The sequence below is a fragment of the Apium graveolens genome, chromosome 5 (genome assembly GCF_009905375.1).
Source record: "Apium graveolens cultivar Ventura chromosome 5, ASM990537v1, whole genome shotgun sequence".
In the NCBI taxonomy this organism is placed as follows: Eukaryota; Viridiplantae; Streptophyta; class Magnoliopsida; order Apiales; family Apiaceae; genus Apium; species Apium graveolens.
The window spans coordinates 5,602,721-5,674,809 of record NC_133651.1 but is presented as its reverse complement, the minus strand read 5'-3'; the positions used below and the strand labels follow the sequence as shown (position 1 = coordinate 5,674,809).

The following is a 72,089-nucleotide window of genomic DNA, read 5'->3' as shown; positions in this document are numbered from 1 at the left end:
CTTGTCAATTTCTAGGAAACAAGCTTGTGTCCTGGTTCAGTAAAAAGCAAAATTCAGTTTCTACTTCAACAACTGAAGCTGAATATATTGTTGCTAGCATTTGCCGTGCACATATTTTATGGATGAAAAATCAATTGCTAGACTATGGTTTGCAAGTTGAGAGGATTCCTATTTTCTGTGATAACACAAGTGCAATTGCCATCACTGAAAATCCAGTGCAACATTCAAGGACAAAGCACATAGACATCAAGTACCATTTCATAAGGGAACATGTAATGAATGGTACTGTAGAGTTACATTTTATTCCAAGTGAGAAGCAACTTGCAGATATATTTACCAAGCACTGGATGAATCCACCTTTTCTAGGTTGGTAAGCGAGCTAGGTATGCTTAATTACTCTTGAATCTATCTGAGTTATTTTGCAAGTTGACATGTAGTCAGAAATTTAACTGATTTTTAGTCATGAGTGAAATTTTGGCTAAGTCAAAATTTGCATCTCGACGGATGACCATTATCCATCGAGTTGAGTCATCCGTCGATATACTATGTGCAAATAAAAATCAATTACTTTTCTGGAATCTTTTAAAACTCGACGGATAACAGTTTATCCTCATCCGTCGAAGTGTCTAAATCTTAACCGTTAATTCCCTGAATATTATCCATCGAGTATACTTACAGTTTGTAAGCATTACACGACGGATAATGGGTGGAATTTTTACAGTTTATTTTTAAACGGCTAATTTAGGCAATTTCTATTGGGTAATTTACTTTTCTTTATTATTTTCATCCGTTGTTTTTGAGATAGTATAAAATCTTGTTTCATTCCAATTATTTTCTTTTATCATTCTCAAATTCAACTGCTTTTATTTTATTCTCTCTCAAGCAAATATCATCTTTCTCTTCAAGCTTTCATTCTCTAATAATGACACATGTAGTAAAGATCATGTCTCAGAATGGGTTCATTTATGAGAAGAACAACTTCACTGCTTTGGTCAATAAGGGTATTCAACAATCAGAAGACTATCACAAGATGATGGACTTCGTGAAGAACTGCAAGTTAAGTTATGCCATGCTTGAATCACCCACAATTTACTGTGAAGTTGTTGAAGAGATGTGGACCACTGCAATTTACAACTCTACTGACAAAACCATCACTCTAACTATCAATGGTAATGAGTTCTGTATCAATAGTGATGTGATAAAAGCATGTTTCAAAATTCCTGATGATAATGTAACTTCACCACACACTGACACTGATATTATCAATATGCTTAATTCCATGCATTATGCACTTCCTACTACTAAGCTAAGTGAGATTAGAAGATTAGGTCTTAGGAAGGAATGGAGTTTCATGTGTGATGATGTGACTAAAGTTTTCTCTGGAAAAGTCAGTAATTTTGATTCTGTGAACATTTCCATGCTTAACATGCTATACATGCTAGTTACAGATAAATTTTACAATTTCAGTGACCTTGTCTTGTATAAGTTATGTTTTAAACTAGGTGAGTTAGCCAAAAGGGGAAAGAATGTATATTATGCTAGATTTTTCATGATATTGGCTAACCATCTTTGTCAAGAGATTGTACTTGAGAACTCAAACAACAAATTAGCTTGTTGGGTTCAAGAGAGAAGAATCATTGCAGATTTGAACAGAGCCAACCATCATAGGGATGTGCCAATGTTCTACTTTCCTGTAATGCAGACACCTCAGGTAAGTGAGGTAAGTTCATCCATACCCTCAACTATTCCAATCTCCTCAATTTCTTTAAGTTCAGGAGTAGCTATGACAACTGTGACAATGACCAAACAGTTGCCTACCAAAGCTGCCAAATCAACTACAATTTCTAAATCCAAGTCAAAGAAAACCCCCTCTGGTATCTCTCAAAAGGTACCAGTTGAAAAATCTACCAAAGCCAAAGAGGGGAGTGTGAAGGAGGGTCGGTTAGGTGAGGGAAGGGGTGAACATCAAAGAAACCCCAAGGATTAGGTTGGAGAGTTGAGTGAATCCCAGCCTAGCCACACTGCAGTTTCCCAACAAACTACAGTGCTTAAAAAGGATAAAAGCTCACTTCTAGCTGCATCCTCCCAAAAGGATGTGGCTATTGAACAAAGCTCTCAGCCAAGAGCACAGGCCAAAAGGGTTAGGAACACAAGCTCACCCCAAACTTACACAAGAAAGAAGAAATCCAAAACAACTGGGGATGCACAGGGCACACACACAGTGCAAACTGGTGCTAAAGACACAGTCCCTGCACTTTCTCAAATTCAGATTGATGTGGCTCCAATAAATGTGGAGTCACAGCCAAAATCTCTTATAATAGAAGCCTCTGAAACACCATACTCACCAACAAACTCTCTGGAAGTGGATATGATAAACACTTCAATTCCTGATTCCCCTTCTTTAACTCTGTTGGGGAAGCCAAAATCTAGTGCAAGTGAGCATCATCTTTTAGATGATTTGTTGGATCACTAGCCAATTCTTTCAGATACTATTGTGACATCTGTGCCTCAAATAACTTCAATCAGCACAGAGTCAACAATAGTTTCTCTTCCCACCTTATTCATTTCTACTCTCTCGATGGATATTGCTCATCCATCGAGTAGTGATTGTATCCCGACGGATAAGCTTAACAGCAGTTATCCGTCGGATAGCTTTACCACTCACCCGATGGATATCACTTATCCGTCGAGTATCTCTGCACAACTTCGAACTTCAATTATTTATAGTGCAGAAGATTTAGTGGTAATACAGTCACTCTTAGGACTGAGAGAGGAGAGTGCTTTGAGTGAGAGGCTGGGTTGCTCCCAGGCAAAAGGAGAGGAAAAGAGTGAATCTCAGCAATCCATTTATTCAGGATTGGCAAAAGTGAGCGAGAGGAGTCCCACCTTAGTAGGTGAAGGTGAGGGTGTAAGGGTGGGAAGCCAGGGTGAGACCCTGATGCAACAAAAGAGAGATTATGAGAGAAAGGTAGGTACATGAGAAATAAGGGTGGATCCAGCCATTGCTAGTGAGTCAATGATTGTGGATGATGCTGAAAAGGGAAGACAATTTTAGCAACATTACAAAGCTGAAATTGATAACATTTCCTTGGATGCTGACACTTTTACTCATCCTGTGTCAGCCTATCAATTGTTGGCTGCTCAGGGCAATGTGGAGGCAGAACAGACCTTGAATTTAGTACACACCTCAGAATCTCTTCAAAGAGATAAAGCTATTATCAATAGGATGCCTTCTCAAGCTGGTGAGCCATCTGAAGAATTTGGAGTAAATTCTAATGATGATGACTCTGTTTATTTGGATGGAAGCATGAACTTAGGGGGAGATGAAGGCCCAAGTTCTGTTTTAAATTTACCTGGATGGGCATGGACAAAGGAATTTACACCAGGACAATTTGATGTGTCTTTGGTCAAGCAAGTGGTGGCTATTCAAAAGGCCCTTCAGGAGACTTCAGATGCTGGTACCAAGGCTATTCTTCAAGCTCACCTACACTCTCTACATCTCATGAAGATCCAGCACTTAAGACAGAATATGAGTGTGGATGAACTAAAATGAGATATAGCTGACTTGAAGACATACAATTCTGAGAAGCTGGATTCAGTAATACCATATGGTACCATGCAAGATCTACTACTAAGATTGAGGAGAGAATCAGACTCTGAAAAGAAGCTAGCCAAGCTGGAAAACAGAGTTCAAGTTATTGAAAATTCAGTGGCTATCCTTCTTCAAAATCAACAGACTCAGACAATCTTCTAATGCAACTGGCTAAAGCACAAGGCCTAACTCCAAAATCATCTTGGAAGAACCCTATGGACACTGTGTATGAGACACTCAAGCCTGATGAAAAGAAGCTTCTGTCAAGATCTATTGTCTTCTATAAAGATCCAGTTGATTCAGCTTCAAAAAGGAGAATTGCTAATATATTCAGAAATGGAAAGGAAAATTGTGTGGTAGCTGGACATCCACAATTTGCTCAAGAAAAGAAAGAAGAAAAAGCCAGATTAAAGCAGGAAAAGAGGCAAGCTGCTCTAGATGCAAAGAAGTCTAAACAAAAGAAAGAATAGATTGCTATCTTGGCCAAGCTACAGGCTGTGAATTCTTCTCAACAAATTTCTTCTCAACCATCTGAAGCTGCTGAATCAAAGAAGAAGATTGAATAACAGAAGAAATCCCCAAGAAATAAAGAATTGGCTAGAAGAACAAAAAGGAAACTGGATGTTGTTGACAAGGAATTGGAAGATCAATTTCCTAAGGAATCCACACCAGCTACAACTCAAGCATCAAAGCCCTCTATGGTATTTGAAGACATAAGGGTGGTGGATCCCTACAGGAACATACATGATGAACCTATTGTGCCAAAGAATGAGCCAATAGAGTGGGATAACATACCAATTCCTGACTTCAACTTACCAATCCTTAGCAAGCCAAAAAGGACAAAGTCAAGGGAAGTCAAGAATGTGAAGTTGTCACCTCTCAAATCCAAGTCAGTAGCGAAAGCTCAACCCAAGGTCAACAGGGGAGACTACTTGTACTTGTGTGAAATCAAAGAATTTTCAGATCTAAACCTTTACCTGGATGAACTGGATGAAGTAAGGGCAATTGATGCATACAGAAACCTACCTGAAAGGTTGGTGTTCAAGTACAAAGGAGGAAGGGAGATTCAGTGGCCACTTCACAGCATTCTTCAAGAAATCCAAGCTGTGCTGATTAAAGTCTATTCATCCTTCAAGAAAAACTTTGGGCTCAATGTAACTGCAAGAAGACTAGTATTGAGGAATATTGAAGAGCTGAGGAGTGTTAGAGCTAAAGATGCACTCCCAAAGACTCTAATCATCCCATACACAGGGAGAAGAGTGCATCTAAGGCCCTACTGGATGATGGAATTCATGGATGACAAGGGTGTGAGAAGATTCTTCAGATTAGAAGACCAACTGAGTATCTCTAGCAATGAGACTCTCTTGGAAATGCAAGAAAAGCTAGATCTCTCAGAATCTGATGAACTAGAATTCCACAGGCAGCTCCAGAATCAAATTGAAGAAAATAACAGAAAGCTTGGAAGAAGATCCAGACCTTCAAGAAACTAGAAAAATCTGCTCAGGCTAGAGGAGCATCTTGAATTGACTATGAGCCAAACCTTGCACATTTTAATTAATTGAAACACTTTCAGTTTATCTACTTATCTTTAAAGATATATGTTCATGATGTTTTGTTATCATCAAGTATCTCTTAATTTATGGCTACAATTCCAGTAGACATAAATTGGGGGAGATTGTTGTGCATATGTTGTGTACTTGAATGATTTCATAAACAAAATATCTAAGTAGAGTTTACTTAGTGAAATAATGTAGCACTCGACGGATAAGAATTATAGTCCCGACGGATAACTCATTATAGTCCTGACGGATGATTAACTTATTATCCATCGAGTGAGTAGCTTATGTAATAATAAATTTGTAGCACAGTTATGTATGCACCTTTGTATAGAATCTATAGTAGCATATAAGTCATGTTGACTTTAACTAGATATGCATAATAGGATGATTAATTGTACATAATTGATGTCTTGTAATTCTGCATAAGTGAAATAGAGTCAAGTGCCAAAATAGCTACCGACGGATGATTAACAAAGCCATCGACGGATGATCAAATGACTATCAACGGATGTTTAATATAGCAGTCGACGGATGATCAATTAAATCATCAACGGATATTCTGAAAGTCGACGGATGATCATATGAAGAATTCAAACAGCAGTTGAACAGTGAAAGCTGGCACACAGCCGTCGAGATGTATACAAACACACTGTGGAAGCCCATTAACTGGGTAATAGAGGACGAAAAGTAGCAAAGCTTAAGACTGTTAGATTTTATATTTGTTCAGTCTTTTTGACTTTGTAATATTGGTATTATATAAACCAAGAGAGTAGCAAATAGAAAAATAACTGTGATAACTGAAAAACACAAAAACAAAGAAATCTTTGTAAGCAGAATCTTTAGCATTTCCTGTATTCTCAGTAGTTTCATTTGTAAGCAGTTGTGAGCATTTCTGCACATAGAGTCCTCTCGATATATTATATATATCTCTGGTGGAATTGTTTAAATCCACCAGAAAGTTTTTAAAGACTCTTGTTTTTAATTACTTATGTTTTGATTCAATTAAGTTTACATTCCGCATTGTGCTAATCAAAACAAATATATCTATAATCGAGTTGAACATTTTTATTTCAAGAAAAAGGTTCAATAATTCCATTCAACCCCCCTTCTGTAATTCTTGCTACATTGTTAAGGGACTAACACACTTTGACAAACAATCGAAATGATATGAAGGCAGATTTGATGAGATTATTCGGATGATGCGTGAAATGAAAGAATTGACTGCAAGCTGTTCGACAGAAGTTCCGAGAGATCAAACTAATGGCACTGAGACTAATGGAGGAGGTAATCATGTTCTTAAACCCTTCAATTTCACTCCTAAACTTGAGTTTTCTAAGTTTGATGAACCTGATGCTAGAACTTGGGTTAAGAAATGTGTTAAGTATTTTACCTTGTGTAAAATTCCTGATAATCATAAAGTAGATCTTGTTTGCCTGTATATGTCTGAAAAAGTTGAAGTTTGGGTATCAAACTAGGAATGTTGATTGAAGTGAATTTGTGATTGACTTGAGTGATAGGTTTAAGGATGACACCTACTAGTAATGTAGTCGAACAATTTAATAGATTGTATCAATCAGGAACTATTGAAGACTCTATTGATGATTTTGACAATCTGAGATCACTAATAGAACAACATAGTCATATATTACCAGATGCATATTTTCTTGAAAGCTTTATTGGAGGATTAAAACCTGTTGTGAAACCTTTTGTTAAAATCTTTAAGCCTGTATCTGTTACCGAGTCTACAAGGTTTGCAAGATTACAGGAAGAATCCATTCAAGCCCCAGTTCCCAAGAATAACAAATTTGGTAGTGTTCCTTATAAAGTTTTCACCATCAGTTTTTAATCCAAATACCAATAAACCTCTTTTGTTGCCTACACCTTCAACAAAACCTAGTCAAACTACTCAATCAGAGGAGTGAGACCTGTGAACAAACCATTTCAGTTGATTCCAGCTGAGGTTAGGGCTGAGAAATTGGCAAAAGTTCTGTGTTATTACCGTGACCATAAATATGAAAGAGGTCATAAGTGTCAGTTTAAGGAATCACAATTATTCACAGTTGAGATTCCTAGTTGTGATGGAAGGGAACACTTGGATGATGATAGTGGGGATGATGGAGAAGAAAATGTGACTAGTTTGCAAGATCCATGTATATCAGTTAATGCATTAAGTGGTAATCAATCTTTTACTACTATGAAGGTGAAAGAATGGATACAGAAAGGGCCTCTACATATTCTGATTGATTCTGGGTGTACACATCACTTCTTAGATATTAGTGTAGCTAAAGCTTTAAATTATCAAATGGTAGATATTTCAGGTCAAGAAATTACTGTGGCTGATGGAATTCATCTAGTGTGTAAGAATATAGGTCAAGGATTTAGTATGGAAAGTGGGAGAAAATACTTTTACCACTAATGTCATGTTCATTGATTTGGGTAGCTGTGACATGGTATTGAGAGTTCAATGGTTGACTACACAGGGGACAGTGAAATGGGACTTTATGGAATTTGAAGTAAAAAATCAGAAGGTAAAACTCAAGGTATAGCACCTCAGAAGATAAAAGTGCTGAAAGGTGAACCATCTATGAAATTGATGAAAATGTAGCACAATTGTGCTATATACACATTCATCAGGCTGCAGAAAATTCATTACTATCAATAGATATAACTGCAATTTCTGATGACGCAGGGTAAATTGGATTAAGAGTTAAGCATTTTAAGATCTCAATATGTAGATATTTTTAGAGAACCAACAGATTTACCACCCACTAGGGGTGTGTTTGATCATATAATACCTTTGGCTGAATGATCAAACCCTGTAAGTATCAGGCCTTACAGGTAACCCTTGAAACAAAGGGATGTCATAGAACAGATCGTAGATGAGTTATTATCCAGGGGCATTATGCAACACAGTGTCAGTCCTTTTGCATCACTTGTTGTGTTAGTAGGTAAAAAAGATGGATTTTAGAGGTTGTGTGTAGACTACCGGGAATCGAATAAGAAGACAATGAAAAATAAGTTTCCTATTCATGTAGTGAATGAATTGATTGATGAATTAGCTGGTTCCACTGTGTTTACCAAATTAGATCCATCTGGTTTGACAATTTTTTTTTGTTGTTTCACATGACTTCCGGTTATATATTGTTGTTGCTTATTTACGAGGTTATATAGCTGCTGAGCATTTCATTGGCTCATACCTGTTTTATTATTCGAATTCTCCAGCTATACCAGACCAGTATTATTATCCGCCAACCCAAGGAAGGTTTTGAACCAAGACCGTCAGAAGATCTTTAGTTTTGGTGTGCTTGTATAGTTAGAAGTTTTGAGACATTTGAACTAGTATAGTAGCGTGTTGTAATAGAATTTGAAATAGTTTGTAAAACTAAATAGACTTTGGGATTGTAATAACTCATCAGTTTGTAGTAGTGCTTGTTTCATACTATAACCTGTGATCGGTTCAATTGCATACATAGGTCATATTTATTATTTTATCCCGTTGTGCATAGCAGAGTATGGTTTATCAGTTAGTGACTACCAAATCTAGACCCCGAATTTAAAGGGTGCCGGCCGTATATTTTATTTTACCATTTATTCATCCTGTATTTAACATAAATATTGAACCCAAGAATAAGTAATAAAACTAGCAATTAAACTTGTATCGGAATTGTATAAAAAAGAAGGAAAATGCTATTTGCAAAGTATATTTATTATTTTCAAGAGTAAATAAAGTACGTAAAGGTGAAAACATATACAATAAAAGAAAAATAGTATAAGAATAACCTTCATTTTTACATATTTTTTCAGCTCCAAAACTAAAAAATTAATCTGAAAATAACTTAAAAGGCGGGGAAAAAGTCTGATGAGGATTGTTTGTCCATTTAATATATACAACAAGTGATTGAGGTGTACAATTAAATGAAGTGCGCTCTAGCTAATCCTCAAAAACTTTTCTTTTGTCAAACCACGGGAGTACTTGATAGGCTCTTTCTCAAGTTTATACTGCATACTAATCTGTCTTTTGTACACCAGAATGGTAATCAAGAAAAGCTTGTCTATTAGTTCCTTTTTTAACAATACTTCATCAACAAACAACAGCCACTGAGGCCAGTGTCACAATGTCAAGTGATAGGCTTCATTCAACTTGCCCTTCCTTTTTTCTTTGAATAATATAATGCCATGTGCTTATTTATGCAAATCATGCTCGTAAATTTGATGGGTAGACACCGACTCCAGGACTGACCTACCTTGGGAGAAACGTTTTGTTTAAAGAATAGCATGATAGCAAACCAATCAATCATCTGATAGAATTCGCTATATGAACTGTGACAAGACCAGAACTCTAGAAATTCCACTTGTAATTAAAAAATTATTATTTCATCATCCTATTCATTTTTATACATTTTTTATTCCGCTCAATTTTATACATTTCAATATATTTCAAATATTAATTAGCCCCGTCATATTATCAACTTTTCTTAAATTTTCAAATTATACATAATCTATTATTATATATATAATAGAGCAAATAAGAAGTTGGGTGAGACAATTTATTCCAAATTACTAATTTACCCCTCAATGTATAAATGTAATTTTACACACCTCAAATATAATTATTTTACTTATATATTTTAAAAATAATATAAAAATATGTTCGAGATTATTTCGATTTAGCATTTCGATAAATTCTCGATTTTTGATAAACCGTAAATCAGTAGTTCAACCAATTTAGTCCATTTTTCAATTTTCATTACCATTGATTACTGACCTATCTATTAATATATTTATCATAAAAAATGATGTATATTGAAAAATAGTATTTATATTGTCAATTGTACAGTATTATATTTAATATGTCGGCTTTCATATCCAATCATTACATTTTCTAATATGGAAAGTAATATTACCGCATATTCATTGTATTTTGTATCACTAATTGTACCATGTAAACAACTATAATAACTCTTTAAATAACTCCGCAATATTTCATTCTTATGAGTTGTAATTATTTTCATGATATATGTGTGCTTTCATTTGTATTATATTTTGATCGTATATTACGATTTCATTTCCGCATATTCAATTCATTTTGAGAAAAAACACGTTAAATACAACATCGATCTCAATTTCATAAAGAGAGATATTTAGTTAATCGATCCATCATGAAGCAATATGAATATATCGTCGATAATTACAATCAAACTAACATCAATTCATGCACTACAGACATGGTTATAAAAATCGAAATCGGACTAGATTGGTTAAACTATCGATTAGCGATTTATCGGATTTCGGGGATTTATCAGATTATTAAATCGGAATAAAATCGGATATATTTTTATATTATTTTTTGAAAAGTTACATGTAAAATAAATATTTGTATGAGTAAATATTGGCAGGAATATTGTTTATGGCCCAATAACTGTTAGTATTATCATTTCAATAGCTCAGCAAGTCTTTTCAATACCCAGCAAGTCCTGTATCTTTGTTTTGCGTGCCCTTTTTATTAAAAAATTGTGTTAATCAACTTTTTTCCCCTCCTTCGTTTTGTCCTCAGTTGTATTCTCGCCCTTCTTCATCCATTCCGATGTTTGCCTTAATGATTTCAAATCGTCGGTATTCGTCAATTCTACATGGAATTTATTTCTTCTTCCCACGGTCAGTTTCATCTCCACAGGACCTGTAATCATGTGCTTCATTCGCCGGCTTTTCGCCGGAAAGTCGCCGATTTTGACCGGAAAATCAAAAAACGTTTTCTTCTTCGATTTAACTCTATAATATCGTTAGGTTGCCCTACAGCGATTTATCGGCCGATTTATCGGCCGATTTATCGGTGAAATCGCCGATTTCTGTAACACTGACTATAGAAGATGCCCGTGCATTGCACGGGCTATAGAGCTAGTTATGTATATAATTTAACAAGCCGGGGTTGAGTAACTTTTTATGGGAGACCGAAATTAAAAATTGTTTCTAGACATTTCAAATATTTTAATATATGATTAGAATATAAGATACCATACCTCGAATTTTAGTTCTAAATTGAAAGAATACCCAAAATATACTATTTTTGAACTTCAATCTCCCAAAATACCTAGATGCACGCGGACCGTCCAAAATACCCACAGAATACGCATTTCAGGAATGCGTATTCAACCTTTCAAAATTTAATAAAAAATACGCATGTTATACATGCGTATTCATTTTGTTTTTAAGAACACAAAAAAATAAAATGTGAATACGCCTGTTCAACATGCGTATCCTTTGTTAATTTTTTAAAAACTGAATACGTATCCCTCACATGCGTGTTACGTGGGTATTTTGGGCGCGCAGTACCACCAATTGACATTTTGGGCATTTCTTCCCAAATTGTGGTTATTTTCGTGTTTCACCCAATTGAATTCTTCCGTTAAAATTTTAGAAGATGGAGTTAAAAGTTAAAAATGAATGGCGCTACGTACTTTAATTAATTTCTTTTCAAATATAAATAAAAAAAATCAGGAAGTTAACTAATATATTTTTACTTTCACTGACATCCATTCACATGACATAAATTATATTTTAAATTTTTTCCCGGACTATTTATGAATTTCTATCATTTTTCTTTAAAAAATATTCAAAATTGGAAAGTAAAACAAAATGACTTAACTTTAATTAAATTAATAATAACCAAAACCCTAAAAAATAATCGAAGCAATTAGTTTTGATAAAGTGGCTAAGCCAATTGATTGATATGTAAAGCCAACAGAAGAGGCCAGCCTATTCTTCAATGTGGCTGCTTGAGATATGGAAACTGACAAGAATATTTTGTTGAAAAAGAAGCACGCACCACGCCTAATTTGCAATGGACGTCCAAAACTAATTATTCACTCTATCCCGATTATTTATTTACATTTTATTTGGAATGTCTCATCCAATTTTTTATATTTAAATTTTGATTTCGAATTCAGTTTCGTAATAATTAAGTCGGGATCAAATAAGTTATTGAGTTGAACTAGAATTTTAAATTACTTGACTTGTAATATTCACACGCCTTATCCGGTCTAAATTTATTTTCTCTCTTTTTCCTTACTTTTCACACTATTTTTACTTCCTATCTCCCTTTTATATATTAAAAATTCAACGGGTCCCACCAATTTACCCACTTTTCTTTCTCTTTTTCGCTACTTAATATACATTTCTTAACTCAAACCAAACGTAAAGAATTAGTTGGGATATAGAGACTATTTCTGTATTTTAAAGGCAAAAAAAGAAACATGGCATGAATAAGGTTGCCAATTGCAAATTTGCGGTGGAGCCCATGTTTCCTTGTTGTTAGGTTCCGGGTTATTGTTATTAATAGCTTCTAATCTTGATTTGTCACATCAGTTTAAGGCATCCAGCTTCTACTTTTCCTAAGCTAATCCAATCCAGGTCTTATCAATTAACTGTCTCAAATGGCAAGTATAATTAGGGAATCTTTTAGTTTTATAATCATTAATTATAGCTTTGCTCCCGGTGTTGCCCCTCAGTTTAATATTATGTAGTAGTTTAGGAACTAATAATCAGATTTAACAAAAGTTAAACATGCATTTGTCAAGTTGACACATATATATTACTATTATTGTAGATATCTACTTTAACTTTAACATTTAAAGTGACCTAGATATCAAATTATCTTCGAGGCACTAATTAGGCTACTGGATTAAGTGTTATATAAGTCAAAAGAATATCAGGAATTAGGGATTAAGGCGGGCCTTATTGTGAAAATAGAGGGTATTTTCAAATGATTTAATAATGCAGGACAGAGAGAGATGATAATGAAAGGATAGATGACATAAACCTGACTTATAGTTAGCCGGCGGTAATCGGTCCGGTCAAAACGGGTTTAACAAAAATTAAATTTAAACAAGAATTCAAAAAAATTCAAATCCGAAACTGTCAAGTTTTCTTTGAATTCGGACCGGGTTTGGATTAATCAAATTGTACCGTTTTTTGTCGGCGTCAACATAGTCGTAGATGAATTATATGGAAATATAATAGATGTAGTTATGGATTTTTTATTCAAGAAAGTTTAATCATCTTGCAAGAATGCAAACTACAGTTTGAGGCTCCTTGTCTGGTCCTGGGCAATAGGGTGTTAATGGAGCACCTATTGTACATTGTACATTGTTTACACCAAAAAAATTTCAATCTACAAGATATAATAAGGCTGGACTTTTTATACAGCCAAGTACACACTCTGCAGCTTAAGCTCTGCAACCTACACATTTATGATGCAAATACACCAATTTTTAGTTTCGATTGACTAATATTTGTTCATATATCTTTGATAATATGCTTCTCTTCAATTTAGCTTTAACTATGCTGTAGAGTTTACATCATATATCTTTGAAAATGCTACTCACCCTGACCCAAAATTTTAAAGAAGTTACCTGTTGCATTATTTTATCAACTTCCTCCAACCGCACACATGAATTAATTTCGATATAGGCCAGAATTGATTTCAACATATTACCAAAAATCCCCGATTTTTAAAAAAATTCCCGATTAATCTTTAAAAAGTAGTTGGCCGATCTATTTTTTGAAATCCGATTAATATTTATAAATTAATTTTGAATTATATATTTCATTATAAATAAGGTAAATATATTAAATATTATTAAAATATTTAAATATATCCGATTTTTGTTCCGATTAATCCCCGATTTATCGATTGATCCCTAATCGGTACCTAAACCGATTAGTATCGATTACCGATTTTTACAACAATGCATATTACTAGGTCTCAACTTGGATTAACTTTCATGTATCCTATACTCAATACTCCCTCCATCTTATTTTAATTATCACATTTCCTTTTATAGAAATCAAATTGACCAATTTTTGACTAAAAATTAAACATTATTCTTATATTATTTCAAAAAACTAACAATTACATATTAAAGTAGATTAATGTAATTTTTTTATTTTGCTCAATTATAAAATATTAATAAACTTCGGTCAAACTTTAGTCAATTTGATTGGGTCAAAGTCAAACGTGACAAGTAAAATGGGATGAAGGAAGTAGTAATAAACAATTATCTTTAGCAGAGATAATTAACTAGTACTCCCTCTGTCTTTTTTATTTCTTTACACTTTCATTTTTGGGATGTCTCATCCATTTCTTTACATTTCAAAACTTACCAAAAATAGTCAATGGGTCCCTCCACTTTCTCACTTTTTTTTCCTTTTCACACTAATTTTACTTTCACTATCTCCCTTTTATACATTAAAAATCAATGAGTATCACCACTTCACCCACTTTTTTTTTCTTTTTAACTATTTTATACATATTTCTTAATTTCCGTGTTCAATTCTTTTGATAACAAATGAAAATGACGGAAGGAGTGGAAAGCAAGTGAATATACAGAGGGCGAACTCTAATGTCAGTAACGAGTAGGAAAATTAAATCCTTAAACATTCGTTATAGAGCTACTTCAATTATGTATGCAGCAGCCGGTCGCTTTTTTAAACTCCTACCCAAATATTAAAACTTGTTTAGTATTTAACATTAAAGAAATGCAATCCGTGCACCAGCACTTTCAACTAATTCAAGTTTTTTTTTTATGTTTATTTAAATTTTTAACCTGGGTCAATACCTAGACCTCTCAGTACTATAGTAGTAAAGTGCATGATCAAATAAATATCTAATATATAAAAATTAGCATTTCATTCAATTTCAGACGAGCACGTAGGTATTCCGTATTTATAAGTATTAAGAAAAATATTCCTTTGATTGAATTACTTAGAGTCATTTCCAATATAGTTTCTAAATAAGCTCTTAAGAAAAAAAAAATAGAGCTCCAATAAGGCTGCTAGTGACTCTTAAATCCAAAAGACTCTTCTTTCTATTTTAAGAGTCATGTAGTGGTTGTTAATTTGTTAAGAGTAATATTTTTTATATTATATTTAGAAGTGAATTAGGAGACGTTTAGAAATACTCTTGTAAGTATTAAGTACGTATTAAGAAAGTATTACTTTTTTCCTTGTTAGAAGAAAAAGTATAACTTTAATTGAACATAAAATGTAGTAAATTCAAAAATGTAAATTCAATCTATGGAATTCTGATTTGAAACACTATACTGACAGCTTACCGGCAACGTAAATTCATAAAACAAATTTTAGGAAGTAAACACAAAATCATAAGTGGTGTTATTAATTTATTGTGCAACAAAACTTTCGAGTTTTCTGGTCCTATGGCGACACTTTTTGCTGCAATGGTAATCATGCCGTGTGCAACCCCCAAATGTCTAAATATCAATTAACATGAGCCTCTCTCTCTATTACTTGGAATGAATTTCACTGTAATAGAGTAAAACCCACAATTTTCAATAATTTGTTTTTATATATTCACTTTTACATCATCATCTTTAGTATATTTAAACTTCTCCTTTTCTAGAATAAGTTCATGAGTGCTTTAAATTATTATCCTAAACTAAATTTTGAGCTATCTTAAATAATTAAATGTTCTAATAATTTTTTAATAGTGCCTCAGAATAATAGAACATTCCTCTGTGTGCTTCACCATTTTAGATGACCTATACTATCATTTTTATCTATAAAGGATCTGTTTCCTTCCTTTTTTTTATATTTTACTTTCTTCTCATTGTTTCTCTTCCCTCCGGTTAAATAATTTAAATATTAAATATATAATTATTTTAACAATAAGACGCAAATATAAAAAATGTTATTGGAGTTATGTAAAACACATTATCTTAAATTCTTAAAATATTATATTTTATTATATTTCTAAGATATTAATTAGGAAATTACTGGACCTGCTCCTGTCTGGAGTCAGAGTACAGAATTTTTTCGTACTTGGCAATCTCTTAACGGGCAATGAAGCTTCGATTCACTAAACCCAAAAAGCCCATACAGAAAAAAATCACAAAAAGCCCAAACAAAAAAATGCGGTGTTAAACAAAAACAGCAGGACACGTGTCATTTAACGGCAGCAATCCTTTCACAAACAACGATAATAATCCTCAATAATGTCGGTGACATCATCGGCACACTTCTCAATACCACCAAACTTATTTGTCAGTAAAAAAAACACAATCAAAACCGTCATACGTATTCAAGCATCTTCTTCCATGGATAACAACAATCCTCAGCCAACAAACTCCCCACCGAAAAAAGTGGTGGTTTGCGGCGGCGGAGTCATCGGAGTTTGCGCCGCCTACTATCTTTCAAAAAGAGGCGCCGCCGTTACACTCATCGAAAAATCATCAATCGCCTGCGCCGCCTCCGGAAAAGCCGGCGGGTTTTTAGCTCTCGATTGGTGTGATAGTGGGCCCCTCGGTTCCTTAGCTAGAGCTAGCTTCAATCTGCACCGTTCATTAGCACAAGAGCTAGATGGTTATAACTCATACGGTTATCGTGCTCTAACTACTCTCAGCCTTTCAGTTTATGAATCCAAATCTCTTATTGGGCCTGGCCCAGGAGTTCCGGGATGGGTTAATGGGCCTGTTAAGCAAGTGAGGACTATTGGGACAACTGAGACTACGGCCCAAGTTCATCCACAGATGTTTACGAGGACTTTGTTGGAAAGGGCTGTGGTTGAGCATGGTGTGGAGGTGGTGATCGGAAAGTTGGAGAGTGTGGTGGCGGAGGGAGGTGTTGTTACGGCGGTAGAGTTGGAGGGAGGGAGGGTGGTGGAGGCTGATGCGGTGGTGTTGGCACTTGGGCCGTGGACAAGCAAGTTGGTGATGTTGAATGAGTTGTTTAGAGTTTATGGGCTTAAGGCCCATAGTATTGTTTTGGAGCCTAAAGAAGGTGACGATATTACTCCACATGCGCTTTTTTTGAGTTACTATGCTGCGGGTGGTGGAAAGCCCATGGACCCTGAAGTGTATCCTCGTCCTACAGGTATATTTTCTTCTATTTTGACTACCGTGTAAATGTCTTAATTTTTTTTATCATGAGTTTTGATGAAAGTTGGATCAGAAATAAGTGAATTTCATAATGTTGAAACACATTCGCGTAGACCAAGTCAAGACATGTAGCTGACATTCGCATAGACCAAGTCAAGACATGTAGCAGGAAGGTAGGGGAATATATATATGTTAAGATCTATTGTAGAATAAAGTTTATGTAATTTCTTTTTTTTGGCCTCATGGATTTTTTAGCACGACTCGAGATTAAGTTTGAGTTGCCATTTTCTGAGCACATTATTCAATCTCGAGCCCTGCATATGAGACCAAGAAGAAGAAATTACATTAACCTTATTCCACAAGAGGCTGCATCTCTTGGTCCATGCAATGTGTTTCAAAATTATGAAATTCCTTTATTTCTGATCCAACTTTCATTAAAACTCATTTCACCAAAAAAATCGAAAATTCCGCAGAAGGGAGAACTTTCTATTCGCGGAAAATTATAGCGGATCGGAAAAAACACTTCAATTTGGGCCCTTAAAATATATATTCAACGCCCCTGTGGTAGTGTGTTGGATAAACGGTCCCTGACTAGGACCCTTATTAGATATGTTCATTTTAAGTAATGTATATTGTGACTTAATGAAGATATGATAGATGCAACGGAAGGCTTGTGAATGGACCGGAGGGCCGACCCGAGACTTAAAAAGTGGATATGGATTGTATAAAAATGAAACCGATCTGGATAATAATCATATCCGACAAGGATCCAATTCATTAAGAAATGGATATGATGTTTCACTGATAAAGACCCGATTCGAACTATCAACCTTATACATTTAAAAATTTTATAAATGAATAAAATTGTTACTATAATATACTCCCTTTGTCCCACTTATTTCTTTCTCTAACACGCATTTTAAGGCTACTACAAAGTATAGTTTCATAATTTATTTTTAGATTTTTTTTAAAATAAAAATTTAAATATTATATTTTTATTTAGAAGAAAAAAGATTAAAAAAAAATTGGCGACTACATTCTATAAGAGCCTTAATATGCATGCCGAGCCTCCGTTTCCCAATGTAAAAAATTGGGTGGAGCGGAAGGAGTGTCAGTTTAATTTACTTATCAATATTTTATCTTTTTTTTTAAAGTTGTTTGTTTGTATTTTTACACAAACTATTATTTCATCAAATTATAATTTATTGTATACATCATATGTTATCATATTCAAATGAGCGAATCATGTGTGTCGGAAATTATTTGCATATATAGCGTTTTATTTGCAATTCACAAAATTTCTCTATTTTAATTTATGAAATTATGATATATAATTAATTTTCATATGTTTCTCAGATTGCGTAATTATATTTGAATTTGTTTATTTCATAATTAATTAATTTTAAAATCTATAGTTTTCACTTATTTTCAAATTTTTTTAATTTTTTACATCATCTTTGATTATACTACAGCTTTTTGTGCTTAGATTTATTTTATTATTAAATCGTATTAAATTTAATTATTAATCTCAAGAAATTTAAATGGATAGGCAGGTCTGAAATACAAAATCCTAACGCATTGTATATGGATTATTTTATTAAAAATCTGAAAGTGATTCGATCCGAATCTGGTTCAACAAATTTTAATGGATGTAAATTTAGTCGAATTCGATCCAAATCCGACCTGTTGACAAGCCTATACCAAGGAGATAAACTAGACTTTAATCTTGCGTGCCCTCCGGAATAAATTAATAAAACAATTTCAATCCTTGAATGGCGTTTAAAATACAAATAGAATTTTTTTTATCTAAACATGTCTAACTTTTAAAATTTAGCTTTTTAATCCAAATCATAGTTGTCACGATGCTCGACTAGTCAAGCAGTTGAGATTTAGAAGTCGACTGAACTTGTCGACTAGAGAAAATCAGATATTTTGAGCGACTAGTCGACTGACTGGTCGACTGGGCGACTAGTAGGGCCGACTAGTCGTTCCAGGTCATCGACTTGTTTATTCTAAAGACGATGACCGGTTTATTCTAAAGACCCAAATCCTGTTCAAATCCATCTCCATTTTAACCGAGAATTCAACCCTAATTTCTAATCTAAAAAGAGAAACGGTGTGACCCAGCCCTAACATATTATGAGCTTTACCGCTTTCCAGATCTTCTTTAACCTTAATTCACAATAAGCTTCTTTTTCTTCTTCTTTCACACACGTGTGTGTGTATATATATATATTTATATATATAATTATATACATGTATGTACGATATTATAAGTATAATATGGTATTTTATAACTATACATATATATTATGTTGTATATGTATACGAAATGATTGTATATATACATATATGTATCATGCATGTATATACTTTAAGTTTTAATTGTAAGTTATACTCCGTCCCACTGGGATGTTTACATTAATATTCGGCACGCATTTCGAGGCTTATATAATGTATAGTTTCATAATGTTTTTTCAAAAAAAAAATTTAAAATAAAAGTTTAAACATAAAACTTTCATTCAAAAAAAAAATTAAAAAAAATATGAAACTATACTATAAACGAGTATTGAAAAGCGTGCCGAAAAGTAACGTAAACAATCCAGTGGGATTGAGGGAGTAATAATTAACAAAGTCGTAACTTGTAAGTTGTGACAAGTTCTTATCCTTGGATATGAAATACAAGTATCTGAAATACAATATTTTGGTAGATGTTAGAAACTTGGAATTTTAGAAGTCTAAATTATATAAAATATACATATATGTTATATTATATATAATTACAGTTACATTTTTTTGGTTGACTAAAAACGACTAATCGACTAGTCGACTAGCTGGAGGTCCATCGACTCGCCTCGCCTCGCGTCGTGACAACCATGATCCAGAGGTCTCTCTCAAAGTTCAGGTTTTGCCTTTAATCACAGTTATTTTACGTATACCATAGGTGTTATTTTTTTTTATTATGTGTATTAACCGCATAAAATTCCCGACCAATAAGCTCCATTTGTTTACTTAAAAATATTTTCCGGATCCTTCGACATTTCTTTTATCATAGGGAAATATATTTTTTCATGTGTTTGCTATTTTTAGTAAATTAAATTCCAGAGGCGCTTAGCAAAAAAAAATAATAAAATAAAATAAAATTCCAAAGCTGGAAATTTCCTTTAAATTTTTTTTTGAATTTCTGAAAAATAATTTCCCGTGTTTAGAAGAGGAAAAAATTTCAACATGAATAATTTCCCACATTTTTCATACTAGCAAAATGAACAGAACATATTTTCCTGAAATTATACTACAAAGAAATATTTTACAAAATCAAGTTATTTTAAGACAAAGAAAGGAACCTAAAGTGATGAAATCACCAAAGAAACACTACCTTTAGAATTTGTCAATCGCATTTCTCAACCGTGAAAGAGAATAATTCGTTAGGATTGTAAACCATAACAACTAACAACAGAGAAATCATCTCAATTCAATAAATCAATTATAGTCTCTCATTAATAAAATATTACATATCCTCGTATAGGAGTAATTCCATAAACTTAGACACTAATATTTGTTCAATTTCAACCTTGTTTTTGCTGACCGACGATTGTATGATGTGTGTGATTAAGTATTCTATATTTAATTTGTTTGATTTTCTTTTTAATGTTGAGGGCAATGTTGTTTCTTTTTGTTTGAGGGCCCTGTTTGTTCTCTCTTGTTTGGTTTTGTTGTTGTACTTGGATTCTTTTATGGTTTCTTTGTTGGAGGGTCTGGATGGCTAGGACTGAAAGGGGTGTGCCTAAGGGTTTTTGCCAGTCACATATGCCAAAAGTTGCTGCTTAGTTTAAGCTTTTTGATTGCGCGTGTGTGTGGGATGTTAGGCTGTGTAATATAATTTGATCCTGGAGGGATAGTCAGTTTGCGCTTTGAGGAGAATTTGGATAACAACTTGGCGTGTTTTTTATAAATAAAAATTTCTTGCTTTTGGAACTTTCGTAGCTGGAGGCTGGCCAGTTTGTTGCTTTTGGATATCGACCTGCCTTGTAGGTCGAATTTGATATTTTAAAGACACTTCACCTTCGCAAAAACAAAAACAAAAACAAATCACATTTTCCTTATTCGCGTATGTTATGTTTATACTTCATCACTTCATGTTTAGCTGAATTTTGCAAGTCAACATCTTTATTTTTGTTATCAGTTACAATTCACTTGTTTCATCAAAAAATTTGTTTTTAACGAAGACCTGTATTTTAGAATGGAGAGGGTCATATATAATTTTCATGCTGACGATTATATATTAGAGAAAGCTCATGACACAAGGGTACATCTATAACAATTATAAATGAGAATTCCTTCCACGAGAGATTCATCAATGATTTTTCAATTTGGAATGAAAATTTAAATATCCTTCTGATTTGGGAGGCGACGGAGTAATTATTTTAGCTAGCAGATATTTGAGGGAAGGGGGGAAGTGATTGCTTGTAAACTTGTTCTTAGAATATTATAATTACTGAAGTTAAAAACCCAGTTACTTAATGCTGGAAATCCCTTGAAGTTATACGATCATGCGTATTAGCCTTTCCATTGTACATAGTAACTGTATATGTATCTGCAAAGTAGGACAAACTGCTGTAGGAGTTTGCTTTTAATTGTGATTTAAAACTGATTGCTGTGAAGGCTACGGTCGATTATTTGTTTATGCGCCGATCCCGTAAAAAGCAATTATAGTGAGACGATTGGTATCTGTTGATGCAGAGTATATTTTTGTTAATGGAGTGGCGTAGATCATTAACATTTATCAGCCAATTTTTTTGGATACCAATTTTTAAGTATTGTGATTATTTTCACTCGAATTATTCTTGAAAACCATAGTTTTGAGTTTAATTGATTAAATAATAATGACAGGGGAGGTATACATATGTGGGATGTCGGCTGAGGCTGAAGTCCCAGATGATCCTGAAGAGGTGTTGCCAAACCCAGATTCAATTGAAGTCCTTAAAAAGGTCGCGAAGAATGTATCAAGTCATTTGGGGGAAGGGGAAGCTACGGTGAAAGCAGAGCAGGCTTGTTTCTTGCCATGTACAGATGACAGTGCGCCGGTCATTGGTGAAATTCCAGGGGTGAAAGGATGCTATGTGGCAACGGGGCATAATTGTTGGGGTATTCTTAATGGTCCGGCTACTGGGGCTGCGGTTGCTGAACTTGTACTAGATGGTCATGCCACTATTGTTAATCTTGAAAAATTCAGTCCTGCAAGATTTGTAGGAAGGCGAAAGCGTTAATCTATTTTCTCTGTCAACAAGAAAGAGTTGATAAAGGTATATATGTGTATTGTCATCGTTGTTACAAGTATAATTCTGTTGTGATACTGTAATAAAAAGATCATGATAAAAATTTTCTAATATTATGATGCCATTCTGTTACCTTTTTGTCTAAAGCTCCAGAACTTCCGAGTGATTTATTTAACTTGAGCTGATAATTTGTGGTTACTCTGAATTTATTTGAGTTTAACGGCGTACTTCATGACGTGATTGTTGAATTTTTTTTAGGCTAATTGTAGTTTGTACACGAGATTGACATTATTGTTGATTTTTTTTTCAGCTAATCGTAGTTTGTACAAGAAAAATACTTTCGAGGCGACTTTGAACGGGGAGAAATTAGCTGAGAAAAGGAACTCTTCACCGGAAGGTAGCCTAATGTGTAATAAGTATGTTTTCATCTTTGAAATTCATAAAATTTAGAAGTTTGACAATTAAAATTATGTATGCAAAAAGCAGCAAGAAAAGAGCTGAAGGACAAATTTAGCCTATTTTTACACAAAATTGACAAAAATAACCAATTTCTGAAAAGTCGGCCAACTTTGGCCGATGGGATACCCAGTGGAGTATCCACTTTATATAAGATACTCAACTGACAGTGGAGTATTCCATATATGAAATATCCAACTACCAGTGGAGTATCTTATACAAATTGGGATACCCAACTGACAGTGGAGTATTCAATCGGCCAAAATTGACCACTTTTTTCAGAATGACTATTTTTATTAAATTTTTTCAAAAATCGGCTATTTTTGTCATTTTTTCAAGAAAAGATCAATCTTATCCCCCAATTTTAAAAACAAAAGAAAGGCCTAATAGATGTAACTTGGACGCCAAAGATCAAAGGATCTTATAAGCAAAAGTATTAAAACCGAGTCAAATGTAACCTACACTTTGCTTGGAGAAACGTCACGGAGTTGTGGTGGTAATTAGTCAAAGATCATTAGCGTACTGCTTACTGTACTAATAGACTTGCCTATCCACCACGCCAGCACCTTAGTGCGAACAACAAGGTAGTAGTACCTTATAAATTTATGGATGACACTATATATATTCGTGACACTAAATATATTCGGAAACCGTTAGGGTCCTAAAAGTTGTTAAAAAAAATTTGGAAATAAACATGTTTAGAAAGAATATTAATCCTTGTCCACTTCCGTAAGTTCGTTACTCTATGTGTTTTATTCAATTTTATATAATTTTTTTTAGAACATATCTCTCAATCATGGTTGTCAAGTCGATAAGTCGAGTCGGTGGAGGTCCAGCTTATCGACCAGTCGAATAGTTGTAGACTAGTCAACAAATTAATAATAATTAATTAAACAAATAATATATAATGATATATATCTTATATACGTGGTTTTCCACAATAAAATTAGAACATTCTCGTACTATAATCTATAATATATATCAATCACAAAATAGATATGTTAAACACAAATATACATTTTTTTCCCTTTTGCATACTCACATAGATAAGTTGACTATACATATATATAAACAAATATACTAAGTGTAGTCATATATATTCCATTTTAATCATTTATATATACATAAACACGCCAACATAAAGATATATAAGCTGAAATTAACATGTTGATTTTTGTTGATGTTAAGAAGGTTTTTAGAAATTTTTTATGTGTTTTTCATTTTTATTTTTGATTGGATTTTGCACTAGTCGACCGACTAGACGACCCAGTCGACCGACTAGTCGATAAGTTGTCCGACTAGTCGACCAAGTTAACCGACTAGTCGATAATTCGCAAATCGAGCTCTTCAGTCAAATTTCTGAAACAGACTAGTCGACTAGTCGCGACTAATCGAGCGCCGTAACAACAATGCTCTCAATTCTATACATTCCAAAAATAGTAAAATTTTATAATATTAAATTAACTGCTATCCACTTACATTCACTACTTTATTCCACTATTTTCACTTTATATATTAAATATTAATCGATCTCATCATTTTACTTATTTTCTTATTTTTTTTCATTAAATTACAATTTTTAACCTTCGGGTTATTCCCATATGTATACAAATAGGTGGGACGGATGGAGTAGTATTTTGATAATATCAATAGGACACCAGTTTTTATTTTCTTACGCATTTTTTCGTGGTTACAAGTATACAATAATTCTGAGATTCAATACTAAGGAATACTAATTACCAAGGACGCACTGCATGTGAATAGCAAGAAGAAAAACGCCTAAAGCACCGAAAGACTGAATAATAAAATGATAGATGGAATTGCACAGAAGGGAGTGTTCTTGTATCAAGTCATGTCTTGTTATGCACGGGATATAATGCAAATTTCAATGTTTAGGGAGGCAATTAGTATTAGATTCTCTCATTAATTTACTCCTAATCTTTTTTATCAATTACTAATTTACTTCATAGCACATGCAGTTACAGAGCATTGCTTAGCTTTGTTCAATAAGCCAGATGTCGATCACACATTGAATTTTTTATATACATCAACGGTTTTTCTATCAGATGCCCATGAATACACAATTAGTGGGAAAATTTATAAATTTAGATCATTTTGATTGATATTTTTTTGTGTATACAGATAGATTCATCACTATTAAAAATAATGAAACAATTAAAATGACTTAAACTTATAAATTTTCACGCCTATTGTGTGAACATGGGCACATGTTAACAAAAATCGATACGGGTACCATAATGTTTGTTTGTAGTAGTACTGTATATTTTATCCTGTACAACCCCAGTAGTTTAGTATTAATCCAATGCTTCGCTAATCTCGACCAAATTAATTCCACTGCCCCCACTATAATTTTATTAAATTTCGGTGCGTTACAGGCTTACAGCTTTCTTCTGCCACTCCAAAAAATATTGAATGCCTAAAAATAAATACCGTTAATCGAAAGGAACTAAAGGAAACAAAAATGTGTAAAGCTTTTGAAGATGATTCTGATAAACGTGAAGATGCTTCCATGATGCAGCTCATAGGAACTGCTCACAACGCTGTGAAATAGAAACATTTGCCTTACTCGGATTCGACCATAAGTATCTGACATGAACACGTGTCCAATTATTGAATTCGATAATATTATAAAAAATATATATTTTTGGCCCAAATTAATTATTCAAATTCAAGTATTGATGTTCAAGTGTCGAATGTATAACTCGGGTACTCAAACATAAAACGAAGAATCTGAGTGAATGAGAAAATGAGATATTGGTTCTCTGTTTTTACTTTTGGAAGTGACCGACACTAAAAGGCGATACTTATATTCTGAATGCACTTACTACAAAATGAATTATGGTAGTATGTGTTTGTAAAGTAGATTCTAAGGACATAATAATCATCATTGGTCATTGCCCGGGTTTGACCCTAAACATCATTCACTGCTCTTAGCATATGAGTAGTAGGAGTGTAGATTAGTGTCTACTTTATGCGATATTATTAGGTCGATTATTATGATAATTATTGTTGAGTGAGCCATGTAATTTCACCCCTTTCACTCACGTCAAAATCCAATAAAAGACCTGATGCCCCAAAATTCCTTACCCTTTTTATAAATTTCGTCCTTACGGTTTACGGATGGTTAACGATTGATAGATCTCTTGTTAGGTTACGAAAATCACCTACTTTGTCTTAGTTATTTTCGAGATTTTGAGAAACAATACACATGTAGTCATATATCCTAAGTCTAGCAAAAAGACGTGTCTCTTTTTTCAAAAATTCCGGAAGATGACTCATTTCTAGAGATGGATAAAAATCAAGGAAATAGAGAGAAAGAAAGAAGCAAGCAAAAAGAAATTTTCCGATAATTACTACAATCGTTACAATTTTGTAAGCCAAATTTCTCTGATTATCAAGATCCGTACTCAATAATTCACCTGATTGATATCCTAGATTTGGTTCAAGTAAATTCAGATAGATTTATGGTCGAAATATGTGTAAATTGATCTGTACACATGATTATAAAATATGGTGCATTAAACATTTATACTCAATATTATATAAATGCAAGATGGGGACATTAGCCTTCAAAAGATCTTAAATTTTATTTATTATAACAAGGTCGATAAAGCAGCCACTAAATAAAGGCAGGATAAAAAGTATGAGGGAGGCAAATGATTAAATATCAATTAAATTAGATTCCCATCTTTGTAGCCAGGTTGTTCATTAAACAATACAATATCGTTTTAGATATATCAAATTAGAAATTAAAATTTGATCTTAAATGACATTATACTCGATAATTTAAAATATTTTTATTGATAAATTTGATGTTAATATAGTGGAAGCTCATTAGTATTAACTGATTTATAGTCAATCAAAACACGATACGTGGAGCGCGATAAGATAGCGCCGTGAGATAACTCAAGTGATTAAGGGCTTATCTGTTGTCGTTTTAGGTTCTGGGTTCGATTCTCGCTCAACCCGAGATTTGTTAGAACATATACTCAATTATAAAACATATAAACCAAATTAGTTAAAAAAACACGATATATAATATTTGGGAACCATTTTAAATACCAGTTTCGGATCTCTAAACTTATTCCATGAGAAATACTCAAAGGTGGTGGAGTTGTTGGAGGGTGGACCTAAGAAATTAACACCCTCATGCCATGCCCAGCCAATCAGCCATTTCCGTTGAGAAAGGGAAATAGGTAAACTGAGATAGCGAGAGCGAGATTCACACTTTCGATGATAATATAGTTGTACTCGTATTGATATAAATTCAAGTAAAATATGTACAAAAAAATCACTGAGTGAAATAAAAAGCAGCAGTGTGTACAAAACTTTAATGGTGGTGGTCCAAATTGAATATGCTGTACGCTATCTTGTAATTATGGAAAATAGCGGTGAAAGTGGTTACACATATGGGGCACCTTTTAGTACTCTGTATTTTATATATAGGTTCATTTCATTTATTTGTTCCCTGGAATTAACGCATTCGCTCCATAGATATGTTATCTGTGTAGGTGAAAAGAATTTGCGAATTGTTTTTTGTTTGGTGAGACAATTTTTTTATAATATTTTTTTCTACTCAAAAATATCTTAAGCAACCTCATACATGAATTTTTTTAATCATAAATGGAATAGTATTATTGTATAAAAACAAGAGAATTTACCAAAAAATCAATTTTTTGTAAAACTGTTTGCAATTTTATCAAATTTTGAAAAAAAATGATATTTTTTTTGTAAAAATACGATGTTATGTAATATGTTGCATTTCGGGGTTGTATTATATTCTACATTTTAGGTTGAAAATTATGTTTTTCCTTTCACAAATATTTTTAAAATGCAAGTTGCAAACGTGGTTCTAAAATAAGCTCAGAGTTGCAAAGCCTATTTTTACAAATATTTTTTTAAAAATGACAATGTTTTTGCAAAAAACTTTTAAAATTTGGGTATTTATAAAAATAAACCAAAAAATAATATTATATTGTTTTGATATAATAAAAAGGATTGAGAAGCGTAATTCAACAATTATTCAACAGTCTAATTATATATATATCTATATATATATATATATTTATGGTCTTGTGTAACTATGGTTTCTTTTTATACGTTCAACTTTTATATCAAATACAAATGGTCTTGTATTGATATTTGAACATGTGAGATGTGGATCTAAATTGTATTTATCCAAAGTGATTCTCAGAGTTCAAGACATTAATAATTAATCTTATCTTCAATAGTAATATTCATTGTATTTATTCCTTATTTAATTAAAGTATAATAAAATAATAATTAAAGTATAATAAAATTAGTAATTTAAGAGTCTTGGAGATGCTTAAGAAATTATTCAAAAAAATCGTTGAAGCTCTTAATTCTTCAATCTATTATATATATAATACTGTAACATTGCTTTTTTGGGTAAACATTTAATTTGAAATTACTAATTTGCCCTCATACTTGAATAAATATGGAAAAATTTTGGATAAACATTTAATTCGAAATTACTAATTTGCCCTCGTACTTGAATAAATATGGAAAAATATTGTTTGAATGGAGAATTGAATTCATGACATACTTATAACAAGCATAGAGACTCACTTGTTTATATTTTGATAACATTAACTATTGAGTTAAGACTGGATAATTAGCTGATTACTATATAATAATTTTATATTCATGTGTAACATCGGGATTATAATTATTCTTTAAAATTGATACATTAAATAAATTATTTTTTTAAATTGATAACTTAAATAAATAACTTCTTACTTTCGTGGGGAAACATTTAATTCGAAATTATTATTTTGCTCTCGTATTTGAATCAGTATGAAAAAATATTGTTATCATGGAGAATTAAACTCATGACACACTTATAACAAACATATGAATTCAACCAACTAAGCTAGAGGCTCATTTGATTATATTTTAATTTGAATCAGTATGAAAAAATATTGTTATCATGGAGAATTAAACTCATGACACAATTATAACAAACATATGAATTCAACCAACTAAGCTAGAGGCTCATTTGATTATATTTTGATAACATCAACTATTGACTTACATACTTCTTTATTTATTTTGGGTGACTAAACCTATATAATTCAATATTTATACATGATAAAATTATTCTAAGACTTGGGTAATTAGCTAATTACAAAATAATAACTTTATACTCATGTGTAACAATGAGATTATAATTATTTTTTTAATTTATAAATCGAATAAATAATTTCTTGTTGATAATATATTATCATATTACTTGTTGATAATATGTTATCGTATAATAATAATTTATTAATTATCGAGACTCCGGTAATTAACTCGCGTCGAGATACTAACTTTATACACGTGTAACAACTAGGGGTATAATCAATCCGAACCGAGTCGAAAACTGATAGGCTCGAACTCGATTAAAAATGTTCGGGTTCAGGCACAAACTCAAGTTCAACCGAACCTTAAATTTCAAACTCGAATCTCGGGTTATAAAAAGTTTGGTAGGCTCAGATTTTTTAGGAGAAACATATAATTCAAAATTACTATTTTGCGCTCGTACTTAAATAAATATGAAAAAATATTGTTGGCTTGTAGAATTGAACACGTGACACGAATGTCCAAACATGTGCCTTCAATCAATTGAGGTAGAGGCTAATATTGATATATAATAAAATTATTCTAAGACTTACGTAATTAGCTCACTACAATATTATAACTTTATACTCATGTATAACAACGGGATTATAATATTTTTTATTTATAAAAAAATTACAATATTTAGATAAATAACTTGTTGATATTATGTTACCATATTAACTTGTTGATAATATATTACCATATAATAATAATTTATTAATTATCGAGACTTGTGTAATTAACTCACTTCAAAATACTAACTTTATAGTTGTGTACAACAACTAAGGCTATAATCAAGCCGAGCCGAGTCGAAGACTTTCAGGCTCGAACTCGATTAAAAATATTCGGGTTTGAGCACGAGCTCGGTTTCAATCGAATCTTAAATCAAGTTTGAAATAGTCCGGTCGCCTCAAGTTCGGATCGAAATCTTGAATCAATTTCACTAAATATTGACAAAAACTCGAAATATGATAGGTTATGTTCGAAATCGCTTCTATTAAATATATAAAATATAAATGAAATATTAAATATTTACATACAAATATATGTATATTAAAAAAAATTATCGGCTCGACCGTGTAAATAAAATTACTATTTTGCCCCCATATTTTAATAAATATGATACATAAATATTATATTATTTTTGGTATCTCCAATTGAAAAAATCATTGAAACTCGATAGAAAACCATTATTTTCGATGGTAAAAGTGCATTCTAAACTTTATATTCGTGACATAATATAAATTTAGGTATATTCGTCGTTACACTAGTCATTATAACATGAATCACACAATATTATATGAAATAACAGAAATATCGTAAAAGTATATTAAAAAATAGCAATATTTTTTATAAATAAAGCTACCCCGTAATTTCAACATAAAAGTACAACTTAAGATTATTAATAACTGAAACATATATTAGATTTGGTATTTAGTCATTATCATATGATATTACATGGTTTAAATATGATAAAAATGTGAGATAATCTGTCATTAATCAACGCTATCGAGAAAGGGAAAGGAGGAGAAAGGAAAGTAAAGACCAATAATTGTTTTACGTGTTTGGTTCAGATCCGGAAACGGAATGAAAATTTACATGATTACATTAATTTTTGATTTTTTAATATTAAACAATCTCAATATAGTCAAATATATTTATATCATAACAGTATAATATATTAACATTATAATAAATAAACAAATTTAATTATTTAATAGCACAATTAACTTTTTTAACAAATTAACATATAAATTTATATCAAAATTATTTTTAATTTATAAAAACTAAATTATAAATCATTTTTAATTTTTAAAATTAATTTTGCATACTAATATATTTTTTGGTCCAAGATTTAAATTATAATTGAAATAAGAAAATAAAAGTGGGAAAATGTGTTCAAATACCTAGTGAGAGGTGGAGAATGGAGTTTGAGTAATAAGTATAAACCTTCAACTAAAAAGGGGAAAGAGAATGATTGTTTTTACTAAAAAAACATCAACAAAGGGAATTACTCCAATTCTTTACCTTTCACTTTGTTAAATACCTTTTACCAAATATCACCTAAACAACATTAACTTGTTTTTCCATGGATTACCCACTCCACAGGTCCGTCATGTTTTCATTAAACATGATTCGACCAGGAAAATTGTAGTTTGCCACGAATATACCTACAAATTGACAGCAAAATATTAAGTAATTTCCCACACATCGAATTGATATTTCACAGTAACAGTTACAATAACGTTTCTAATGATTAGCAAGCTCCAATTGGAACCTCTGCAGCTACTTTAGCTTCAGCTTGCCCGGCAAAAAAACTATGGAAAAAACTCACCCGGAATAGCTTAACGGGTTGAGACCAGTACTTTAAGAATTTACTTTCTAAAGATTTTAGGTTCGATTTCAGGTAGAATTATGGAAAAATTCATAAGATGCTTCATTTTTAGTTTCCAGAACTTAAAGATTTATCTAAGAGACAGCTAATGACATCCAATATTTTATATATTCTCAAAATCAACAACTCCTGAGTTAATTAAACATTGAACTCTACACTTTTAACTCTGATTCACATGAGTGTCACCCTAGCAAAAGATGCCATGGTCCTTCACATTTATCTGCTTAATTAATTTAAAAATGTGTTAATCTAACATCTGCATTTAATCATGTTATTCAGGCTAAATCTTGTTTGTTTGTCATAAAAAGGGAAAAAAAATTAGTCTAATACTTTACAACTAATAACTACTCTAAAGGCCTGAGCAGAGAATATTGGTAAAGATGTTTGGTCTTTGGTGAGCTGTGCATCCTCTGGCCTGCTTGCTCTTCTTACTCAATAATAATATACATTTTTCTCCATCACATGGCATGAACTCTGAACTTCCATTTCTTTGTATATTCAATCACTCCATCTCATTGTTTTTCTTTCTCTTGTAAACTATGTGGGATTTTTGTGAGGCATCATAATGAAGCTCCTACCTTTTGATCTTCACTTAAGGTGGACTATAATTCTTTCTTTTCTTGTAAATACATCATTTCAGCTCAACATAGATGGAGTTGCTTTGCTTTCTTTTAAGTACTCTATAATCAGCGATCCGCGGAATGTGTTGAGTAACTGGAATTCATATGATCAGACACCTTGTCATTGGAATGGTGTTACATGTGAAGCTCCAGGTACATTGGATGCATTTTCTAGAGTTGTAGAATTATCTTTGCCTAATTGTCAGCTTTTAGGCTCTATTTCTGCTGATCTGGGTGTCATACAACACCTTCAAAGCCTGAATCTTTCAGGCAATTCGATCAATGGATCAATTCCTCTGTCTCTTTACAACGTGTCGAGTCTTCGTACACTTGATCTTTCCAATAATCTGATCTCTGGTGAGCTTTCTGAGCGTATAGGAGGACTAAACAATCTCGATTCACTCAATTTATCCGATAATGCATTGGGAGGAAAAATTCCAATAAACCTCACTGCTCTGCACAACATAACTGTTGTTTCTCTAAAAAACAACTATTTCTCGGGTGATATTCCTGGTGGATTTGATTCAGTTAAAGTTCTTGATCTGTCCTCTAATCTCATTAACGGATCATTACCTTCGAGTTTCGGAAGCAACAATCTCGGTTACCTTAACCTGTCATACAACAGGTTATCCGGTGAAATTCCGCCACTTTTTGCTAACAAACTTCCCGTAAACATAACCATAGATCTTTCTGTCAACAATCTCTCAGGTCTTATACCAGAATCAAGCGTCTTGTACAATCAGACCATGAAAGCATTTTCCGGAAATCCTGAACTATGCGGTAAGCCACTTAAAAATCTTTGTTCAATACCATCAAGCAACTCTTCTGCACCCAATGTCACCTCATCCACATCTCCACCAGCAATTGCAGCCATTCCTAAAACCATAGACTCTTCCCCCTCCTCGGGTAATGGTACTAATAAAAAACCCGAAACCGGGGTAAAAACAGGAACAATTATTGGAATTGTGGTCGGTGATGTAGCTGGAATAGCAATTCTTGCAATGTTCTTGATATACATTTACAAGAAAAGGGTGGCAAAAAGAAAAAAGAAAGAAGCAACTCAAGATTTCAACTGGGCTACAACTTCTTCAGAGGAAAGCAAGTGGTTAAAATCATGGGCATGTTTATTAAACAGAAGAAATGATAAACAAGAGCCTTTTGATTCATCATCTACAGAGAGTGAAGAAGAAAAACAAGTGTTTGATACTAATAATAACAATGCACAAAAGCCTGAGGTTCAAAAAAGCTCAGGATCACTTGTTACAGTTGATGCAGGAGAAAAAAATCACGAGCTAGAGTTAGAGACATTGCTCAAGGCCTCGGCGTACATTTTAGGCGCGACGGGCTCGAGCATTATGTACAAGGCTGTTTTAGAAGACGGGACGGCGCTGGCGGTTCGCAGGATTGGCGAAAGTGGCCTGGAGAGGTTCAGGGATTTTGAGAACCAGGTTCGAGTTATCGCGAAATTAGTGCACCCAAACTTGGTTAAAATTCGTGGATTTTATTGGGGTGTTGATGAGAAGCTTGTTATCTATGAGTTTGTTCCTAATGGCAGCCTTGCTAATGCTCGTTACAGTAAGTTTTTCTTCTCTTTTTTTTCTCTGGTCATGCACTATTTTTTGATGCTACATGATATGTGCGCATGTTAGCCGGTTGTGTATGTGTAGGTTAGTAGAATGTTGTATGTTTTGCTAAAGTGTGGTAGATGATGAGAACGGTGGGACTGGGGAGTGGGTGTAACTGAAAATTAATGTCTGATAAGTGTATAAGTCAAACTGGCGTGTAGCTTGTGTAGCTTATTTGGATTGATTTTGACCATAGTGCATGATAGCTGGACATGTGTATAGTGCACATTAAAGTGTCATCCCTGCTTTTTTTGCATGAAAAACTGATGCACGTTACGGTAAATTTGGTTTTGGCCGAAATTGGCTGATTTTTTAAAAATTGTCGATAAAATACTCATTTTTTTTACTAATTCAATAAATTATTGATATTAGTCAATATTTTCAAAATCATTGATAAATTACAAAATCGATATCTCAACTGGAAAATTTCGATTTATGAAATCCATGCTAACAATATGATTTTTCTTTTTAACATGGCACATGATAGTCGGACATATGTAGTGCGCACTAAGGCTCTAATTCCGTTCTTATTGGCTTTTTCCCATGGAAAAGGAATTGAATTATTTGACTATCTTGCGCATGTAAATATCTCACTTTCTTGCTTGACGCCATTTTTTCAGGGAAGGTGGGCTCGTCACCCTGTGCTTTGCCGTGGGAAGTACGGCTCAAGATAGCAAAGGGCATGGCACGTGGACTGGTTTACATTCACGAGAAAAAGCAAGTTCATGGCAATTTAAAGCCCACCAATGTTTTACTGGGCTTAGATATGGAGCCCAAGATTGGTGATTTTGGGCTTGAAAGGCTTGTTTCAGGTGATAACAGCTACAAAAGCAGTGCTTCAACTAGAAATTTTGGTAGCAAGAGGTCCACAGCATCTCGAGATAGTTTTCCAGAATATATAGGTGGAGCTACACCAAGTCCAAGCCCAAGCTCAATGGGCTGTTCGCCTTATTATGCACCCGAGTCTCTTCGGAGTTTAAAGCCCACTTCAAAATGGGATGTTTATTCATTTGGTGTAGTGTTGCTTGAGTTGTTAACTGGGAAGGTTATTATCTCTGATGAGTTTGGCCCAGATGCACTTATCGGATCCGGATCCGCCACGTTGGAAAAGAACAAAATATTGAGAATGGCTGACATGGCAATACGTGGTGACGTGGAAGGGAAAGAGGAGTCCTTGTTGGCATTATTGAGATTAGGATACAATTGTATATCTCCATTGCCACAAAAGAGACCATCTATGAAAGAAGCCCTTCACATTCTTGATAAGTTTCCTTTGTCATCTTCACCTTCATCTTATTATTATGGTCACTAGGGAAGCTAATCCACTGATTTGCTTGTGTTAACTGGTTGTTTTTTAGACAGTTTCAACAATATGTAGTTAGTAGAATTTCTAAACTAGAAATGACATTGTATCAACTTATCATAGAGTGTTTTCTAACTTATGTTTTGTATATTTTTTCTTTGCATCTGAATTCTGAAATGAATAATAAAGTTTGTGGATTCTTCAGTCAGGGTAGGAAAATACTCTATCTCGTGCATGTTTTCCTTCTATATGCATTTCAATATGCTACGAAAATATTGTTAATTTACATGCTTTCATGGAGGTCTTCTTCTGCCATGGCTGGATGGAGGTCTATTTATAACCTAATGTGGATGACAAAGGGGCGATATCTATTTGCATTGCTAAAGCAAGACAAAGAAAAACAATCAACAAGAACAAGTTATGGGACTCCTACACATTTAGTTTACACATGAGTTTCGACAACATGTTCTTTTGACCAACAATCCAACATTTCAATACCAAAAACATCATAAATGTAATTCAGTACACGAGTGCTCGGTAGAAAGAGCGACACAATCTGACTCAACAGAATCCCTGTTACAAACAGATACTGAAGCAAAATAAAGACCATCTTTGATGGCCAAACTCTAGCTGGAAGAACATCAATGGGTGCGTTATTGTAAGAAGCACCGGCATAAATTTCAAGGCAATTTTTTGTTACAGGAGCTCCTTGTAACAAGGTGTGTCTAGTGTGTGATGCTTCTTGTAACAAGGTTTACTCTCCAAAAGATGTTGTAAAGCAGGGTACCATTCCACAACGTCATTATCTCTAGGAAGTGACCCCCTATATCTAAGAAATGCAAAACTTATATTAAGATGTCTGGTCAATGATTTTAATTTCAACTTTTGGAGAAGCTCGCGGAAAACGGAGCACTTGATTCACCATATTCATTTTTTCTTCGTAATCAGGATAAGGTGAAATGTTCAACACCTCAAGCACCGGAGAACGTCCAAGCACAAATTTGAGAAATTATGTGTCATTTGTTTTTGATAGGTCGGACATCTCTACAATTTTTAGATGCTTGAATGTGAAATCAGCAGGACATTTTTTCTCCCAAAAATCCACATCAGCGGCTTTTTCATATTCGTATTGAGGTGCTGAAGTCTGTTTAACCAAAAGGGCCACTAAATAACCGAAGGCTGATAAAAGAATTATAACCAAAAACCAAAGCATATAATGATAAAAAAAACAGAATGTGACTTGCTACAATTCGAAGTTCTTGTAAATTAGGGGACTGTAAAATCAAATGAAGAGCATACAACACTTCTTTTATCTCTTCAAAATTTAAGCATTCAAGTACAATAAGCTTCAGACAGTCATACGTAACTGGATCTTTTATACGAATATTACCTTTCCAAAACTAAACAAGAAGGCCAACAAAAAAGAAAGTGAGTTTACAAAAAAAGGCACAAAAATATTGTAAACACAAAGAAGGTTAGAGATGTAGAGCTAATTTGAAATACTAGCAGCCATTTACCCATGTGAAATATATTTTTATAGCAACCAGAACTGGAGTATGCTTCAGATATACATCTTCAAAGCCACTGTATAATCCAAGATGCTTCAGGTTTGGGGCACACAAGGTCAAAGCTAGAGGATCAAAAAGATTTGTAAATTTGAACTTCTCAAGAAGAGGGCACCCTGTAATAAGGTTTTCAATGGTTTCTGCAGCAACTGTGCCACCATGTAATTTAAGGTACTTTAAACATGGAAATCCTTGAAATCCTATAGGAGGCTTCAGTTCAAACCCAAAAAGCTTCAATTTAGTTAGTTTCTGATACGAAAATATGCAAGGGGGTGTATAGAACCTTTGGCCTTTGACAATCCATCGGTCTCTGTATATTGAAAGATCTAACTCATTCAGATTTTTCCTTAATAGGAAAAGTAGCCATTGCTCTAATTCCGTAAGCCTTTTCAAGTGCTCAGTGTGTAGTTTGAACTTATGAATAGGACCGTCATGACGTAAAAGAAATCGCATGATAAAGTTTACAAGGTCTTTTTCAGCATTTTCTTCACTTCTCGTTACCCATTGGTCATCAAACGTGAGTTGCGTCATGGTAGTCCAATGGTATCTCCACTTGGGAGACAAGATACTGGTTCTTACAGCATCCCTTGCTGGCAATTTTGTTAAGATGGATTCAATAATGCTCCCAGGTAGATCATTCACAATATCCACCCTAGAACATTTTCCCATTCTAATAACCCTGTTCAATTCTTAAAACTATTAATCAAAGGATAATTATATGTTTCCAAGTTGTAATAAAAAAATGACACGAACTACCAAATCAGTACTAAAAAAACCTAAGCTATCACTTTAATTGCTTTATGTTGATTTTAATATGATTCAAAGGCACCTTAAAACACATATCAATCAGGCCCACCATTTCTTAGCAAATCACAACATATAAATCAAAAAGGGGACATAAAAATTACGAACAACACCAACACTGATACTATTCAGTATTCACAAAAAAAAATTAGAAGAAATCAGTAGACTCTGATACGATTATATAAAAGAAATCTAGGTTACAAATTTTGCTTCGCATCTAATTTAATACAATTCAAGGCACACCACTCCAATAACAAACCACATCAAATTGCTCGGACTGAGAACTTTAAACTCCGAACAACAACCACACACTAATCCTAGCATTAAAAAAACGCAAAACATTTACATAATTGACCTACACACACGCTCATGGTGCAATTCACTCGCAGAAAAATTCAATTCAATAAAAACACTAAACACGCCTAATAGCCAATTGTTGGCAACACACACATTCATACAACTTCAAGTATTCAATATTTCAATTCCAATCAATTTGCAAAAACGCTCTAACAATGAGTCTTTCGAATATAAAACATATACAACAAATGAACCAGCATAATTGAGAGCACGAATAGTCAAAAAAACATAATCGCATACTTTCTCAAATGAATATAATTAAAAAAAAAGTGTAAAACGACTCAGGTGATTATTCATCATTAAAAAAAATGCTAGTGTTAAAAATTGAGGGGAAAATAAAATAGACAAAAGAGAGGTTTAGAAATTACTAACCAGAGGGTACTGGAGGAGAAATAATGTTGATACAAACAGGGAGAAAGCTAGGGATTTAAGGGAAGCGCCGATTTAAGTTGGGTTTAGTACAAATGATATGGGCTGAGAAGATGGGCCATTCTATGTAATTTCCAATACTCAAATTTTACATGAAATCAAAATCAACGTTTTCATGTTTACGATCCACCGAATAGGCATAACTAACATTTAATCACGAAACTCTTTTCAAATGATAAGCAATATGATTTACGGATCATTTAATAGAGTATAAACTAAAATTTTATATACCAAAAGTATTTTCGTGCGTTCAGAAATTGAGTGTAAATCAAAATATTATATACCGGAAGTATTTTCGTGCAATCTGAAATTGAGTAAATACACATAATTGATCTTCGGAAATTGAGTAAACACATAATTGATCTTCATATAACTTTTGAATGAATGGACGATAACCATTTTGTCAATTATGTAGATATGTAGGAGACAGTTGTTGCAAATATGTTTTGCAACGACGATTAGTAAAATTAAAGGTCGGCCTTTAAAAAAGGTTGGTGTGTATATTTCCAGTCCCACTTGTTGTCACGGCCATGTTTATATTACTCTCCCATGTGTCTCTTCACCAAGTTTTTATATTGCTTTTAGGCGAAGAAATTACGAAAAAGAAAAATTGTACAAAAAAAATTGTGTACAAAAACATTTTCTATCATTTACCTAAGTTGTAGCATTTTAATCTTATTGTCTGAAATATTAAACTCCTTCGTTTTTTGAGAACATTAAACCCAAATTTATATTTGAGTATAAGTTTTTCAATTTCTTAATGTCATCTATTGTCTAAAATTTGTTTTATTTACATTCATTTAATCATTTAATAATTTCAATATTTTTTCTTTTAAAAGTAGCTGGACTAAAACAAGAGATATGTTATCTTTGCAATTGTTAATATCATCTAATTTCTCTTTACTTCACTATCATTTTATTAGTTTATTAATTCATTTTCACAACAATTGTTATTACTAAAAAATATATTTTACATCAATACATTAAAAAATATTATAAAAAAAACCCTTGGTGCCTCGATACGAAACACGTGCTACATACTAGTCGAAAATAATGTTGTTGCAGAGTCTTATATTTTGGGAATAGGATAACAATATATAATAAATAAATTATAATTATGCAATTTATACATAATCAATACGTGAAACTAAAGAACGGAAATGAAATAAAAAAAATATTACATAGTTACTGATATGGATAGAAAATACATCTTAAAGACACATTAAATGTCACATTAATTACATTTAGGCTTTTTGTCTGAAATCCAATATAGACCTGTCTGGTTCAATCTCGTAGCAGACTCAAGACGACCCATATAGTCAAGGCCCAGCAGCAGAGGTCGTCAAGGTCCACGGACATAAGTTGTTCACGGACTAGGCCCAATACGGCTGAAAGAGCAGAGACATGTGTTCCAAACGGATTCAAGTCCTACACAGAAGGTTCTGGAGTTCCTTCCCTTATAGGACTCTTAATCACCATCTAAGTTGGAGACTTGTCCGCCAAGTCTCTCAACACAAGTCTAACCATAGACTCACCTTTATATAAAGAGCTCTACCATTCAGCCTATAACTACGTTTTTGGCTTAATTCTCTACCAGACAGAGATACGTAGGCATCTTATAAGAACCGATAGTCCCGAACGCGAGAGCGGACATTAAAACTCGAAACTCACAAATCCTAGCATTAAGTACTAACTCCCTCTAGTTTTTAGTCCACAACATTTGGCGTCGTCTGTGGGAAGAATACAACAACCATGGTGAACACACGGAGCAGAAACAATAGTGAAACGGACACTCTTGTCCCATCGCAAACAATCGCATCAGTGGTAGAGGTATCGCCGCACTCAACCTATGCCTCCACCCAAATAGGAACCCCGGTAGAGGCAACCGAGGCTCAGCCACAAGGGACGAATCCCCTGGCTTCTCGAGGGACGAATCCCCAATATCAGCAGTTACATGCACCTGTGAACCCTTAACCCGTTAGGTAAGAGTACTCAACGATCGTAACCACTAACCCCCCTTGGGGGATGTCTATATACCTCGAAGTTTGAGGAAGTGGACACTCTAATCGGAGCGAAGCACAAGGGCGGATCCCCCAATACATACATGTCTTGGCTCCTATTCCAGAGGACCGAGAATTCTCTGGACCACATTCTGATAGAGACTATGAATCATCGGACGACGAGGTCGCTACAAGGAGGAGGCATACTAGTAAAGAGCCGATGCCTGATACCAACCAACGGCCCAGGAGCACTCAAGGGATGAATCCCCAAGATGTCCACCAAGAGAGGATCAGGGCTCACGAAGCTGAGATTCAAAGGATGAAGCGCGACTTGGAGGCGCACCTGACCCCAAGACCTCTACTTTGATGCGAGGCAAGGAGATCTTCCTCCAATCATAGACCTGGATGGTCCGATACCAAGAAGGGTTGCTTCCCCAAGGGCTGATCAAAGTGATCTTATACCCCTGAGAGATCCTGATGATCCAAACCCACCAGTCACTGAAGAGATAATGAATGTCCGCATCTCAAGGAAGTTCAAGATGCCCATCATCAAGGCATACGATGGTACTGACGACCCTGCTAATCATGTTAGAACGTTCTCTAATGCCCTGTTGCTACAGCCCGTGAACGACGCTATTAAGTGTCAGGACTTTCCTCAAACCCTATCGGGTATTGCTCAAAGGCGGTATAGCCATCTGCCCCCAAACTCCATTGGATCTTTCAAAGAATTGAGTCAAGATTTCATCGAGCAATTTATTACTGGCAGAGTACACGAGAAGAGTTCAGCTTCTCTCATGGGCATAGTCCAATGAGCAAAATAGTCCCTAAGAGATTATTTGAACCGATTCACGAAGGAGGTTTTGAAGGTCCCTGATCTTGACGATAAGGTAGTTATGATATATCTACAATAAGGGACTATAGATGAGTTCTTTAAGATGTCCCTGGCCAAACGTCCACCTGAAAGCATGTTGCAGCTCCAGGATAGGGCCATAAAATATATCAAGGTGGAGGAAAGTATGAAAAAGACAGCTGTGAGTAATAAACCTGCTGGCAACAAGAAGCGGAAGACGGACCAGGAGTACTATGCCAAGGACAAGTATCCTCGAATTGGCAAAAGCTCTGACTCTTCTTCTAAGAAGAATCAGCAATCAAGGTTCACTAAATATGCGAGGTTGAACGCTCCAATGAGCCAAATTCTTATGGAAATTTAGAAGGACAAAGAGTTCAAATGGCCGAAGCCACTAAGGGGAGACCCCGAGAAAAGAGACAAGAGTCGATACTGCAGGTACCATAAAGATGTTGGTCATGATACTGATGATTGTAGGCAACTCAAGGATGAGATTGAGTATTTAATCTGAAGGAGAAAATTCGGACGTTCCACCAAGGGTAAGGAGGCTGGAGGACAAAAGAGAAACAATGACCAAAGAGACGATAATCGAAGGGGTAACGATAGAGATCGCAACCCGTAGCCCTGAGGGCCAGTAATCAATATGATCTCGGGAGGACCTACAGCAGGTGGGACTACAAGGAACCCTCGAAAAGCTTATGCGAGAGAGGTGATGAGCATAGTCGGAGAACCGTCTAAGCGCTCTAAGTCATATATGACGCTTGAATTTGGCGACCTAGACCTTGAAGGTTTGAAATTTCCTCAGGATGATCCTCTGGTTATCACTCCGATAATTGGAGATTGTCCTGTTATGAGGGTATTAGTCGACAATGGAGCTTCCGTGGATATTATTTTACATGACACACTCATAAGGATGTGCTACAATGATTCTCAACTAACTCCATCTGACACACCCATCTATGGGTTTAACCACGTGAAATGCAAAGTCAAAGGAGCAATACAATTTCCTGTAATTATCATAGAAGAGCCTAGGTAGGCCACACAAATGTTGAACTTTCAGGTTGTTAAGACAACCTTTATTTACAATTCCATCATGGGTAGAATAGGGATCTATGCGTTTAAGGCCGTGCCTTCAACCTACCACATGGTACTGAAGTTCCCAATTAGAAACGTTGTTAGAGAGGCGAAAGAAGATCAGAAAATGGCCCGCAGTTGCTACGTTGCAGCACTTAGGCCCGATGGAACCAGGGGGCAGGTCCTCCCCATAGAAGACATGGATGTCTGTGAGAATGAAGAACTTCAAGGAAAGCCAACAAAGGACTTGGTAAATGCAAAGTCAAAGGAGCAATACAATTTCCCGTAATTATCAGAGAAAAGCCTAGGTAGGCCACACAAATGTTGAACTTTCAGGTTGTTAAGACAACCTCTATTTACAATTCCATCATGGGTAGAATAGGGATCTATGCGTTTAAGACCGTGCCTTCAACCTACCACATGGTACTGAAGTTCCCAATTAGAAACGTTGTTAGAGAGGCGAAAGAAGATCGGAAAATGGCCCGCAGTTGCTACGTTGCAGCACTTAGGCCCGATGGAACCGGGGGGCAGGTCCTCCCCATAGAAGACATGGATGTCCGTGAGAATGAAGAACTTCAAGGAAAGCCAACAAAGGACTTGGTCCCGATTCCCCTTGACTCCTTAGACCGGGAGATGATCTGTATATTGGAGCATCTTTGGACAAGCCCCTGAAGGGACAATTGACAACTTTCTATAGAAGAATAATGACATGTTTGCTTGGACAGCAGCTGATATGCCTGTGATTGACCCGAACTTCATAACTCATAAGTTGAACGTCGATCCAACTCGGAAGGCCGTAAAGCAGAAAAAGAGAACTTATGCCCTTGATAGGCTGAAAACCATTAAACAGGAGGTCGAGAAGCTCTTATAAGCTGGATTCATTGAGAAAGTGCAATTCCCTAAGTGGTTGGCCAACCCCGTAATGGTTAAGAAGGCCAATGGGAAGTGGAGGATATGCACTCCACTGACTTGAATGATGCTTGTCCCAAGGACAGCTGCCCCTACCAAGCATTGATACCTTGATTGATGTCATCGCTGGGCACGAGATGTTAAGTTTTATGGATGGTCATAATCAAATTAAAATGTACAAGGATGACACCCCCTAATGTATCTTTTATAATTGACTTTGGTGTGTTTTGTTATCTTGTTATGGTTGGGTCTGGAAAATTTTTGGGTCACATGGTCTCCAAGAGGGGAATAGAGGCCAACCCCAATAAAATCAAAGCCATCCTGGACATGGAGCCACCACGCTCCATCAAGGAAGTTTAGAAGTTGACAGGGAGAATTGCAGCTTTATGGAGGTTCATCTTCAAGTCTGGAGACAAATGCTTACCCTTTTTCAGAACCCTAAATAAGGTGAAGAATTTTAAATGAACATCTGAGAGCCAAGAGGCCGTTGAACAGCTAAAGAAATACACGACATAAGCCTCGTTACTGGACAAACCAAGTCCGGAGGACACCCTTTATCTCTACCTAGCGGTATCTGAACAAGCTGTAAGTGCAGTCCTCATAAAGGAATAACAGAAACTCCAGAAGCCGGTATACTATGTAAGCAAGGTGCTCCACGGAGCAGAGTTGAACTACTCCACCACAGAGAAGTTTGCACTTGCCGTCATCACAGCCTCGAGGAAGTTGATACCATACTTCCAGGCTCACAAGATCGAAGTCCTGATGGACCAACCCTTGGGGAACATTCTTCATAGCCCGAGGGCTTGTGGAAGGCTCATCAAGTGGGAAATTGAGTTAGGAAAATTTGATATCAAGTACAAACCTCGACGCCCATCAAGGCTCAGGCCTTAGCAGACTTCATGGTCGAATGCACTATTAACGACTAAGAAGTCGAGGGCAAGAGATAGTAACCCCGGAAGGAGGAGAGAAAGAGAAGGATAAAGAAACGATCCAGAAATAATATTGAGTTCTCCATTTTGACGGAGCATCCAAAACAAAATCTAGTGGTGCAGGCCTAGTCTTGCAAAGCTCTGATGGGTTCATGATTGAGTATGCTTTGAAGTTGGACTTCCCAATTACGAATAACGAAGCAGAATACGAAGTATTGATAGCCGGCTCAGGCTTGGCTAGAGCCGTGAGGGCCAAAAACCTTAAGGTCCGTGGTGACTCAAGACTTGTAGTTGCTCAAATCAATGGACAGTTTGAGGCCAAAGATGATACTATGGCCAAGTATCTGAGAGTCGTGAAGGGAATACTGACTCAGTTTGATGAATGGTACGCAGAACATGTTCCAAGAGAGAAGAACACTACGGCTGATGCGCTATCCCAGTTCGCCTCGTCCAAAATCGAGAACTATTCGAGAAGTATCTACTTCCAGGTCCTGAAGACCCATACTATACATGTCATATATCTGATAGCACCGGTTGGTGTAGCAAGTTATTGGATAGATCCGATCAAAAACCACCTTGAGACTGGATGGCTCCCCGACAATGCCCAGGAGGCACGCAAGCTGTCGGTGAGAGCATTGCGATATTCCTTGATTGAAGGCCTTCTCTACAAAAGGTCCTTTGTTATTCTATACCAGAAGTGTTTGAGACCTCTTGAAGCAGATGAGGCGCTTAAAGAAGCCCATGAAGGGATTTGTAGACAACACTTGGGGGCAGGACCCTCGCCCACAAGATAACTCGATTGGGATTCTACTGGCCTGCTATGCTAGCCGATGCAAAAACTTATGTGAAGAACTGCGACAGATGCCAGAGGCACGCTCCAATAGTATGGCAGCCCCCGGAGAGGCTTACATCTATCAGCACACCCATCCCTTTTGCAATATGGGGAATGGATATACTTGGACCATTTTCTATAGTATCGGGACAGAGGAAGTTCATTGTGGTATTCATAGACTACTTCACAAAGTCGATTGAGGCTAAGGCGCTAGCCAAGATAACCACTAAGAAAATTGCCCAATTCTTCTGGGAGAATGTGATATGCCAATTCGGAATCCCACGCATCCTTGTCACGGATAATGGGCGACAATTTGATAATGCAGAATTCAGAGAGTATTGCGATGATAACAACATAGAGTTTCGCTTCACTTCGGTTGCACACCCACAAGCAAACGGGGCAGGCGGAAGTTGATAACAGAATCATCCTTGATGGACTTTAGAAAATGGTTGAACATCACAATTATTTTAAAAATATTCAAATAAAATCGTCCTTTATTAAATCAATCAAATTAGCCAGTTACATTTCTTACAAATAAAATAATTAATTTTTTGAATATGACATCAAATTATTATATATGTTTTTTTGATAAAATTGAAAATTATATTAGGTAGTTAGCAAAACGCCCCGATATTTTTTAACAGGGAGAAAAAATGATAGAGCATTTTAAATTGAAGTTTTTTTCTTCTAGTCAGGTTTCAAACTAAAGTTAATCGTGATGTTTGGGGGACAAACTGCCACCGACCTTCTTTATTTTTTTTTTGTTGAAAGAAGGTTATATTTCATTCGACATTCAAATCATTACGTAGTACATGAATGAATTCTGGTGGGCATTCCCCCATTACAGGTACGATCAACTATAGAACTATCGTGGCTCGTTAGGAAATGAGACACCTTATTCGCACATCACTTGACAAAATTCAACTAAACATGACGATTTTTCAACCTGAACTTAATCGTACGAGTACTTAAGTATTTTTTGGTCAAATATGTGGTTTACAAACTGCAATATACTTTTTTTATTAATAAAAAACTATTAATTTACCACTTTATATTACAAAATATTGATCATGTCAGATAAAATATAAAAGGATTATTTTGTTATAAATTAAACACGAACTTAAAAAATACATGAAAAAGTCCTTTTATTTTGAAAAATACAAGTCTAAAAAATATAGAGCGGGTAATTTGGTACACGACACGAAACGACACGAAAAATACGGGTATGAGTTTTAATTTTTGGTACATGAAACACGAATGTACACGAACACGAAATTACACGATAGATTTAGTGTCAGATATGCGTTTCAATTTAGGTATACGAAAGTACACGAAATTAGACGAGATAAATATATTTATAAATTAATATATATAACACATGCATATATTTATGTATATAATATAAATATAATATAAACATTTACAAGTTTTTATTGAATATTATGTAAAAATATATATATTTATATATACACTATCCATATTTCATTAAATTATACATTAAAATAATATTTTTATATATTATATGTATATATATTATATTAATTTTTTATTTAATATACACGAAAAGTACACGACACGATTCTAATCGGATATGGGTTTCACATATTGGTACACGAAATCATTTCGGGTCGGATATGAGTGTTTACGCACATGAAACACGAAATTATACGACACGAAAGTATATGACACGACCCTATTGCCCGCTGTAAAAAAATACAACATAACACCACTTAAATAATCTATTAAAGGTAACAAATAAAAAACAATAATGGTGCAAAAAAAAGAAAAGAAAGGGAAAATGAGGAAACAATATTTCAACTTTTAAGAACCGCTCCTCCCGTATTTTAAAACCATAAAAGGCCCGCTCAAACCCCCATTTCATCCCAATATTCAAATTGGGTTCTCTCTCTAGATAACATCTCAACACTAAACACACAAATTGTAGAGAGAGAAAGCTTGAATTAATGGCGACAAACATAGGAATGATGGACGGCGCTTATTTCGTCGGCAGATCTGAGATCTTGTCTTGGATCAACACTACTCTTCAGCTCAATCTCTCCAAAGTCGAAGAGGTACTCTAATTTTATTCATTTACCGAGATTATTCATTTATTGAGGTTAAAAATACATCATCTCTAATATGTTATTTATCGAGGTTAAAAATACATCGTCTCTAATATGTTGGGACCGAAAACAGTTATTTATTTGACGAGATTGATTGTTTATCGAATATTCATATATCGAGGTTTTACTGTAATTGCCTCTTTTTTTCGAAACCCTAACCCCCAAATTTATTTATTTTTATTAATTTATATGAAATTGTGGTTGATTGAAGGCGTGTTCTGGTGCTGTTCATTGTCAATTGATGGATGCTGTACATCCTGGGATGGTGCCGATGCACAAAGTGAATTTCGATGCGAAAAGCGAGTACGAGATGATTCAGAACTATAAAGTTCTTCAGGATATCTTCAATAAGTTGAAGATTACCAAGGTTATCTCTATAATTTGTTATGTCATACATCTATTGCTCCGTGTTTATGTGTGTTTTATGGTTTTATGCTATTAGCATAGTGTTACTCATGACTGTAATGGTTGCAATTGTGTTGTGAATTGGTTGATTTAAAAGCTTAGGTGATGGGTTATTTCGATTTTATGAGGAATGATACCAACTGTTCCTAGTTTGAGATTGTAATGTAAAGAATTACAGATATATTTGTTATATTATATGAGATGCATTAAGTGCCTTTTGTCGATATCTTATGATTTTACAAGAACTTGGTTTAGGAGAGGTCTATTGTGGAAATTCTCCTGGCGCCATCATTTTCATATTTGTTCGAGGGGTTTGTTATGGTTATCCACTCGTTACTGGTATAAATTATATAGTTGTTTCTGTTAATACCTTAATGTTCAGCAGAGTTGGTAATCTTTTAACGATGCTAGTAGTAGTACTTTCAAAAAATTTATGTCTCTTGGTACCTTCTGTCTTGATGCCTAATGGGTTGTTTCTTTATATCTTTTATGCCATTTTGATTGTCTCAAGAGGTCAATAAAACCTAGACAGTTGTTTCAGGAGATAAATTGCAAACATTAGTTCATATTCCTGCTTCTCTTTGGTTGCTGTTTTTCACTCATTAATTGTTCATTATTTGTGTATTTTAATGTGAGATCAATCATTACTTATTTTGGCGAGTGGCATATAATAGTGTTCTACATTTTTACATGACTTGACAAAGTTGCTTGGTTCAGCACATTGAGGTGAGCAAGCTCGTGAAAGGAAGACCCTTGGATAATCTTGAATTTATGCAGTGGATGAAGCGATACTGTGATTCAGTAAGTGGGGGTGACAAGCTACACAGGTAACGATTAACCATTGGTTTTATTTATGCCACTGTCATCCATTCCACGTAAGTTGTTTGCATCTTAACCTGTGTACTTGGATGCATAAAGTGTTTAATATTACGAATTACATATCATAGGCATGCATATAATATTATAATAGTAATACGATAATACCTGATCAATTGCAGGTTAAAATTATTTATCAGTTCTTTATCATTACTATATTTCCGTGTGTGTATAAATGTTCTTAGTGAAAACGACTATTTCTTTAAAAGAAGAGGATTTGGTAGCATCTCTCTGTTTGCTGCATGTTTGTGCTTAAATATTTTTTTTTACTAACCTTGGGAACAGATTGGTATATTGAAGTACCCTTTCTTTCTGTGTAGATAAATTGTTAGTCCGTTGTAAGTTTCTACTTTCATTCTTAACATAATGGTACTGGTTGCTTTTAGATTCTTTGCAGGTAAATCAGCACATATAATTGTGTTTTTGACTTGGTTTTGATCTCACGTCACGAATTAGTCAGATAAGATTTGAGCTGTTTTAACTTACTTAAATGTTATGACTTGTTAACCACTCAGATTGCTGGAATAGTGTACTATACCTGAGAAAGTACCTGGCAGTTTTTTTTTGTTTTCCATAGGTCTTCAAGGAAAATTGTTTAAACTCTACTCCCATAAAGCAAACTCTCAATATAGGTCGATTGTAATTTGTAACTAACTTTGTTAATATCAATCTTTCAGCCTTTTACGACCTTACTAATTTCTCATTGTTTTTGTACTTGAAAGAATTCATCTGTCTAAATAGACTATCTCAATTAGAAGCATATCCTTTTTCAAAATTTAGATGCACCGAAAGAGAAATTCTACTCAGTTTTGCTTGTGTCGTTCCTCATGTATTACCATTTGACATTATCCTGAGAATCTGTTACTATGGTTAAATGTCAGTTACAATCCTTTGGAGAGGAGAGAGCCTAGCAAAGGAGGGAAGGATGCTAGCAGGAAATGTGCACCATCACAAGCTTCGCATAAACCTGCAGGAAATGCACCTAGAACTCACAATGCTCGAAAAACTGATGCACCTCATACAAGTGCAGCTACTCAATCAGTCAAGGTTTGTAGACCTACTTCAAAGGCAGAGCCCGAGTATGAAAAACAGGTAAAGTTATTAGTGCATTATTGAACTTTTAACTAAATATAGAATGTTGTCTAGAATCTTACTTTTACAGCAATATGCAGATCACAGAATTGAAGCTATCAGTTGATGGGCTTGAGAAAGAGAGGGATTTCTACTTTGCTAAGCTCAGGGATATCGAGATCCTGTGCCAGTCTCCACAGATTGAGAATACACCTGTATGTTTCTTTGCTTGGTTCTCTTTGATATTCATAAGCATTATTATATTTTATTGCATTCTAAAGTATCGTTTTAATTTCAGGTCGTTGAAGCAATATTAAGGATTCTGTATGCTGCAGACGATGATGCTTCAGTTGTGGAAGAAGCCCGAGCCATACTGTGCCAGCAGAAGAAGCAACGGGATATTCTGAGTCCTATATCTGAGGTTGTAGAAGATAAAGAAAACTTTGATACTCAGAAAAGGAAAAGCATTGTCAATGTTGACGTTGATGCAGCTGCCATTAACAAAGCTTCACCAAGGCAAAGAATTTCTGATGCTTCTGATGTCAATTGCAGTCCATCGCCTCTAATCACTTTCTGATTCTTCTCTAGTTTAAGAATGAATGACCTGCCCACATTTGGTTCCATAGACATTTTGTTCACCATAATATCTCTCGCCTCTCAGTATATGTTAAAGTAGATCGTCGACAATTGTTTTTACAATCCATGTTCTACTGTCTGTCATAATACATAATCGTGAATCTTCTATCACAATTTAAACTTTAATTTCACCTGGTTACTGAAGTAAATGATGTCAAGGGCCTCTTAGTTTTAATTCCAAATATTGGTATTCAAGACTTGTTTCATATATTGTGCTTATATTTATGATACACATCATGTACAATTCGAAGATTAAGGAGGGTTCCCAGTTACTAGAGCTCGTGTTGAAGAGATTATGGGAGTTCATCTCACTGGGACGTTAGCAATGGACTTCAATGTTGGGTAGGACTATGTTTAAACAACAAAGATCTCATTAATTTGGAAATTTGACCACTAAAATTATCCCCAAAAATAGGAAGTATCCCCATGATTGGCAATAGCTGATTGCCTTACAAAACTTAAGGAAATGTATTTATAATTTGTTGATGGTGAAATACATTATCATCTCCAAAACTGAAAAGTTTAGCATATCAGCGAACATGAGCAGCAGCAATCCATCAACCAATAATCAGGTAAAAAAAATACGGATATGCATTCTTGTTCCAACAGGTTTTACAGTCTTTGTACCGAAATCATTCTCAATTTGTGAAACCGTTATATAATTGTTTGGTTAATTTTTATGTAAAGGCAGCTGGGATCGCGAATGCAGGAGAGAAGAAGGTGGAGACGGTAGATTACAGGACATCAGCTGGAGGGCAACAACAAGAACAAAGGCCGGTGCAGGTGACTCATCAGCCACACCCCCCGGCCAAAAAGTCTAACACCAGCGGCGGTGTCCTGGAAAATGCTGCTGCTTCTGCCAAGGCAACCCTTCAAACTGCCAGAGAAGCTATTTCAAATTAACCCCTTTGATTTATTGTTCTACCAACAAGCTTGTTGCGTTCCTAGATCATGTTCAAGGAAAATTGACACGATAGATTTCAATTGTAATTAACGATACCTATATGATTGCGAATTTATGATGATCCGATTTTGAGGTTTTAAATCATCTCTTAAGGACATAATTTGTACATTTTCATTGATTTAATATCATAATCACATATATAGAAGGGATGAGAAGTTGCACAACGGCATACAAATGCAGCGAAACTTTATAACCAGACGGGTATTACATGCTACATAATCTTCGTTACATGCTACATATTACGTTACAAGTATATCGAAAGAAATTTATTGACATATTGGTATTACATGCTACATAATCTTCGTTACATGCTACATGTGACGTTACAAGTATATCGAAAGAAATGGACAGCCAGATTGGTACAAAGTTAAGACACATTTCTCTTGTTTTAACCAGGGCAAGGGATGGAACATAAGTTGATTCCAGCCAGGGCAACATATATTCCCTGACTATGAGAAGATTTTGTAATAAACTTAACACAACATAAAAAAAATTGCAGATATTGAAGTCATGTCACACACAGTTAGTGTTGTTTTCCATTTGTATCTTAGTTGTCGAAACACAGTAATTCATTTCATTCATCTGTCAACTCCACTGTCAAGCAACTTCTGTCTTGAAAAGACAAATCAGTCTTTTAATTTATATATACTGTGCGTGTGTTTGTGTGTGAACTCATTACCATTACTCAAAGTGCCAATACATGAACCAAACAGACACCACCAATCTTATATTCCAACTCCTGTAGTGGGATTTTGAGGAATGTTTTATGTACCTCCTAAACCTTAAACAGTTCACACCAGTCAAAATCTCGAACATGATTTTTTAATCTTTAATTAAAGATTTCAACTTCGCTTGTGCCGTAAATTATATTCAACTTTACAAATCTTGACGTTAAGGTGCTTAATATTAAGGTTTCAAGTTACAGAGATGATTGTTATGATTCAATTTCGCCAAATCTTGACGTTAAGGTGCTTAATATAAAGGTTTCGATTACTGACTTATGATTGTCGCAATATATTTAAATTGACAGATGATTATTGTCTTGCAATAGTAAAAATGTAAACATAATAAGCAAATTTGGAAAACTCATATACTCTTAAAGCTTAGAGCAAGTCCAATAGTGTTTTAGTGGTTTTTTTTTATAAATATTATAAAATATTAACTCTTAGTGATTTAATACATAATTTTGAATTTTAACTCTAACAATGATCCTTATCTTATTTCCTTATCATTATTATATTAAATAAATTTGAAAAGATATGAACACAAAGTGGAACAAACAAAGAGATAAATGAATTTTTTATTGTTAAAAATGTAATAAGGGAGCACTAGAAGTTTCTTAAAGATAAAGAATTAAACTCATGTCTTAGAGCATCTCCAAAAGCTTCTTATGTCATTCCCTAAATTTAATATAAAATATTGGATCTTAGTAACTTAAGACATCAATAGCTATTTTCAACTCAAACAATATTCCCTATATTCATTCCTTATACAATATTTAATCATTAAAAAGTAACATTATTATATAAAGTAAAGAAAGAGAAAGTGTTTTTTTCAAATATATATTATAAAATAAAAGTTAAAATGTTTTTTTCAAATATATATTATAAAATAAAAGTTAAAAGAGGAGAGGGCTTAGCTAAAGATAAGGAATGAGAATAAGATCTTAGTGAATCTTATTGATTTAAGAAATCACTAGGATACTGTTGTTGAAATAGTTTTTTTCTCTATGTTCCTTATATTTGACTTTAAGACTCCAAATAGCTAAGCTGTCGGAGGTGCTCTTAGTGATATAAGCAAGTACTAAGACACTGTTTGAGTGTTTTTTTTGTCAAAATCCTAATAATTGAACTTAAGAGCTCATATAAGAGAATGTGGGACTTGCTCTTAGGCATGGGGAAATAAAGATTTTTCATCTTAACAAATTTTAACAAATACTTCCTCCGTCCCAATTTATATGTCTTGTTTGACTTTTGATAATTAAATTAACTCAATTTTGACCGTAAATAAAAACTTATTCTTTCATTATTTTAAAAAATTAAAATATACATATAAAAGTAGATTAAACATACTTTTTAATGATATAAATTTTATAAGTATTTTTGAAATTATACTACGTAAAGTTTTCGGTCAAAATTGAGTCAATTTAATTATAAAAATTCAAATAACAAAGATAAATTGAAACATAGAGAGTAGTAAGAAAGACTATATTAGGGTTTTTCTATGGTTTTTTTATGTTGTGCCAAAATCGTAATACTAATACTAATACTAATACGCATTCACATGGTATCCACGGAAATGAAATGAACACAGCCACGAGGAGTGGGTTCCAGAAATTGAAATAGTCGAGTAAGGCAGTTTGTTTGACCATTCCAAATTTCTAGAGGCGTAGCTAGGTCACAAACTTTATTGTAGTTGTGGAATTAAATTGATGATGAGGAGCTTCATATCTTCCCCTCTAAAGTAAACTGTTTGTTGAATAAATACTCTGAGCCATGACTTCATTTCATTTCAATATGGGGGCCTCTCCCCCCACCTCCTCCCTCACTTTATATGCCTTTGAATTGACGAGACAACTCACCTATACATGCAGCCAGCAAGTATTGAGCAGCAATACAGTCCCTACACATACACACCAATGATAATATTGTTTCCGTTTCTTCAAATTGTTATCGTTTATCAGTATCGGACATGTACGCATTTCAAAATGAATTAAAAATATATTTCTCTAAATTTTATTTTTTTTCTGAATAAATGTTAAATATTCTATTTTTATTCGATTTTTTTTAAAATAATTATAAAATTATAATTTTTATTTATTTTTAAAATACGTGTTCAATATTGTGTCAGAAACCATAATAATTAAGCGGGAACGAGGGAATATACGAAAAGGAGAATTGAAGATGATGGACGTATCATTTTGTACAAGAGTATCATTTGTCCCTTTCGATATGACACTCCTTTTTACTACAAAAAATAAATAAATTACCATCTCTAACATTTGGATTCCGAATCAGTTCAAATGATTTTGTAATCAAGCTTCATTCTAAATGATTTATTCTTTAACTCTATCTATTTGTACGGCCATAAAGATTTAGATTCTAAGCAAACACACAATATTTCAAAGGACAATTAGCCTCAGATAATCAGTGTTACAGTAGTTTGTACGGTCTTGTTCCCCGGAATATAAATGGTTGTAATCATCATTCTGCGAAAAATTACCACAAATTCCGTGCTTCAATTTTTGATTTTAGGGTTTTTATTTTAACGGATCGATAAACCATCTATGGATGTGGACAGAAGACAGAAAATGCATGAAAGCAAGAGACAAGATATGAAAAAGTATGGTTTCAAATCTTCAGTTTTCATTAACCAAGATTTTTTACTGTCGGTAAAAAGGTTTTCATTAACCAAGATTTTTTACTGTCGGTAAAAAGGGTACTTGCTAATCAATAACTACAAGAAATAAGTTGTAAAATGCACATTTTATGTAAATAAATACTCTCAGTCTGTTTATATGTAAGGGACTCAGATGGCAGTTCAATGCTGCAAATATTCAACTTGGACTGGTGATCTGCCTCCTGTCATAGTATTAATTTTCAGGGCTCCTCAAAATGAATCTAATATTAGGATATTGCATTAGAAGTTTATCTATTCATCTAAATTCTTATTAACCACTTTGGACCATCTAAAACACATGATTAATCTTTTGATTCTGGATTTGTCAATCTTAAACCTGGATTAAGCTACCCTCATATTCTGACACAGCATACCAGTCAACAAATTTCCCAGGCAGGCTCCTCTACATCACTAGAGTCCTTGCACTAGAAAAAGGTGCCAAAAGATCACAATGGGAATATCTTTCATAATATCAAGCATTATTCTAGAAAGCGGAAATCGGCATTGTTCGGTAATGCGACCTTTCAGTGATTAATCGGAACATTAATCGGATGTTTTTAATAAAATTTAAAAATAATTAATTTATTATACTAAATATATTAATTTAAAAAAATAGTGCAATGATTAATCGGATTATAAAATCAAATCGACAGAGCATATTAAAATAATTAATCGGTAAAATCGGTGATTTTTAGAATAGAGATTATCAAGTAGTATTCACAAATTAGTAGATGGCAGATTTTTTGGACAAGCTGGAGGGAATAATTGTAATATATCACACTATATACGGGGTACGTGAGAGATGATTGTCGTAACATATTTACTGCAACCAAAAATCGTAGGCACGTTAAGAATGAATTAGCCCCTTATATTCATATAAAACATAAATGTAACTCCCTAATACTGCAGATACTAAACACTGATGCTAGAAGAATCATGTAAAACAGTGGTACAATAGAGTCACAATGTTAAAATTAGAATGTAATCTGAGATGAATAATTGAATGAAGCAAAAAGAGAAAAGGAAAAGTAACAATCATATCATTCCATATTTATCAAGTGGAGCCCAAATAGTTTAGCTACTCTGCTCTCTTGACAACTTTCAAAGTTTCAAGTCTCAACCTATCTCACCTCTAAATAATTATTGTACTGAGACAGTATTTATATGTAATGCATTATGTATGCATGAGAGCAGATCAACCAAAAAGCGGGAAAAGCAAGAAACTCCAGGACATTATAGACATGTAAACCCCACAAGATCAAGAGGTACCACAATTCTATCTGAAAAGTCAAATGCCCAAAATTTATACCATCCCTTCAGTTTCTTATCCTTTTTGTACTTTCTCATTTTAATATGTATTTTAATAAGGCACCAATGCCTTTATATACTTGATAACTTGTGTAATGCATGCATCATTTGCTATTAGCTATACTTTTTAGCACATATTACCCATATGATGACTAAATGCAAGATTTAAATAGCTAGATTTCTTAGCAACAAGTTAACAAGGGCCACTGATTTAGAAGTTAAGCTTGCATTTTTTAGGTGAGAATGGCTGATAGCACACCATTACAATATGGCATAAGGGCACTAGAGCAAGATATTACAATCAATAGATAGCATATAAAATTGGCAATCAATGGTCTCTAGAGTGATAAATACACTACCAATAATAAACTAAGATGCTGGCTGAGATACTGAGTCATTGAACCAAACAGACGATTTCAAGAAAACAAATGATACAGGAGGTCAAATAGTTTTGCTGCTTGAAATGCCTTAGTATGATCACGCGGAATTGAAAATGAACCTTAATCCTTAATTAAGCAGTCCTAACAAGCATTCGGTCTAGCAGTGGAAGTTTGAAAACTGGGAAGCATCTGCCTTGATGATTACAGACTTCTATCAATTATAAATTAGGTGTATCATACATCCTTAGATTCATGTTATGTAATATACTTTTGTACTCGCCAGACATGTTATATACTTACAGTTCTATCAATCTCCATTTTGGAAGTGGAAAAGAAAGAGACAAGTAAATGTCTTTGCGAGGAAAGACATCTAATCCTGTTTATTATACCGCTTAAAGCATGATCACCGGAGAAAAAAGGTCAAACCAATTACAAAAGTCCTAAAACAGATATTACAATATCCTTGTCATCCCCCTCACTAAAAGGAACTGTATTTTCAACATGCCCTTGTTGATTGTTTGCTCTATGCAAAACTGATAGTAGAGAAACAACAAAGACCTAGACCCTCAATCTCTAAGTATTATACACCCCTACATAACACAGATGTGAGGAGCAACCAAATGTAAAACATACCTCCGGGCATATGCAATGATAACCGTTGCTAATATTATTTTTCAGGTACACGACTTATTGGGTGGGATGGGAATCTACTTTGTATTTAACTCAACACAAAAAATCTATCAGGCCAATGTACTCACCAAAAGTTGTTGGGATTGAATATTAGAGATGAGTAATATAATTGTTGTACATTAAAAGCCATCATTGTATCTTAGGAGAACATATTGCAATCACTACATAGAACAAAGCTAATATTATACCATTGCAATATACTTAGCAAGAGAGCAAATGAAGCTCAAGTAGGACAGATAAGCACACTGATGGAAACATGATTTAGAGGTGCAGTCTCATCTGTTGTTCCGTAGCTCTGCTCTTCTTGAAGCAAGGTTCAGGCGAAGATGAAACTGAGGAAGCTACTGTCCATGAGTAGCTAGCGCTATCACAGCTTAAATCTCCATTTATGATTCCATTAGGACTGCTAGGCACAGGGCAGTACTTCCTTTTATGGTTTAGGTATTTCTTGTAACCACAATCGCCAAGTAGTTCTGTAATCAGGTTACAGCATTCATCCACTCTTTCCTGCAATAAATCACATTCCAGATGAACAATTAGACATCCTGATTAACAAGGGTATTTAAATTCCATCCATGTGAGTTAAAACTTAAAAATAAGCAGAATTGTATATTTCCATGTAGCAAAAAACAACCTTGTTGAGTTTAAGGATCTCCATGAGCTGGTTTTGAAATTCCGGTGCATTATTAAGATCAACTTCCTTGATAACAAGGCACATTATGGCACTAGCTACCACGGATGGAAGGTAACGGAGAATCCTAGAATCTGTAAGTAATGTACATTGTCGAAACAATCAATATAACTGAGTAGATTAACTTCCTATTCCACACTACAACATTCCTAAGTCTAGTTTGATATACTTTCAATAGCAAAAATGGTAATTAAAGTGGTTAATTTAATACTTACCGGCAACAATCGAATGGAAAAGGCAGCCACACCTTCTTAGAAACTCCCAATGTGGGCAGCTCTCCAATTCAAGCCTCCTTATGATATGATCAAAGAATGAAAATGGTGTCACTGGATTCATCTTCCATTCGAGCGAAGCGAGCACCAAAAGCTCCATTCTTTGAATGCTCCTTGAATCAAACAAGAACCTTGAATCCTCTACCTATACACAACCATCATTCACAATCACCAAATCAAACATATATTCAAAAAGCCCAAGTTTTGTTTTTTTACAAAAAATGACATTTCCACAAACACCCATTACACACACTAAAAAAAACAAACAAAGCAAATGTACACATACTTGTAAGTCTACAAGAAGAGGCACTTGAGTCTCCTCAACTTTTGCAGCTAAAGAAAGGCAAGCAACAGCAACTAATTGACTCATCCATGGTTTATCATTCTGAAGATTAAAACTTGACAAGAACCTATCAAAATAATTAACAGCTAAAGCAACAGTCAACCCATTAAACCCATAATAACAACAAACCCTTAAAATCCAATCAACAGCTTCTCCTCTTGATTGCATTACAGATTCATCATCAAGATTAAAAAGGGTCAATTTTTCTTTCTCCAAAAGGCCTAAAAGCTCATCATTTTCCCAAAAGAAGTCTTGCTGAAACAAGATTAAAGCTTTATTATTGTTGTTATTACTGAGAGTTGTGGCAGTTTCTTGGTCAAAAGAAAGAGTACCCAGATCTTGTTGCTCATCAAAAGGCTCTTCACAGAAGAGAGCATCAAGAAAAAAGATGGGGTTTTCAAGAAGGGGTTCATGTTGTTGAGAAACCATGAGAGAAGAGAAGAGCAGAGGCTCTACTCATTATCTTCAAGAACTGAACAAGTAGAAGAGGGGGAGAGACATGAAGCTATATTTTGGTTGGTCCCATTAACACATTGCCTCTTATTACACACTTAATTAGTTTCTTGTTTTAATAAAAAGCCCAAATGTGAGAAATACTTGCAAATGGATTCTATGTTTTTTACGTGTAACGATAAATTATTCAAAAATTATTTATTTAATTTAACCTTTTCTTGATAAGTTATTAATAAATTATTTAATTTTTTAAAACTCGCGCGATAATCATAAATCGATATTTCAATCAAATATTTCCTATATTTTCCGTTCTATTTGGACTGTAAATTGGTCAAACAATAAAAGAAGAGTATTAATTGGTGCCAGTTAATAATTACTCACTGTGCAAAAATCTAATGGTGACTTGTTATCAACCAAAAAACAAAAAGGATACTATTGAATACGTTTCTATGCGAATATACGAATGGTTCGCGTGTTATAATACCTGATTAATTGAAAGGGGAAAAAAGAGTTATTATAACTTATTATTCCATTCATTACATTTTGATATTTCATTTTACAAATTTCACATATATTAAGAATTTGAAATTATATTTTTTTTTATTTTCACATAATAATAGATATACATAGAGAAAAATCTATAAAATAATGTGCACTTTCAATTTTTATACAATAACATTCATTATAAGAAATTTTTAATTAATATTGAAATTATAAAATTTGCATAGGTTATAGAACATGACAAATATTTTGAGAAAATTTTATTTTATAAAATAAACTATTAAAATATTAAAATGACATGGAGGGAGCTTCAGATATAATCCCGTTAATTTCATATTCAAAAAGAATTATAGACACTTGACTAGATTCAATCTGTTAATTTCATATTGAGATTAATCATAAATGTAGTGTCAATTATGCATGTTTAATGTACAGAAAGCAAAAAATTTAATATTAATTCATCCTAATAGCAGAGCAAGACCGGGATTTTAGGAGTTTAACACATCAAGATTCTAGATTCGATTTTAAATGAACGCCTGTATATAAGCAGGGATTATGAAAAAAAAATATTATTCTAGTCTATAAAAAGGGATCATGCCAATAAAATATTATTCTAGTGTATAAATAGGGATCATGACGATAAAATATTATTCTAGTCTTTTTCAAATATTGGTTTACAAATATTCAAAATGAACAAATAATAAGAAGGAGATGGAGAAGCATTTGAAACAGGTTTATAAATCAAAACTGTTCAGGCTTTTAGGGGGGAATCACATGTGAAATAAGGGACCATTTACATTTTAAGATAAATTGAGAGTTTTTTTAGGTCTTGGGAGGACCAAATAAAGACCCTGTTTGTGGCCGTTGAAGTTTCAACTCCTTTGCAATTTTTATTATCTACTACATTATTCAAAAGCTACACAAATTTTAATAAAATGAAAAGGGAAAATTTGTTAGACCTTCCCCAAATGTGATAAAAAGAATGGAAAGGTAAAGCTTGTAATTAAAAGTGATAAAATTCTAAAGTAAAGTGGTAATTAACAAACAGGATATTCTGTCTCCATTGGTAACCGGTGGCACAAAGAGGGACATCTCATTACAATGTGAATCACACATCTAGTCTGTCTAGGTGAGATATTGGAGTTATTGAGGTGTGTTGAATATCGTAAAGGTAACGTGAAATTCAGCTATTTTTTTTTAATTTTCGGAGCAAATATATTATGAAAAGATTATATTATTTGTGAATTAATTTTTTTTTTAAAATAATTAATATGCATTCAGGGAGTGCAGTTTGGCCCTTTAACGTGTTATTTATTTTAAAACTTAAAAAACAATCCTGAATTTAACAATTTCATGTAGTAAATCTTTGACTTCAAAGTAGTGCAGGCTGTGCAGCACACCTCATACACTTTTTTTACTTGCTTTGTTACAAGAATATGTACTAACATTTATTTCCACACAATTTCGGGTTTCGGATCGTGTTCGTATTTTTAAACGGGTTAATTTCGGGTCAAGTTAAAATTACGTGAAATTAAATGAAAATAAATAATTAAGTGAAGAAAATTGAAATTCTCAATAACGGATCATTTCAGGTTGTGCAGGTTGTATTCAGTTCATGTAATATATAAGTGATGATGTCAAATATCACTGAAGATAACAATATCATTAGTGTCCCTATCAAAATATGAAGCAAGTCAAATGAACATCTGATCTAAGAAGAAGATCAATGAACTGTTATTTTTAGTAATCAGCTAAGCTTGGGGTCAACCCTAAGTAAGTTGTGTTGTTATCTTAGTCTGCATTTTGTACTTGTAACACTTAAAGTCTGTAAAAATGCAAAGTAGCATACTGGAGTCTTTTTCCTGAAACAGTATCAAGCCTAAGGATTCTATCTGGAAGAAGATCAATAAGGTCATGCCTCAAAATAATTTTAAAGAAGCTTGGAGTTGAAATAAATTTGTTTGGAGAAAAATACTCTAAGTCAAGATCTCTTCAAGTCACAGATTTAATGTTATAGAAAAGTCATTCGAGAACTCCAGAATGGCTTATCGAGAGTCAGGAAAGCTACTAGAGAACTCAGAGATATCGACAAGCCAAATTGAAGACATGAAGATTGGAGATATCGACAAGTCATTTCTTCACTTAAGAACTCAGAGTTATCGACAAGTCTACATTCATTAGAGAACTCTGAGTTATCGATAAGTTAAGTTCCACTAGAGAACTCAGAGATATTGATAAGTCAAAATTCACTAGAGAACTCTGAGATATCGACAAGTTAATTTGACTAGAGAACTCTGAGATATCGACAAGTCAAGAAGCCACTAGAGAACTAAGAGTTATCGATAAGTCAAAGTGAAGATGAGAAGACTAGAGATCTCGACAAGCCTAAAATCTCTTATAGAGAACTGAAGACCTCTACAAGCCAAACTAAATATAGAGTACTAGAGATCTCGATAAACCAATATACTTATCGAGATGTCAAGTGTTCTATAGACCTAAACTGGAGATCTCGAGGTACAATCTCAAAGTACAAAATTGCAGATCAGTTCAATATCCAAGATAAACAATCAGCAAACAATCCAACAGCTGGATTGACAAGTCTACAAAAAGCAGCTTGAAGAATGTGCAAGATCAATGGTAAAGATTAACTGACCGAGGAAGATCAAAGTGAACACAGGATGCTAAAGATATGATAAGCCAGAAATGGAAGATCTATTTTTTTATAAATAAAAATAACAAGTGACCGTTTAGAAAAGCTAATAGCATGTCTTATTACACACTGTGTAAACCAGCAGTTAACTGAATTATAAAGTTAACACTGGTCCTTAGTCAGTTGTAACAATTTAGATCAAATTTCTTGTAACACTCTCAAGAAGAAGCTAAGCTCTTTATCAACAAAGAGCCTAGAAATTTTGTAGCAAAACAGTCTTAATTTTAATATAAACTTAAGTGAGTTTTGAATATCTGTGTTCTTTATTTTCTGCAAGCTAAAATTCTGCATGAACACATTTCACTATCAGAATTAATTTACTTTGTGTTATCATAAACATTCAAGAAAAGCCTAAAAACAGTAAAAACATATTCACCCTCCCCCCTGTGTGTTATTCATTTCCTAACAAGTGGTATCAGAGCAAAATCTGAAAGTAAACAGATTTAAAATCTTGGAAGAATGAATACACAGAAAATCAGTAGCATTAAAATTCCTACATTTGACAAAGCTAACTACGCTCTTTGGAAAAAGAAAATGATGTTGTTCATCAAGATGACCAATTCACTCTACATTCAGATCCTCAAGAATGGACCCTTCATTCCTATGGTTAGAGTTGAGAAATCTACAGATGGAGACATGGTTATTCCAGCTCATTATGCTCCAAAAGATCCTTCTGAGTATAGTGACCCTGAAAAAGAGAAAGTTTCCCTGGATAGCAGCTTGCAATTAATATTGATTGAGTCACTAGATAATGTGATGTACAACAACATTGTCAACTGTGACACTGCCAAGCAAATATGGGAAAAGATTGAGATACCCTGTGAAGGAACTAAGGAAGTTAGGTCAAATCGGAGAAGGATACCGATTTCACAGTATGAGGGTTTCATGGCTAAGCCAAAGGAAAGCATTACTGATGTGTTTGAAAGATTCAATAAGCTGATAAATGACTTGCAGCTTCATGACAAATACTATGAAGCTGAAGAAGTGAATCTAAAGTTCTTGCTCACTCTCCCTGATCATTTGGAACAGAAAATCTCAGCAATCAGGGAAGGGAGAGACTTGAGTAGAATAACTCTGGAAGTTCTATATGGAATTCTCAAAACATATGAACTAGAAATGATTCAAAGGCAATCATTGAGATCTGGTCAAGGACATGTTGTGGATGGCTCAAGTGCTATAATTGTAAATGAAAGCCAAACATCCAATGATGAACCAAGTTCTCAAATTCCAGTTGCCTTAACAAGTGAGCAAAGAACAAATGACTCGCATGAACAAGTCATTCTGGAACTGGAAAAAGATGAGTTCTATACTTTTGAAGAACTGGATGAGCTAGAGCAGTCAATGGCCTATTTGGCTAGAAAATTCTCTAACATTAGAGTAAAGAAGCCAAGATACTTTAAAAGTAAAGGACAGTATTTCAATAATGACATCAACTGGAAGGAAAAAGGGAAGTACAATTCTGATAGCAAGAATGACTACAAAACTGGATCTGTTGACAGATCTAAGATAAGGTGCTTCAGTTGTGATGAACTAGGTCACTTTGCTACAGAATGCAGGAAACCCAAGAAGGCAAAGAAAGATAAAGCTTATCTTGAACTTGAAGCAAAGTATGAAGCTCTTCTGAAGAAAAAGCAAAGCAAAGCTTATATTGCAGAAGGTAAAAGTTGGGATGACTCTGAAAATGATGAAGATGAAGAACTTGAAAACTATGCACTCATGGCCTTGGAGTAAGGAGAATCATCCTCATGTAAATCACTGGTACCAACTCTTACCTCCACTGATTTAAATGTGAATCAATATAAGGAAACTGTTGAAAAGATGAGCACATAAATGTTTCACATTTATACAAGCATGGTTGCTGCTAATGAAGAAGTTAGCAGATTAACAAAGTTGAATGAAAAGCTTGAAAGTGAAAAATAAGAAACTGAATTGTTGATAGTGGAGCTTGAAGCCTTGAAACAAGAAAATGGTTATCTGAAGAACAAGCTCAAGTGTGCAAATGAGATTGAGGCTGTGCTAAGGGAAAAACTGGAGAAAAATGAAGTAAAGTTGAAGTCCTTCATGAATGTATCTGAATTGGTTGGTCAATACCATGAGAAAAACAAACCATGTGCAAACATTTGTATTGGTCTTGATTATGATGCCTTGAAAATCAAAAAGAAAAACATAAGTGACAGAGTAAAAGCAACAGAGAGTGAAAATGTTCCAGCAATGCTGAGAAATATTGGGTCACATGTGTTCAAGACTTGTGAAATGAACTTCAGTGAAGAAGAATTGATCATCAAGCAAGAAATTGCAGATGAGGATAATAAAAAGAAAAATGCAAATTCAACTCAATCTTCCAAGGCTGAAGAAAATCTCATGGACAATCAAAGCACCAAGACTCCTATCAAAGAAATAAAGATTGAAGATGCAAGAAAGAGGAAGAAAAATAGAAATGGGAGAATAGGGATAAGCAATAACAATAATCTGACTTATGTTGCATATACTCTTGGAAAGAAGTGTGGAAAATGTGGCTCTGGAAATCATCTAACTCACCTTTGTAAAAAGGTTGTTAGTAAGCCAACTGAAGGAGCTTGCAAATACAATGAAGCATATTTAAATGATCCCTACTCATTTTGTGATAAGTTTGACTGCATCCCTTGCAACTTGAAAGTGATGAAGAGTTGCCACAAACTGAGAGTAGACCTTAAAGAAACAAAACTCAAGTCTACATCAGAAAGGGAAAATGCACAACAATCATTGAACTCTATTTTATCTGAAACAACTCACTCTACTTCTGCTAAATCAGTTAACAAGAAGAAAGTACCCAACACTGCTTGGGTCACTAAACACACCTGAATCTCATTGTGTGCAGGGCAAAGTGAAGAAAGTCATATGGATCATTGACAGTGGATGTTCCAGACATATGACAGGTGATAAGGTCCTGCTATCACAGTTTGAGGAGAAAGCTGACCCATTGGTGACCTTTGGAGACAATAGCAAAGGATTCACAATGGGATATGGCAAGATTATTTCTGAAAATGTTGTCATTGATGATGTAGCACTAGTAGCTGGTCTTGAAGTGAATCTTCTCAGTGTTAGCCAATTTGCAGACAAAGGCTTTGAAGTTTTATTCAACGAAGAAAAATGCACTTTTATCAGCAAGAAACTGGTGAAGTTGCTCTGAAAGGAGCAAGGAAAGGAAGCTTGTTTGTTGCAGACTTGGACTCAACAAATAATGACGGTATTTGCTGTTTCTACACAAAAGCATCTGAAGAACAAAGCAAGTTATGGCATAAGAAGCTGTCTCACTTGAATTTCAAGGCAATTAACAACTTAGTTAAAAAGAAGTTAGTAAGAGACATGCCCAAACTGGAATTTGCTCAAGTTGAAGTTTGTGAAGCTTGCCAGAAAGGAAAGATGAAAAGATCTAGTCACAAGTCAAAAACTGTGAATTCTTTAAGTGCACCCTTGCAACTTATTCACATGGACTTATTTGGGCCAGTGAATGTCTTATCAATTGCAAGGAACAAATATGCACTTGTGATGATGGATGATTTCTCAAGATACACTTGGGTAGTGTTCATGTACTCTAAAGATGAAACTCCACACATCATAATTGAGCACATCAAGAAGATAGAAAAACAGGTTGAAGATTATAATTGTGTGAAAAGATTGAGAAGTGACAATGGAACAAAATTCAGAAATGCTACATTAAGTGAATTATGCAAAGGCATTGTTCAGGAATTCTCAGCTGCCAGAACACCTCAATAAAATGGAATAGTTGAGAGAAAGAACAGAACATTGATTGAAGCTACTAGGACAATGTTGCAAGATGCCAATTTGCCAACAAGTTTTTGGGAAGAGGTTGTTAACACTGCATGTTATACTCAGAACATATATCTCATTAACAAGGCACATGGAAAGTCACCCTACTCAATCATGTCTAAGAGAAAGCCTACTGTAAAGCATCTTCATGTGTTTGGAAGCAAGTGTTATATTTTGAAAGACAACTCTGAATATGTGGGAAAATTTGGCTCAAAGGTTTTTGAAGCAATTTTTCTGGGATATTCACTGGAAAAAACAGCCTACAAAGTTTATGTGATTGATCAAACGAAGATTATGGAGAGCACAGATGTGACCTTTGATGATGACAAGTGTTCAGGCTTGCAATGCCTTGATGATAATGAAGCTGAAGCCCTTGCATTTGAAAACCTCAACATTGATAGTGATTCTGATGGAGAAGATGAAGTTAATGCACAACAGATGATGAATGAAGAGACTACTGAACATGAAAATCATGGGAATGGAAGCTCATCTCAAACACCTGAATTTGATAGCACAAACTCAGGGGGAGAAAGAGAAGAAGGATCTACCAGTCATACCAATTATGAAGAAAATGATGAAGGCACAAGTCAACAAACTCACACAAGGAAGTGGGATAGAAGTCACTCTAGAGAAGCAATTATTGGTGATCCTACTGCTGGTGTGAGGACTAGAAGTGCAACTGTTAATGAGTGCCTACATGCATGTTTTCTGTCTCAAGTAGAACCTAAGAAAATTGATGAAGCTCTAATGGATCCTGACTGGATATCTGCCATGCAGGAAGAACTGAATCGGTTTGAAAGAAGCAAAGTCTGGAAGTTAGTTCCTGCACTAAATAATGGAAACATTATTGGAACAAAATGGGTGTTCAGGAATAAAATGGATGAAAATGTTATAGTTACCAGAAACAAAGCAAGGTTGGTTGCAAAACGCTACTCACAAGAAGAAGGAGTTGATTATGATGAAACTTTTGCTCCAGTTGCAAGACCTGAAGCTATAAGAATTTTCCTAGCATTTGCTGCACATTCAAACTTTAAAGTGTATCAAATGGATGTTAAAAGTGCATTTCTGAATGGTGAGCTAGAAGAAGAAGTTTATGTGCAACAACCTCCTGGCTTTGAGGATCCAAAATTTCCAAATTTTGTGTACAAGTTACTCAAGGCTCTATATGGACTAATACATGCACCTAGAGCTTGGTATGACACACTATCATATTTCCTATTGAAGCATGGTTTTACTAGAGAAACCATAGACAAGACTCTCTTCTACAAGAAACATGGTGAAGATACGATCCTAGTTCAGATTTATGTGGATGATATCATCTTTGGTTCTATTAATGAGAATCTTTGCCAAAGATTCTCCAAGCTTATGCAAAGTGAATATGAAATGAGTATGATGGGGGAACTGAGTTACTTCCTTGGACTTCAAGTCAGTCGAAGAAGTGATGATATCTTCATCAGCCAAACTAAATATGTCAAGGATCTATTGAAAAAGTTTGGAATGGTTGATTGTTCACCTGCATCTACACCTATGTCTAATGCAACAAAGTTGGATGAAGATAAAAAGGGCAAGAGTGTAGATATCTCAAGTTATAGAGGGATGATTGGATCATTGCTTAATTTAACAGCAAGTAGACCAAACATCATATTTGTAACATGTCTATGTGCAAGATTTCAAGCCAATCCAAAAGAATCACATTTGATGGTTGTAAAGAGGATTTTCAGATATTTGAAGGGAACTCCAAACTTGGGATTATGGTATCCTAAGGGAACTGGTTTTGGAGCTGTTGGTTACACAGATGCAGATTTTTCCGGATGCAGGGTTGACAGAAAGAGTACTAGTGGAAGCTGTCAATTTCTTGGACAAAGACTTGTATCTTGGTATAACAAGAAACAACAATCTGTATCAACTTCTACAGCTGAAGCTGAATACATAGTTGCAGGAAGTTGTTGTGCTCAAGTGCTTTGGATTAGAAATCAAATAATGGATTATGACCTAGTGTTATACAAAATTCCTATTATGTGTGACAATACTAGTGCTATATCTATAGTAGCTAATCCAGTTAATCATTCTAGGACAAAGCACATTGATGTAAAGTATCATTTCATCAGAGAACATGCTACAAATGGTACCATTGAGCTCATTTTTGTACCAACAGAAAAACAATTAGCTGACATTTTTACTAAACCTTTGGATGAAGCAACTTTCAGTAGACTTGTAGGTGAAATTGGAATGCATAACTCTTCATCCTAAGGCAAGAACTCAGCTAATGTTTTGCAGCTGATTAATCTCCAGTAAATCAAAATTAATTTGATTGAATTGGAAATTAACTGAAATATGAATTATGAATATTTCAGAAATCTCTGCATATTTGTTTTTCAAATTCAAATTTAACTTGGAATTTTTCAAATTCTAAGTAAACCGCTCAGTTGTTAATTTACATTCTCAATATGTAAAATTAACACAAGGCAGATTTACAAAACCAAAAGTATATAGAGAACTGAGTTCTCGATAAGTAAAAATTGACTTCTCGACAAGTCATTTTAGGACTTCTCGAGTGAGTCCTCGATAAGTCAATTTACTGACTTCTCGAGTGACTTCTCGATAGGCTTAAAAATGACTTATCGATAAGTCCTTGTAGAGTTTTCCAGTAGTGTTTATTCACAAAGTTCTCTGCAAGTACAATTTTTTTCTTATCAATAACTCATAACTGAGATAAATTAAATTAATAAATTATTTTAGAAAAATACTTTTGGAAAATTTATTCTAATTTTATTTTGAATTTATTCAAATAAAAGTTAGAATTAGTTCAGTCCACTTTTTGGACAAACTGGGTATTTATTTGACATCTCGAAAGAGTAATTTAAAATGACTTCTCGATATGTACTTCATTTCTTAAAATGACTTATCGATAGACAAACTTCAAATGTCTATTTTTGAGTTCTCGACAAGTCATTTACTTTTTCTATAAATACCCAGACTTCTCGATACATATTTTAACTTGGAATTTCTCAAAATTCTAAGCAAACCGAATATTTATTAATTCATGTCCTAAATATATAAAGTTAATAAATAACAGATCAAAAGAAGCAAAAAGTATGAAAAACTGAAATAATTTAATTCATAAATTATGTTCAGCAAAATACTTTTGACATACTTTTTCTCTAATTACTTAGACTTATTGACACAATTACATGCTTATGTGCAATTTTTTTTTAAAAATGTGGAATATGTTAGTCTAATGTAAGTAGACTAGTACATTATATGTGATGTTTTGAGAATGCTGATAATTGTTAAATTTATTTGATTATATGCTAATTATGTGTTTGAATTTATTCGAAATAATTCCTTATTAGTATTTGTTTTGATGAGTTAGCTAGTGAAATATTTTGCTGATAGGAAGGGTTACTTTTTGTGTAGGGAGTACTTGTTTATTTGCATGGGGAATAGTTAACCTAGAAAGTGAACTAAAATTCTTGAGTACTTGCATGGGGAATAGTAACTAGTCACTTTTAACTGTCTAGATACTCGTAAAATATGTTTGTGTGATTATTACACTTATTAACCGGGCAATTCAAGAGTCTCTTGGTTTCTTTCTGTTCTCCTTCTATAAATTCAACCTTTCTCTCTTCATTATTCATCACTACTCTCTTTCTCAACAATCATCCTAACCTCACTTCTTGTTCATCTCTCTCTCCAATGGCTGCCCCAGTCTTCTACAATCTTATCAATGGAGTTTATCAACCCGCTCATCATTTGACTGACAACCAAATCTACTATGACCCTTTCAGACTGCGTGTCCGCATCAGGGGGATTGTTTGCAGCCCCTTTGATGTTCCACTTGACGTCTTTGACGAACTCTCGTGGGACGATCAGATAAACTTCCTTTTCTTTGAGGGAGAAGTCTCTCTAGAGCAGATAAACTTCCTTTTCTTTGAGGGAGAAGTCTCTCTGGAGCAGGAGAGACGTGCCATGGTGGCTGAGCAGCAACGTCTTGCTGCTCTGGAGTTGCATGAGAGAATCATTTCTCTTGCACATTCTATGTCCAGAGCTTACCAGCGCCGGGCAAGGAGGATAGAGGCCGAGAAGTAGAAGCAGAAACTGGAGTAGTTAGGATTAGGATTTACTTGTTGAAATCTATATCTTAATGTACTCTGTTTCCATTATTAATGAAAATTCTACTTCTTCTCTATCATTTTTTTTGTAATGATTACTATGTGTTTATATCATAATTCATTATTATCTTTTCTGCAATAATGCTTGCAACTAAATATCTTACAATGCATATGTCTAATTAAACTCCAAAAAGTTACATATGTTCAATGCATTACAGGTCCAAAACAATTTATTCAGACAATAACAGGAAATTCAGATTATCAATCAACTGGTATTTGTGCTAAACTGCAGCTAAAACATTTCAAAACCAAACTGCAGTTCACCCATGCACATCAACACAAACACAAACTCAAACACAATCTCACTCAGGTGACTCTCAAAAGTAACCTGTTTTACAAAAGGACAGAAACTTTAAAATGTTCTTCAGTTGTTTTGTTGTTTGAGAAAAGAAACCACCACAAACGTCAGGAATTCATCAGTTTTCACTGAAGATCCCATGAGTATCTCTAATGCACCTTCATGTGCAAAACAGTCTTCACATACTGAAAGGTTTGAGGGTAGTACTCCTGAGGGGGAGCTATCTAAATCCTCTTCAATTCAATTGGAGGTTCCTCATGAAGGAACAACACCCCTCATAACTCTAGCAAAAGCTGCCTTAGCAGTCAAAGCTAGAAGTACAATTGACCATGACAATGTCATGTGACGGGCAAGTATAGCACCTTTATGTGCCAGTTTGTTGCAATACACACAAGGGTTTGAGGCTGGTATACCTGATAGTAACCCAGTCAAATCCCCTCCAATTCCGTTGGAGGTTCCCACTACAAGTGAGGAACAACACACTATCAAAACCACAGAGCAATTTGTGAGTCAAACTGTGACCCTAGTCACAGGTGTTCTTAATGATTCATTCACCTCACAACTTCTAGCTAATATTCTCTTTTCTGATAAAATGAGTATGATTAGACCTATATAGATTACCCCTAATCTTATGATCACAAACAACTCTTCTCAACCACCTTTTATTTCTGTAAGCCAAACAATAATTGAGCCTTTCATGCGAGAATGAGAGAAAAGATTGAGAGAAAAATAGAAAACAAGAGACGCAAGATCCTTCTTGGCAAAAGGAGAGGTAGATGAGTGTCTGGATTTAGTAATCCTTGTGAGGAAACTCTGACTCTTAAAAGTCATGAGACTAGTGTAGTGAGAAGTAGTGAGACTACTTATTTAAAAGAACAGAAATCTTAGGACTTTTGTTACCGACAGACTTGTTCTGCAGATCTAAGTGAAACTCCTATTCCACTTGATGAACTCATCACTATAGATATCACTGAAGCTTGAAGCTGTAGACAGTGTTCTAAATGGACAATGACAAAAGATTGAACAATGTGCATCTAACTGGATCTTTCTACGTGGATATAATGCCAAAAAGGGGGAGAATATTTCTATATGCAGAAACAGCTGGATGGATGTTGCCAGACACTAATACCCTCTTCTTAATAAAGGGAGAGAAGAGTAAATCTAAATGCAATTCACAAAATAAGACAAGTTGGGGGAGATTGACTTCTACATTTAGTTAGAGTTTTGACATCATCTATCAGAACTTGTACATAATTCCATAATGAACAAGTTGGGGGAGTCTGTAATATATAAGTGACGATGTCAAAGATCACTGAAGATAATAATATCATTAGTGTTCCTGATTAAAGTATGAAGCAAGCCAAATGGACATCTGATCTAAGGAGGAGATCAATGAACTGTTATTTTTAGTAATCAACTAAGTTTGGGGTCAACCCTATGTAAGTTGTGTTGTTATCTTAGTCTGCATTTTGTACTTGTAACACTTAAAGTCTGTAAAAATGCAAAGGAGCAGACTGGAGTCTTTTTCCTGAAACAGTATCAAGCCTAAGGATTCTATCTGGAAGAAGATCAAGAAGATCATGCGTCAGAAGAATTTTAAAGAAGCCTGGAGTTGAAATAAATCTGTTTGGAGAAAAATACTCTAAGTCAAGATCTCTTCAAGTCACAGATTTAATGTTATAGAAAAGTAATTCGAGAACTCCAGAATGGCTTATCGAGAAGTCAGGAAAGCTACTAGAGAACTCAGAGATATCGACAAGCAAAATTGAAGACATGAAGATTGGATATATCGACAAGTCATTTCTTCACTATAGAACTCAGAGTTATCGACAAGTCTACATTCATTAGAGAACTCTGAGTTATCGATAAGTCAAGTTCCACTAGAGAACTCAGAGATATCGATAAGTCAAAATTCACTAGAGAACTCTGAGATATCGACAAGTTAATTTGACTAGAGAACTCTGAGATATTGACAAGTCAAGAAGCCATTAGAGAACTAAGAGTTATCGATAAGTCAAAGTGAAGATGAGAAGACTAAAGATCTCGACAAGCCTAAAATCTCTTATAGAAAACTGAAGACCTCTACAAGCCAAACTAAATATATAGTACTAGAGATCTCGATAAGCCAATATACTTATCGAGATGTCAAGTGTTCTATAGACCTAAACTGGAGATCTCGTGGTACAATCTCAAAGTACAAAATTGCAGATCAGTTCAATATCCAAGATAAACAGTCAACAAACAATCCAACAGCTGGATTGACAAGTCTAGAAAAAACAGCTTGAAGAATGTGCAAGATCAATGGTAAAGATTAACTGACCGAGGAAGATCAAAGTGAACACGGGATGCTAAAGATATGCTAAGCCAGAAATGGAAGATCTAC

At 34.2% G+C, this 72,089-nt stretch overlaps 6 protein-coding genes, 1 long non-coding RNA gene and 1 pseudogene across 8 annotated transcripts; 6 read left to right on the top strand and 2 right to left on the bottom strand.

Moving 5' to 3' along the window:
- The first annotated feature begins 6,192 nt into the window (after window positions 1–6,192).
- LOC141661502 (uncharacterized) lies at window positions 6,193–8,617 on the top strand. Its single transcript, XR_012549980.1, has 2 exons — window positions 6,193–6,435; window positions 8,374–8,617. It is a non-coding gene; the product is annotated as an uncharacterized LOC141661502 (long non-coding RNA).
- Window positions 8,618–16,018: 7,401 nt separating this feature from the next.
- Window positions 16,019–23,168, top strand: LOC141662084 (D-amino-acid oxidase). The gene is made up of 3 exons (XM_074469137.1): window positions 16,019–17,034; window positions 21,930–22,342; window positions 22,626–23,168. The coding sequence occupies exons 1-2, from the start codon at window positions 16,158–16,160 to the stop codon at window positions 22,304–22,306; spliced, it is 1,254 nt and encodes a 417-aa protein (XP_074325238.1). The 5' UTR covers window positions 16,019–16,157; the 3' UTR covers window positions 22,307–22,342; window positions 22,626–23,168.
- An 8,449-nt stretch (window positions 23,169–31,617) lies between these two features.
- On the top strand, window positions 31,618–35,062 carry LOC141662081 (putative LRR receptor-like serine/threonine-protein kinase At4g37250). Its single transcript, XM_074469133.1, has 2 exons — window positions 31,618–33,505; window positions 34,176–35,062. The coding sequence occupies exons 1-2, from the start codon at window positions 31,876–31,878 to the stop codon at window positions 34,865–34,867; spliced, it is 2,322 nt and encodes a 773-aa protein (XP_074325234.1). The 5' UTR covers window positions 31,618–31,875; the 3' UTR covers window positions 34,868–35,062.
- Window positions 35,063–35,195: 133 nt separating this feature from the next.
- LOC141662082 (F-box/FBD/LRR-repeat protein At1g13570-like) lies at window positions 35,196–38,359 on the bottom strand. 2 transcript variants are annotated; one of them, XM_074469134.1, is made up of 4 exons: window positions 37,957–38,359; window positions 36,376–37,102; window positions 36,103–36,258; window positions 35,196–36,002 (listed from the first exon to the last, which is right to left on the bottom strand). In XM_074469134.1, the coding sequence occupies exons 2-4, from the start codon at window positions 37,090–37,092 to the stop codon at window positions 35,868–35,870; spliced, it is 1,008 nt and encodes a 335-aa protein (XP_074325235.1). In that variant the 5' UTR covers window positions 37,093–37,102; window positions 37,957–38,359; the 3' UTR covers window positions 35,196–35,867. The 2 variants fall into 2 exon arrangements, with proteins under 2 accessions (XP_074325235.1, XP_074325236.1); XM_074469135.1 differs by lacking the exon at window positions 37,957–38,359 and having other exon boundaries at window positions 36,376–37,911.
- Window positions 38,360–43,924: 5,565 nt separating this feature from the next.
- Window positions 43,925–44,566, top strand: LOC141659687 (uncharacterized). Its single transcript, XM_074466613.1, has one exon. The coding sequence runs from the start codon at window positions 43,925–43,927 to the stop codon at window positions 44,564–44,566; it is 642 nt and encodes a 213-aa protein (XP_074322714.1).
- A 26-nt stretch (window positions 44,567–44,592) lies between these two features.
- LOC141659686 (uncharacterized) lies at window positions 44,593–45,018 on the top strand. Its single transcript, XM_074466612.1, has one exon. It carries the CDS (start codon window positions 44,593–44,595, stop codon window positions 45,016–45,018), a length of 426 nt encoding a protein of 141 aa, XP_074322713.1.
- Window positions 45,019–46,462: 1,444 nt separating this feature from the next.
- Window positions 46,463–49,873, top strand: LOC141662080 (microtubule-associated protein RP/EB family member 1C). The gene is made up of 6 exons (XM_074469131.1): window positions 46,463–46,676; window positions 46,939–47,094; window positions 47,850–47,959; window positions 48,890–49,100; window positions 49,181–49,294; window positions 49,378–49,873. Exons 1-6 carry the CDS (start codon window positions 46,569–46,571, stop codon window positions 49,654–49,656), a joined length of 978 nt encoding a protein of 325 aa, XP_074325232.1. The 5' UTR covers window positions 46,463–46,568; the 3' UTR covers window positions 49,657–49,873.
- Window positions 49,874–56,517: 6,644 nt separating this feature from the next.
- LOC141662078 (cyclin-D3-3-like) lies at window positions 56,518–58,296 on the bottom strand (annotated as a pseudogene).
- Between the last annotated feature and the right edge of the window lie 13,793 nt (window positions 58,297–72,089).

Excerpts from the sequence above, each read along its gene's own strand:
- LOC141662084 (XM_074469137.1), top strand. The coding sequence starts at position 16,158 with ATGTCGGTGACATCATCGGCACACTTCTCAATACCACCAAACTTATTT. Across the intron at positions 17,035-21,929 it reads AGTGTATCCTCGTCCTACAG|GGGAGGTATACATATGTGGG; the intron begins GTATATTTTCTT and ends TAATAATGACAG.
- LOC141662081 (XM_074469133.1), top strand. The coding sequence starts at position 31,876 with ATGAAGCTCCTACCTTTTGATCTTCACTTAAGGTGGACTATAATTCTT. Across the intron at positions 33,506-34,175 it reads CCTTGCTAATGCTCGTTACA|GGAAGGTGGGCTCGTCACCC; the intron begins GTAAGTTTTTCT and ends CCATTTTTTCAG.
- LOC141662082 (XM_074469134.1), bottom strand. The coding sequence starts at position 37,092 with ATGGGAAAATGTTCTAGGGTGGATATTGTGAATGATCTACCTGGGAGC. Across the intron at positions 36,259-36,375 it reads TAAAAATATATTTCACATGG|TTTTGGAAAGGTAATATTCG; the intron begins GTAAATGGCTGC and ends CTTCTTGTTTAG. Across the intron at positions 36,003-36,102 it reads TACAAGAACTTCGAATTGTA|ACTTCAGCACCTCAATACGA; the intron begins GCAAGTCACATT and ends TTGGTTAAACAG.
- LOC141659687 (XM_074466613.1), top strand. The coding sequence starts at position 43,925 with ATGATTGAGTATGCTTTGAAGTTGGACTTCCCAATTACGAATAACGAA.
- LOC141659686 (XM_074466612.1), top strand. The coding sequence starts at position 44,593 with ATGCTAGCCGATGCAAAAACTTATGTGAAGAACTGCGACAGATGCCAG.
- LOC141662080 (XM_074469131.1), top strand. The coding sequence starts at position 46,569 with ATGGCGACAAACATAGGAATGATGGACGGCGCTTATTTCGTCGGCAGA. Across the intron at positions 46,677-46,938 it reads ATCTCTCCAAAGTCGAAGAG|GCGTGTTCTGGTGCTGTTCA; the intron begins GTACTCTAATTT and ends GGTTGATTGAAG. Across the intron at positions 47,960-48,889 it reads GGGGGTGACAAGCTACACAG|TTACAATCCTTTGGAGAGGA; the intron begins GTAACGATTAAC and ends GTTAAATGTCAG.